Below are 72,089 nucleotides of genomic sequence, written 5' to 3'. Positions count from 1 at the left end.
CCGGAGTTATCAGCTCACATTGGCGATTACGGACCAAAACAAATATAATGTAATTCAGTTCACTTTGTGGCGTTCAATGTTGTCAGTACAATCCACATGAAAAACATAATATTATATATAAAACGATGAAGTTATAAATAGTATATGAAAAAGATAATGTATCAAATCCATAATCAAGTACTACAACTTTGGAACATGTTTAATTCCCATGGAATTAACATGCCCTACATGCTTATCATAATTCAACGGTTTGGTGAGAGGATCCGCGATGTTATCATCCGTCGCAATCTTGTCAATCACTATCTCTTCTTGCTCCACGTAATCACGGATCAGGTGAGCCTTCCGAAGTACATGTCTAGATTTGTTGCTAGACTTTGGCTCCTTAGCCTGGAAGATGGCACCTCTATTGTCACAATAGATGGTGATCGGGTCATTCGAACTAGGAACTACCGAAAGCCCTTGTAAGAATTGACGCATCCATATCGCTTCCTTTGCTGCCTCCGAAGCGGCATAGTACTCGGATTCAGTAGTAGAATCTGCTACAACACTCTGTTTGGAACTCTTCCAGCTGACCGCAGCACCATTAAGAGTGAAGACGAACCCGGACTGAGATTTTGAATCATCTCGATCCGTTTGGAAGCTAGCATCTGCGTAACCGGTTGCGCATAGCTTAGTATCGCCTCCATAAGTCAATACCCAATCCTTAGTCCTCCGTAGGTACTTGAGGATATTTTTGACTGCTATCCAGTGTGTTTCACCTGGAGTCTTTTGGTACCGACTCGTCATACTCAATGCATATGCCACGTCTGGACGTGTGCATATCATGGCATACATGATCGATCCTATTGCAGATGCATAAGGAACACGACTCATGCGCTCAATCCCTTCAGGCGTCGTAGGTGACTGAGACTTGCTCAACTGCATCCCAGTCGTCATAGGAAGGTTCCCCTTCTTGAAGTTGGTCATGCTGAACCTCTCAAGAACCTTATCCAAATAAGAATCCTGACTAAGTGATAACGTCCGTCGTGATCTATCTCGGTAGATACGGATTCCCAAAATATGCTCTGCCTCACCCAGATCTTTCATCTGGAAATGGTTCTTCAACCATCCTTTAACCGAAGATAGGAGAGGAATGTCATTCTCAATCAAGAGTATGTCATCAACATACAATATCAAGAATACAATCTTGCTCCCACTCGACTTGATATACAAGCATGGTTCCTCGACCGATCGAGTGAAACCATACTCTTTTATCACTTGGTCGAAATGATGATTCCAACTTCGAGAAGCTTGCTTAAGTCCATAAATGGAACGCTTAAGCTTGCATACTTTCTTAGGATGCTCAGGATCTATGAAACCTTCGGGTTGCACCATGTACAACTCTTCCTCCAAATAACCGTTTAAGAAGGCGGTTTTCACATCCATTTGCCAAATCTCATAATCATGAAATGCGGCAATCGCTAAGATTATCCGAATGGAACGTAGCATGACTCAGGTGTAAAAATCTCATCATAATGCAGTCCTTGCACTTGAGTGAAACCTTTTGCCACAAGTCGTGCCTTATAGATATCTGGCTGCGCGTCTACAGAACGCTTTATTTTATAAAGCCATTTGCACTGTAGAGGTTTTACCTTATTAGGTAAATCAACAAGATCCCATACGTTATTCTCATACATGGAGTCCATCTCGGATAGCATGGCTTCGAGCCATAGCTTTGAGTCGGAACAGGCCATAGCACCTTTATAGGTAGCGGGTTCATTACTCTATAGGAGTAAAACGTCATTCTCCTCGACCATACCAATGTATCTGTCCGGAGGATGAGAGACTCTACCCGACCTCCTAGGTTCCTCTGGAACATTAACCGTATCATCAGTTGGAGGTACAGATTCCTCCATCTGTTCCTCGGTTGTTGGTTCTGGAATCTCCGACAGCTCGAAGGTTCTATTACTCGTCTTGTTCTCGAGAAATTCTTTCTCTAAGAACGTCGCACTAGCCGCAACAAAAACTCGATGTTCGGTAGGCGAATAGAAGTAATGACCAAATGTTCCTTTTGGATAACCTATAAAGTATGTCTTGACCGATCGCGGGCCGAGCTTATCCTCGTGTCTCCACTTGACATAAGCCTCGCAGCCCCAAACCCGAATAAAGGACAAGTTAGGTACTGTTCCCTTCCACATTTCATATGGAGTCTTGTCGATGACTTTAGACGGACTTCGGTTAAGTATAAGAGCGGTGACAAAAAAGAGCATAACCCCATAATGATTCGGGCACTCTTGTGTGACTCATCATGGATCGAACCATATCAAGTAAGGTTCGATTTCTCCGTTCGGACACACCATTTAATTGAGGTGTTCCAGGTGGAGGTAATCGTAGAGCGATTCCACGATCTTTCGGTGTTGATCAAACTCATTTGAAAGATATTCGCCACCACGATCTGAACGGAGTGCTTTAATCTTTCTACCCGGTTGGTTCTGTTCACCCTATTCTCGGTATTCCTTGAATTTCTCAAAGGACTCACTTTTATCCTTCATTAAGTAGACATATCCGTATCTACTCAAATCGTCCGTGAAAGTGATAAAATATCTATAGCCATCTCTAGCGGTAATTGACATAGGTCCACATACGTCCGTATGTATGAGTCCTAATAGGTCACTAGCGCGCATTCCAACACCTTTGAAGAAAATTCGAGTCATCTTGCCAATGAGACATGATTCACACGTGCCATATGCAGAAAATCCGAATGAGGGAATAGTCCCATTATCGACGAGTTTCTTTACGCGTTTCTCATTTATGTGTCCCATTCGACAATGCCATAGATAGGTTTGATCTTTGTCACCAACCTTTAATTTCTTATTATTCATGTGTAATACTTCCGTGGTTTGATCTAAGATATAAATTCCATTCATGGAAACTGCTTTGCCATAAATCATTTCATTAAAAGAGAAAATACAACTATTATCCTTTATTGAAAATGTAAAACCGTCTTTAGCAAGTACGGAAATAGAAATAATGTTCTTAGATAAACTGGGTACATAGTAACAGTTATTTAAAGATAACTCAAAACCACTAGGGAGTTGGATTACATATGTTCCCTTCGAGGCGGCGAAGAACTCGTGCTCCATTCCCGACTCGCAGGTCCACATCACCTTTTTCGAGAGGTATGATGTTCTTTAGGCCCTGCAAATGATTACACAGATGAGAACCACAACCAGTATCTAGTACCCAAGTTCTGAAACTTGCATGGTTAATCTCAATCATATGAATATAAGATGACATACCAACAGGAACGACGCGGCCTGCCTTGATGTCCTCACGGTAGACGGGACAGTTCCTCCTCCAATGTCCAGTCTTGTGACAATGGTGGCACTCTATGTCACCGCCCTTGCTCTTTGTCTTGCCCTGTAGCCACTAGTCTCAACAGGTGCACTCTTACCGTTTCCTGGCTTCTTAAACTTTGGCTTACCTACAGCTAGGTCGCCCTGAGCCTTGCCCTTACCTTTACCTTTGTTGTAAATTGTGAGAACATCCTGCTTCATGCTCCCACTCAATTTCATATCCTTCTCGGTCTGTACGAGGATGGAGTGTAGCTCATGAGGACTCTTTTTCAAGTCATTCATATAGTAGTTCGCTCTGAAAAGGGCAAAACCATCATGAAGAGAATGAAGCATTCGGTCAATGACAATGCTCTCACTGATTTTACAATTCAGTGACTCCAGCTTCTCGACATTCTCAATCATGTGAAGAATGTGTGGGCTAACCGGTTGGCCCTTCTGGAATTTCGCATCAAAGAAGCGACAGGTATGCTCATATGTAACGATTCTCGGTGCCTTTGAGAACTCGTTAGTGAGCGTGGTGAAAATCTTGTTTGCACCTTGGGCAATGAAGCGTCTCTGCAAATTGGTTTCCATTGCAAAGATGAGTACGTTCTTTATCGCACCCGCTTCCATAACGAAGTCACTATAATCGAATGACTCGTCGGCTCCTGCATTTGGGCCTGGGTTGACCGGTATTGGCTCAGTTAAATATCTGAGCTTACCATCAGCAGTGGCAGCATTCCGTAGTGCCGCCTCCCAGTCCGCAAAATTGGACCCATCATTCTTCAGTCGAGTGGACTGATTCATTTGGTCCATAAACATTTTTAGCCAGGACGAACGATCTAGTGTGGCACTAGGCATTGGGATTGCGTTATTTCTAGCCATTTGTTATAACAGTATTATTGATAATAAACGTGTTCTACACTGCGAAAGAAGAATAAAATAATAAGCATGTGCATCGTTTTTATTTTAAGTCTAATGAACTAATGTCATAACGCGAAGACTCAAAAACATTTATACAATTGACCTCCCTCAAGAATTATATAAATGACCCCAAGACTCAATTCTCTGTAAATTGATAAGCTAACCTATCAAAATGAACAATAAATACAAGTTTGGAATCCATCCTTGGACCCGAGAAGCTTGTCTTGATGTTCCATCTTGATCCATGTAGCGGGAGTGAGCTTGAATCTTCATCTTTAGTCTTCTTAGAAATTACAATGAATAAAATTACATAATTGACCTATTAAGTACATTCTAATTTCAAAAACCCAAAACTAAAATAAAGGAGATTCGAGATCTCATAATTACATAAAAATCATGTTTCCTTCATTACGAAAACATAATTTGACTAAGGCCACACTAAGTATTACAAATTACAACCGATTGCAAAATTAAATACGTAAATAAAAATCATTCATTCGATTCATTCAACATAATTAAAAGCATCAACTAAAATAAATTAAACATACATAATACAAAACATTAATTATGTTGATTAATTTATCCAAACCACCTATTTAAATTAAATTAAGTGACAATTCCGCAATTAAATCACATTAATTTCATTCTCCATCCATATTAAACTTGTAATATGAATTCTATCCGTCAAAATTTTAAACCGCTTTAAAATAACTCGATATCTTTAAATTGTGAACCGATTCACAATAACTAATTGGCCAAAATAAAAAAAAAAAAAATAAAAACCAATTAAAATTGGTTCGGCTGAAAAAATAAACAATTTTTTTTTTTTAACAGCTACCACGGCTGAAATTAAAAAAAAAATAACAGCCTCATCCCCTTTTTTTTTAAACGGCAATTAAGAAAAGAGGAAAAAAAACTTTCCATAATTTTTCTTTTCAAAAAAAAAACAAAAATTCCTTCTTTCCTATTCTGATTCGGTAATAGAAAAAAAAAACCTAAAATCAGTTTTTTTTTTTTTTTTTTTTCACGGCAACCAAAAATTGAGCCGTAAAAAAATTTCCTTTTGCGGCATAAAGCCCTAAAACAAGATTGATGAAGAACAAAGTTTACAGTTGCTAATAGAACATGGTTTAGCAAATGGATTAACAAGCATGATTAATCTTATATGCTAAAACTATATAGCAAAAACAAGTTCTTGTATCAATGACATGATGATACTATATCTATTCTAACTTAATCTGCATTAAATCAAAATTCGCCAATTCTTCATATGATAATTTTAACCGATTAAAACAATGATATGATCAAAAGAAATTGGATATAAATCATTAAACAAGAGGAAAAACAAAACACAAAAAAAAAACAGGCCGAAAAAAAAAAAAAAAAAAAAGGTCTCGGCCAAAAAAAAATTTCAACCGAAAAAAAAAAGAACCCTAATTTATTTACTCGAAAATTAGGTTATAGTTTACATACAATTTTATGAAAATCATCAAAATTAAAATCGTGGCCTAGTGCTCTGATACCACTTGTGGGAAATAATCTGTATACTTCCCTTATACTAGAAGGATTATAACGATTTAATAAAGATGATCAATGGTCATAAAATAAAATACATAAACAAAAGTAAAAGATTCAGAAATAACCTTTGGTCCTAGCAAATATAGCCTAAGAACAATATCAAAATTGATATTCGCCTATCAGTTTCACCCAAGACGATCTGAGATATGCCCTTTGATTATGCTAGAAATCAATCTAAAATTTTCTGTAAAATTTAATTGTCTTTGTGTTCTTGTGACGAGAAAGAGGAGGCAAGGTCAAGAAAAAGCATTATGGTAGAAATAATTCTCTACCTTTCTTTTTATACAGACCGAAACTTGGAGTCAATTAGGAAAAGAAAAACCTTCCCTAATTTGGGCCAAGTGAACCGAAATAAGGATTATTTTTCTCCTTATTTTGGTCTTTCCAAAAATATAAAGTGTGTTAAATTGTCATCTAGTGAGGATCGAACCCATGACCTCTTGGTATGTGTACCCTCACTATTACCACTATGACACATTCAACTTGTTGATATTAAATACAACTGATTATATTTAACTACGAATTAACAGATTAATTCGTCCAAACTAACCTTATATATATTTAATTTAAATATAACTTATTATATTTAATTTACGAATTGACAGTTAATTCGTCTCAACTTAATATTATTTAATTTTCATTAAATAATTATCTCATCAACACATTGACTAACTTTTTAGTCATTTTGGGCATCAATGTAATTATATTTCTATAACCATATTTCTCAAACACGTCCTATAGGAGTGACCTTTAGGGACCAGTTGATCACCGCCATCTGTATGATAATAACGTCAAACTTTCTAGCAAACCAACCGTTATTAGGTAAACGTTAATCAACTGATTAAATATACGAAGTATACCCTTGTGAACCTGTAAGAGATTTACAAATGTTATCACACTAATTTGTGGAGGACACAAGCTCCAACAAACTCATTTTAATAGGTGCGTTTAGGACATGCTTCTCCGTTACCAACCATGCATCCGCAATGGAAATATGTTGCTGATAAGAGTAGAGAACTCGAGTTTAAGCAAATTGAGTCAAGAACAACATTGTACCGATCTCAAGGGCCACAATTTGGAGATGCATCTCCAGCAATTACCGTATCGTCTTCCGTATATTGAAGATATATTTGTAGAGAACTTATTTGTTTTAGCCGGAACTATTTACTTATTTGTTCATTACTTTTGTCATCAGCAAATTTTGTACTCGTATTATCAATTACGTGACTTGATTACGTTTCATCAATTTAACTAAAGCTTCTCCTACATGTTCCACTGCCTATTTTTTAGTTGCATTGGTATTCAACTTGAAATGAAATTATATTAGCAGAAAATAAAGACGCTAAAAATGGAGTAAGTAGAAAATTTTATTAGCTCATAACTGACAATTACAACGTCCTGAACACCTACATACTGAGCAACCAGTTCCTCTATACGGGTGTAGTTTACATTGTAGGGGCTTATCAGCAGTGAAAAACACATTGTATATGCACCAAGTTTACAAGACTTCAGAGAAGTAGTTAGCCAAAGTAGTCGAGGCCAACGGTTCATTTTGTTACATTTCCCATTAACAAGCTTGAATTGTTCAGAGGAGGAAGCCCTTTGGTGGTTAGCCAACCAGCCTTAGCCACCAGCTGTCAAAGCGTTTGTGGTGTGCTCGTAGATGCTCACATAGGGGACCACCTTAGCAGTGAGTTGTTTAAAAGAGTGGAGCATAGAGGCATGAGCCATGCCAAGGAGCTGCAGTTTACAAATGACATAATAATTCATCTAACTCGAGAACCTAATCAACTAGGTTTAATGCTTCACTATCTCAAGATCCTAAGCTTGTGAATGCAAGGTTTCGACTGTTGACTCAAAACGATATCGTCTTCAATGGCTACTTCAAATATCACCATAATTGCTCCACAATATTACCATAAGTTGCTCCACGATATCGTCTTCAATGACTACCTCAAATGCGTATTCAGGGACAACTATCAATGATTCTGAACTCAAAATTCGTATTATCATAAACTATTAACCTGAATTGAAGCATCAACAGGAGCTCGAGCGGTTGTACAGTAGTATGACTTATGCGGAAGAGCACGTGTGAGTGATAAATTTCTCAAAACAAGAAAATTGGAAAAAAAATGGTGTGCATTAGTATGATAATACGAATTTTGAGTAGTATGACTTATGCACACCAGTAAACAACGTTTACTTCATGTGAGGACAAAAAAATGGTGTGCATTTAAGGTGTACTGAAAACTGGATTCTACGAAAATGAGCAGTGATCTGTAGATACTAAGGATGTGAATGATCAAATTACTCATCAAATGCAATCCTAAAATAGAAAAGACAATAATTGACTGAGATACCCAAAATGGAATAGCACAACAAATTCATACCCGTTCATTCCCATACCTTACACAGTTACACAACATAACTTTGACCGAATTAACCAAAAATTAGAAATTGACGGTCATACTTAACAATCAACATACGGAGTAACAAAATACTTGAAGCACACACGTCAGAAAATCCGATTCAGCAGTCGTCTGATGCAATAATCACTATTCCGTACTTAAAATTTAACACCACAACGGATCAATCAAGGGTATTTTTAGGCATAATTGCGTACAGCGTACACCAATTAACACACACATAGTCGTCCCGTCCCAATCAATTGTTTCCCTCCGTTTATTCTTTGTAATGGAGATTTATTTTAATCAAACGTAAACAAATATTAATATTAACAATCAATTTGTCTGTGAGTGGAGCAGGGGAGAGAAAAAATCAAGAAAATTTACCTGGAAGTTAACTTGGATGATCGATTCTCCGTATTGTTTTACACAAGTGTTATTGTTTGGATTTTAGCGACACAGCGACTGTCTTTTAATAAGACCCGATTTTGCTCTTTAATTTTGTTTAGGAAACTGAAATATTTGCTAACATCTCTCTCTCTCTAAGAAATTTCATATTTTTTTAACGCAAAAACTCCAAGTTAATTTTGAGAGATATCTCACATATTGGGGATGAGGGATGTCCTAATATTTTTTTTTTTTCCTATTATGTGTCGAACTAAAAATGGGATATGGTGTCTCATGATTAGAGCTGATCAAGTGCGGGTCGGCTCGTTTGGCCCAGCCCGTTCGGCCCGCTAAAATGGCGGGCTTGGACAAGAAAAATCAAAAAATAAACGGGTAACGGACAAGAAAACTAGGCCCGCTAAAATTAATGGACGGGCTTGGACTAAACAAAAATGCCCATGGACAGCCCGCTAGGCCCGCTATTAAAAGTAACCTCACAAAAGTCCTCAAACTCTCAGTCTTCCGCCCTCCGCCGTTCTCTGCTCATTTCACTAATAATTTGTACACTCTAAACCAGTTAGGTAGCGCAAATGAATACTAATGCCTTACGTATAAGTGGGAGATTGTCGGTATTTACACTTGACGTATAAAGATTCGCCGAGTATAATGGACATGCTAACGAGATTCTCGTATAAAGATAATACCTTTTAAGTATTTACACCGGAGTGTATATAACCAAGGCAAAAATGAACTTTTGATGTTTGTAGGAGAACATTGTCAAACTCGTGTTTTTTTTTTTCCAAAATCTAGTAATCTTATCTTTTGAAGATTAGTATATTTTATTAAGGATAAGCTTTTTTAGACAATTGTTATGTTTTAGTGGGAGGTAGCGATAACAAACTCGTGTTTTAATAGAAGCGCTATTTTTGCATTTAATTTTAGTCAGTCCCGCGGGCCGGCCCGCTTTCTTGAAGTGGGCGGGTACGGACGGTGGAAATTGGCCCGCTTTGCGGGCTCGGGCTATAAAAAAGGGCCCGCCGGACACTTTTATTTTAGTTAGGCCCGGCCCATGTCTAGCCCAAGCCCGCTTTTGATCAGCTCTACTCATGATGTTCTCTACTTCTCTTAGGCTCTGTTTGGTAAAACTGACTGAAAAGGTAACTGAAATCTGAAAAGGTACCTGAAACTTGATAAGGTGACTGAAATTAAAAAGGTACCTGAAAAACTAGCTGAAAATTGGAAACTGATAAGGTAGCTGATTAATTATAAAGTGTTTGGTAAAACTAACTGAAAAGGTAACTTGATTTTTTTCTAAAATGACATAAGAGGACATTAATAATTATAATAAATTAATTTAAATAAAGGGTAAATATGTAAAGCAGAACATTTCAGCTACCTGAAACTTTAAAAAGCTACCTGGAGTAGCTTTTCATTTCAGGTACCTGAAAAATCATTTCAGGTACCTGAAATAACTTTACCAAACAGCAATAGGTAAAAAAACTACCTGAAATATTAGTCAAATCAGGTTATTTGGTCAAATCAGGTACCTGAAATGCCTTGCCAAACGTAACTATGAGACTAGTCCATCAACTAAAAGCCCAAAAAAATCTAATACTTGAAAAAAACCAACCTGTTAAACATCGACGACATTTTACTAATTATCGTCGATATTTTTTAATGACTTTCCTAATCTATTCTCACTCTAAACCTTCCATATTTTAACATCTTTTTTTCAAGTATCAATTCCGCCACCAAATTCAAGGAATCGACGATAAGTAATCTAAACTAGTTTAATTTTTTAAAAATTTATAATTAGTTAGTAGTTTTAGGTGGTTTAGAATAGAATCGTTAATGTTATAACGGATTAGCCATTATCAATTACCGCGGCAAAAATTAATCTAAGTCAGAAAATGAATTTTAAAAAAAAAAATTGTATTTTTTTTCCGGACCGAAAATATTTTTTGTCGTCCGGGAAAAAAAAATCGGACCAAAATATTTTTAAAACCGTTACTAACTTGATCGTTGTTTCCGTATGTTTAAAACCGTTTTAATCGAAAAGTTGGTAAATTAAATTAAGATTTTTTCCGAAAAACCGTCTTTTTTTTTGTTTTGAAGAATTTCTGTAATCCGGTTAGTTACAAACATTAAATGGTCCCAAAATTTAATCCAGATCGCGCAAAAAAAAGGACATTGTTCTTTTCAAGAAATGAGATGGATCTTTGCTCGATTATCGTTATCCATTTATCAATGAATGGATTTTGAAATTTTTAGGAATTTGTATATATCTTTTCCTTGTTTAAAGGACCATAGCAATAGCAATAGAAGAACTTTATATAAAGTTCTTTATATAAAGTTCTTCTTTTGTCATGTCATATTTTAGTAATTTCAATGTTTAAGAACTTTTTAATTATAATAGATCACATTTATATAAAGTTCTTAAATTGAAAATAGATTATATGTAATTGGTCTTTCACAATTTTAAAGTCATATTTATTGGTCCCCAAATTTCACTATATAACAAACTAAGTTCTTATTTTAAAACTTGATTCTTTATTTTAAGAACAACTTTTAGTTGCAATAGAGGAATTTATAATTTGGGGTTCTTATTGACAACCCCAAGAATAAGAAACAATATTGTTATTGCTCTGAGTACCCAATTTTCTTTTGGTGGCCCAGATCGCATATTGAGATTATCGAATGGTTCTAAAGTTATGGGTAAAAATAAAGGAAAAATAGGATGTAGTGGAAAAAATATTATTTAAAGGGTTTAAGAGAGAAAATGGACAAGAGTCGATATATACATACACTAGGTAGTATCCCGCGCTTCGCGCGACCTGTTTCAAAATTTTATTATTATAATTGAATAAAAATAACTTAATTTATATATGACCTTTAATATTTTTTATTATAAATAAAAATAAATCAAATTTTCTCAAATTTAATTTTTTAGGTTTAACTTCAATGTTTTAAAATAAAATACATACCATTTTAATTAAAACTAATAAGTGATAATTAATTATGCATATTCAATGTTTATAAATTATTTTATGACTGATCAAATATCATATTAATTAAATAAAATTTATTCGAATAATGCAACAATCAACATTAAGTTCTCAAATTATATCATTTCACTATACGTTATGTTCCAAATCAATTAATATTTGTTCAAAATAATGTGAATATAATATGAATATAATTTGAAACAAATTACCCTTGGTGTGGTACGTCCGTTTATAGTAAGTGTTACCATTGGTATGGAACAAAGGGAGTAGAAGCAAAATTAATTAAATAGTTATACTGTTGAACGAAATGGAGTAACTATAGTTTGAAACAAATTATCCAAAATGGGGTTCACGAAGGCTTGATTATTGCGATCCTATGAGGTCGATTAGCGACACAACGATTTAGGATTAAGTCGTTGGGTATGATATAAAATATGGGGGCGAAAACAATTAGATTAAAATATATACAAAAATTGGTAAGTGTGTTGATCCGTCCTAATAAAATGCTTGCTATAAAATACAAACAAGGACTATATATGAGCCGAACAAAATAATTAAACGAAAAAGAGAAGACATATAAACACAAACAAGTAAGTTCACAAGTGCCTTTAGATTTTATTGAAGATGTTGATGATGTCGAATTACATTAGACAACATAGTTCGACTTAAAAGCATAAAAAAGAAACAAACTGAAAAAGATAAGTGAAACACAACAAACTGAAAAAGATAATCAACAAACATTGGAATTATCTAATGTTGGCAGTGATGCATTGAAAAGCAACAAACTCCTTTTTGTTGTAAGAGTTTGTCCCACATCGGTGGGAAACTCCCCTTCTTTGATGTTTATATTGCTACCAATCACTGATGGGCTAAGAGATTGGTCCAAGGTGGGTTTTGTGTGTGTTTGTTGGGCCAGTGGGTTTGGGTCCAACACACACGCGCGCGCGCCGGCGCGGCCCGGCTCGAGCTCGGGCTCGGGCTCGGGTAGAGCACCTGCGGTTTTTTGGGCTTTTGAGTGCAAAGTGGACTGTGTAACAAACTGCTATGAGAATCAGTCCAATAAGACTGTTAGTGGGCGCTGTTTACTCTCCACTAATCACGTCTTTTGACCTCTGATTATGTGGAACAGTTTCTGCTCATCTGTTGCTCTATTTTGCTATAAATAGAGCAACTCATCTCAGTTTATACACATCGAAAAATCACTCTTCTCCTCTCTTTCTCTCTGTTGTTCATTTCTAATAAATTCCTGGGTACTGTTTATATATCGTTCCAAGTCTCTCAGTTCCGAGTGGGCGGAACTGCGTCGAGGCTGTAGTGTTAACCTTGGGGAACTACCGGCACTAGCTGATCGCCACCACGGTCGTACCGGAGAAATAGTTTTCAAGGCGATGGTTTATACACGGCACTACATTCGGGTTTATTCTTTCTCATCGCTTCTAATTTCGTCTTAAATCAGGTATATCTATTCTCCTTACTCGCTTTCGCATCTTTCGAATAACAATTTGAAAACTATTTAGTTCTTTGTAACTATGTCATTATGTCGAAAATTGCTCCTGAATTGGCGAAATTGGAGTCGTTAGACGGTCACAATTATAAGCGTTGGTCCCAGAAACTTTTCATGTATTTTGAGCAGTTAGAAATTGATTATGTTTTACTTAATGACCCGCCTAAACCTATCACCCCTACTGATGTTGAGACGACCCCTCCTGCTGCGAAAGATGTTAAGTCTAATGAAGAGGACATTGCGAAATTTGTAAAGGATAACAAAACTGCTAGGTGGCATATTCTGAATAATATGACAAACACCCTCTTCGACTTATTTGCTGTGAATAAGTCTGCTAAGTTTATTTGGGAGTCTTTAGAAACTAAGTATGGGGTGATGATCTTTGGGAAAAAGAAGTATGTTGTGGGAAAATGGTTGGGATTTCAGATGGCTGACGGGAAACCTATCATGGATCAAGTCCATGTCTATGAAAACTTATGTGCTGATGTTGTCAATGAGGGCATGAAACTTGATGATATTTTCGTAGCTAATGTTCTGCTAGAGAAATTCCCTCCCTCCTGGTCTGATTACCGAAACCAACTCAAACATAAAAAGAAAGACCTGTCCCTTAAAGAACTTATAGGACATATGAGGACCGAGGAGGCTAATCGCCTTAAAGACCTTCCTGCTAGTCAATCTGTGACTGTTGCTGCTGTTAAAGCTAATTTGGTTGAGTCTGGTGGTCCGTCTAATGCTGAGAATTATAAGGGTAAGGGTAAGGCCAAGGTTGGTCAGGGTAAGAACCAGGGTCCTGCTAAGAAGAATGGTCCAGGGAAGCATACCAAACCGGTTCCTAAGATTCGAGAAAGCATAAGGGTCCTATTATGCTCCGCTATGTCTGGGAAAACCAGGCACAAAGCCTACCAATGCTCGAGAAGAAATCTGCTTTGAGGCCAATGTTCTTTGTGATTGATGATGTTATTGCAAATTTGTGGTTGTGGAAGCTAACCTGGTGGGTAATGTTCTTTGAATGGGTCTTGGACACTGGAGCTTCGAGACACCTCTGTCTTTGATAGGGGTTTATTTGCCGAGTTCGAGGAAGTTCTTTGATGGGAATGTGTCTACATGGGTAATTCTTCATCTGCAAAGATCACAAGCAAAGGCAAGATCTTTCTCAAACTCACCTCGGGGAAAACACTTGCTCTCGGTAATGTTTTATTTGTACCCTCATTGCGTCGAAACCTTGTGTCGGTGCCTTATTAAACAAAGTCGGTTTGAAACTTGTTTTTGAGGTTGACAAGGTGGTAATGTCGCGTAATGGGGAATTTGTGGGCAAGGGTTATCTTTCTGGGGTCTTTTTGTATTAAACTCGATTCTCGCTATTAATAATATTGCATCTTCTTCCTCGCTTATATCGCTTTGAGTCTATTGATATTTGGCATGGTAGGTTAGGTCATGTGAATGTGGATTATATTAAAAAAACTTAGAACTATGAGTTTAATTAGAGTTTGACGAGTCAAGAATTCTCTAAATGTGCTAGGCGTGTTGAGGCTAAGTTTACAAAGAAACCTAGTAAACCTGTGACTACTAGGAACACGAGTCTTCTTGAGTTAATTCACACCGACCTAGTTGACTTCAAAAATGTTGCAAGTAGAGGTGGCAAGAATTATTATGTTACGTTTATAGATGATTGTTCTAGATACACCCGTGTCTATTTGCTTAAGACTAAAGATGAAGTTGAACACTCTTTTATAAACTTTAAGAATGAAGTTGAGAACCAACTTGACGAAAAATTAAAAGGGTAAGATCTCGATAGAGGTGGTGAGTATAAATCCATTATCTAGGCGACTTTTGTCTTTAAAACGGTTTAATACATGAGACTAGTCCACCTTATTTACCCCAATCCAATGGTGTAGCTCAACGTAAAAATAGAACCTTAAAAGAAATGATGAATGCTATGCTTTTAAGTTCTGGCCTATCTGACGACATGTGGGGGAAGCAATACTTTCTGCTTGTCACATTCTTAACCGTGTACCTCATAAGAAAATTGACAAGACCCCCTATGAGATTTGGAAGGGCTATCCTCCTAACCTAAGTTACCTTAGAGTGTGGGGGTGTTTGGCTAAAGTGGGCTTACCTGATTTTAGGAGACCTACCGTTGGACCTAAGACCTATGATTGTGTGTTTATAGGTTATGCTCAAAATAGCTCTGCTTATAGATTTATGTCTTTGAGTGACCGTTCTATATCTGAGGCTAGAGATGCCGAATTTTTTGAGCATGTTTTTCCTTTTCGGAAAACCTGTTGTACCATCTCCTAGTTTATCTGTTGCATCTCATGATTTGTCTTCACATGCTAGTAGTAGTAGCACTTCTATTGATGTTCTGTTGAACCTAGAAGAAGTAAAAGACCTAGATGCCCAAAGAACTTTGGTGATGATTATGATACAACTATGTTGTCGAACTAGGATACACTTGTTTGTGCTAGTGATGAGTTTGTTTCAGCTTTTTTAATAGAAGATGACCCAAAAACTTATAGTGAGGCAATGAAATCCATTGATGCTAATTTTTGGAAAGATGCTATTAAAAGTGAACTTGACTCTATTGTGTCAAATCGGACTTGGGAGTTGACTGATTTACCTAAAGGTAGTAAACCCATTACAAGTAAATGGATCTTTAAAAGAAAATGAGACCTGACGGTACAATAGAGAGGTTCAAAGCTAGACTTGTAGTTAGAGGCTTTACACAAAAGAAGGGTATTGATTATTTTGATACTTACTCTCCTGTGACCAAAATTTCGACTATTAGGACTCTTGTCGCCTTAGTCGCTATTCGAACCTTGTTATACATCGGATGGATGTTAAAACGCCTTTTTTGAATGGTGAACTAAGGGAAGAGATCTATATGTCTCAACCTGAAGGTTTTGTGATTGAGGGTCAAGAGAGTAAAGTGTGTAAACCGAACAAGTCACTCTATGGATCAAAACAAGCACCTAAACAGTGGTATGAGAAATTTAACAACACTTTGATAAGTAATGGCTATGTGGTTAACAATTCTGATTCATGTGTTTATTCAAAAGTAATAGAATCTGATTGTGTGCTTATATGCCTTTATGTGGATGACATGTTAATACTTGGTAATAATTTAGAGGTGATAATTAGAACCAAAGATTTTTTGTCATCACATTTTGAGATGAAGGACTTAGGAGAAGCTGATGTTATCCTAGGAGTTAAGGTCATCCGAAACCCCAATGGAATCTGTCTAAGTCAATCTCATTATGTTGAAAAAGTGTTGAAAAAGTTTAACTGCTTTGATGATGTACCTGCTAGAACACCCTATGATCCTAGTGTACACTTGTGTAAGAACTTGGGCAAGAGTGTTTCCCAAGAAGAGTATGCTAAAATCCTAGGTAGTGTGATGTTTTTAATGAACTCGTACTCGACCGGATATTGCTTATGCGATTAGTAGATCGAGTCGTTATACACATAACCCTAGTAATGAACACTGGAATGCTCTTCGTCGTTTACTAAAATACCTAAAAGGAACAGTTGACTTATGTTTGCATTATAGTAAATTTCTGCGTGTTAGAGGGATATTGTGATGCGAATCGGGTTGCGAAAACGATGAGATCTGTTCTACTAGTGGTTATGTCTTTACCATGGGTGGAGGTGCTATATCGTGGAAGTCCTCAAAATGGACTTGTATCGCACGCTCTACCATGGAATCCGAGTTCATAGCTCTTGAGTTGGCGGGACAAGAGGCCGAATGGTTGAGAAACCTTTTAGTCGATATACCGGTGTGGGGCGGACGGCTAACACCGGTCTCCTCCTACACCGTGACTCGCAGTCGCTATTGGTGTTGCAAAGAATAGTGTCTACAATTCAAAGAAGAGACACATTCGAATAAGGCATGCTTTGCAGATTAGACAACTCCAAGACAACGGAGTGATTGCTTTGGACTATGTGAAGTCCGAAAACAATCTTGCTTGATCCCTTTACTAAAGGGTCAAGCTAGGAGACTAGTCGTTGATACATCGAGGGGAATGGGGCTTAAGTCCTTAGGTCAAGAGTGAGACTTGACTAAGTTTAAAGCTTCTATTCCTATGGCGTTGTATGATTCATAGCCTTAATGGTGGTGCTTTTGAGACGCACTTGATGGATCATACACCAGGTTGGACTTAGGTCCTTAATGACTCATGTGAGAAGTGCTATTGAAAAGCACTTGAGTCACCTACGTAGGTGTAACGATCATTAGACTATGAGAAGTCTTCTGAACACATCTATTAGTACCGAGGTAAACGCATAACTCTAAAAGAGCGCGTTGCACTTTCGCGAACGATCTTAATCAAGGTATGATATGTGTTGTGGGGGTATCGACCAAGCTCGGCTAGGAATTCAAATCGCAAGATATTCGCTCGCTGTAAGTAAGTTGTTTCCTCATTGCACTAAAGTGTCAATTCAAATCGAAAGATATTGATACCTAAGTATCCAATCCTTCCTTTACCCAGGTTTTTCTTAGTTCTTTTCTTCACCATCAGTGGGGGATTGTTGGCAGTGATGCATTGAAAAGCAACAAACTCCTTTTTGTTGTAAGAGTTTGTCCCACATCGGTGGGAAACTCCCCTTCTTTGATGTTTATATTGCTACCAATCACTGATGGGCTAAGAGATTGGTCCAAGGTGGGTTTTGTGTGTGTTTGTTGGGCCAGTGGGTTTGGGTCCAACACACACACGCGCGCGCGCGCCGGCCCGGCCCGGCTCGAGCTCGGGCTCGGGCTCGGGCTCGGGTTTGGGTAGAGCACCTGCGGTGCGGGCCAAAGGCCCCCTTTTACCTTTTTGGGCTTTTGAGTGCAAAGTGGACTGTGTAACAAACTGCTATGAGAATCAGTCCAATAAGACTGTTAGTGGGCGCTGTTTACTCTCCACTAATCACGTCTTTTGACCTCTGATTATGTGGAACAGTTTCTGCTCATCTGTTGCTCTATTTTGCTATAAATAGAGCAACTCATCTCAGTTTATACACATCGAAAAATCACTCTTCTCCTCTCTTTCTCTCTGTTGTTCATTTCTAATAAATTCCTGGGTACTGTTTATATATCGTTCCAAGTCTCTCAGTTCCGAGTGGGCGGAACTGCGTCGAGGCTGTAGTGTTAACCTTGGGGAACTACCGGCACTAGCTGATCGCCACCACGGTCGTACCGGAGAAATAGTTTTCAAGGCAGTGGTTTATACACGGCACTACATTCGGGTTTATTCTTTCTCATCGCTTCTAATTTCGTCTTCGTCTGGTATATCTATTCTCCTTCTGCTTTCGCATCTTTCGAATAACATCTAAAGGCCAAAGACGACGAAAGTGTAAGCATGCTACACGGGGGCGGAAGCGTCATCAGCGTTACCCGACTCCTGCACACCAACATTTACATTAGTATTTAGTTGAGATTATAATCATCACTTAAATTAAATTTCAAGTAATCCCATCTTATATATACCATTAAATGATAACTAGTTTTAAGGTTTTTCTAATATATTTGTCTAATGGACGTATGTTAAAATGTCAATTAATAAGAAATTGAAATATAAATTCATAATTACTATACTTGGAGATTTTTAGATAAGTAAACAAATTAAATCAAATATATATACCATTAGATGATAATTACTATTGCCAACGACATATTGGGGATCACAATTATTTTTCTTACTAAATAAATATAGAACTAAAACGGGGTGAATAATTTTGGGATAAGTTAGAGCGAAAAGAGGCAATAAAAGTGAAATAAAGAAAATATTTTACCTGACAAGGAGGAGTTCCCGTTATGTAAAAGGCTGCGTTGAATGAGTCGAGTGTTGAAATAACAGCCATTTTCAGAGAGAATGTATGTAATTGAACTTGTATTTTTATTATGTTTGATGGTTTTGTGTTTTGCTATGCTTCACTTCTTTCTCTCTACTAGTTGTTGCTCCGCGCCCTACCGGGCGCGGAACCCCAATTTGGTTAATCATTTAGAAAACCTCTGTAGAGGCATCGAAATAGAAACGGAAATTGTCGTTTACATTGGTATTAACAATTGTAAAACATACTCCCTCCTATTCTCTATTTTCTTCCCTATTTCCTAAAACGGATTATTCAGGTTTTCTTCCCCTTTCCTTTTTTGGAAACTTTTAATCTTATTTTATTCATTCCTCTCTCCTATCACCAAACCCCACCCAACTCACAATTCCTTATTTAATTCATAATTATTCATTTCTCTCTCCTATCACCAAACCCCACCCAACTCACAATTCCTTATTTTATTCATTCCTCTCTCCTATCACCAAACCCCACCCAATTCACAATTCATATTTTATTCTCTTCCTTAAATATTGTGCCCCATCCAAAGGGGAAGAAAAAGAAGAATAGGAGGGAGTAGTAGTTAGTATACATGCAAGACAAGCACGTTAAAGAAAGACCCTCACAATTTGGAACACCACGTATGGGTGTTTAATTGAATAGAGATCAAATAATAGAAAACAGAAAACGAGGCTGAAATTAAAAGTGGCTAACAAAGAGACGGAACACACTTCTTTGTGAAATACTCCAGGTAGAGCATTGTTTAGGCTACTAAATAATTATAATTTGAAATACTCCAGGTACATCTGATAATTATACAAATCAAATAAAAGATAAGATAATTTGAATTTCCGAAATAGGGGCATAAAATATAAAACATTGTACAAAAAGGAGAGGGAATGACGCAACAACTATTGCTATTAAATTTTTAACATAAGATCTATATCAATACATGCCACTAATTATACTCGCTATGTAAGGAAAGAGATATTAGCCGTAGCATCAAAACCGTCTTTGGTCGCGCTCTCTTACAGTAGGATGAGAGTGTCATGTCATGGTTACCTTGTTTGCTGCAAAATCAACATTGTATTAGGCCCTAACTAAGCTTAGAATTGGATGTTCAAGGGGTTTAGCAACATACTAATTTCGTTAAAGACCAACCTCTTCTTGATAGATCGGACTGCCTTATTCAACCTAGCTAAAATATGGTTTCTTTGGCATCCCTAATCTCTTTCACATGTACAATCACCTCAAATCCTAGATCAACATCTTTAATCTCATAAAACCACAAATATTAAATCTGTCTCAAATAACAAAAAGTAGTGTTCTAAATAAGTAGGCAAAAATGTTAATAACGACTCGTACAACAAGCTAATCTCATTAAAAATCCAACCCTAAAGTTCCATAACCTGTGACTCCATCAGACTTTTTCCTCAAAATGAGCCGCCTAACAAGCACCAATGCATCAAACTTCTTAAACACGTCTCCTTTATCACCCGCTAAAATCAATAGGCTATTGGACCACCCTGAATACATGTTTTTACTCTCCATTTGCGATAAGGCAACCACTATCCGAACCGATCACACTACCTCAAGAACCTTGTCGTTTGATCATACTAACTAAATTTGCAAAACTAATACAATTATGTAAAGAGAATGGTGATTTATCCCAGTTAATGTATGTGCCTAGTTGCCTACAAAACTAAAATACTACATCATCATCATCATCAGAGCCTTAATCCTTAGTTGTGAAAAGCCTGAATGCTCAACAAACTTTAAAAAAAAAAAAAAAAAACCTGAATATGTTTGGTCACTGAACACTAATTCCACTCTCAATAGTCATTGTATTTATTTATTATAAATAAAGGTTGCATAAGGACGATAACTGAGTCTAAATTCAAGCAGGATATATTCTGTTTAATTTTTAAGTGCTTAATCCTAGAAATGCACTTCTTTAGAGTCCAGTTTATTGTCACACGAAATTTATCGTCACACGAAATTTAGAACAGAGAGGAATTTCTTATCATCCTAAAATACAGGAATGTGCCAATGGCTACTCCTAGTTTTGCCACATCCATCTACACCAGAAAGATATTTACCGTGCAATTCTATGAGCCAGAGAATTAAGTACCTTAAGACATATTCTAACATTCCTACCATGTCAATTCACAAAATCAGGCCATAGTCGAGCCAGTACTTGCAACAAACAATACAGAACACCTTCATCTACTGACATCTATTCAAATATCGCAAGTTTCAATATATTAAAACTTCCCACCTCCATCAAGAACAAAAGAAGTCCCCGTTTATTTGCTCACTAATTCTTATATGTGACGGCCTCATCATAATCTATATTTAATATGATAGACAACACCTAATCATCAGAATTAGATCAACAATCAATAAAAAACAAGAAAATCAAATAACTATGGATAATCTCAAACTGGAAACATCTCAAACATCATAAACTATGGGCAATCTAATTGATCAAACAAATTACCAAATGAACCAGTAATCATACTAAATTTAAAAAATAGAAAGGAAAAAAAATGAAGATACCTAATAGAAAATCTCCCACTTGTTCCCTTGCAAAACCGAGTAATCGACACATTTAGGAGAGAGGTTAGATCCGTACCTATTAAAAAAACAAAACAAAAAAAAACAGATAAAATTAAGTAAAGGTAAATAGGATGAGAGAATGTCATAAGGAATTTTGAGGAGCTACTGAAGGGATTATCTATGGAGTCCTGTGCTACCCCGACTCTCCGACACGGGTGTCGTGTCTGACACGTGTCAGATACGGCTATTTTGTGTAAATTTTTCAATTTTTTGGTCTAAATGAAGTTTCAAAGTGTCGCGTCGGTATCTGACAAGTAGGTGTCGGACACGTGGCACGGCGGCTAAGTGAAGTGTCGGAGTAATATAGATGGAGTAGCTAGGAGAGTTTTAAAGGTGACATCCACCGACCACTACCGTCGCCAATCACGCCACAACCACCCTGAACTACAGCCAACAACAATTGCCACGAACAAGCATAGAACAACTGCCTACCACAACCACCATCAATGAACCGATCTAAGTGCAAGCTAGCTTTAATTTGTGGGTGATCTAATCTACATCGAAGGCTGAACTTGAGCTTGATGTTCTTCGTCCTCAACAACTGAAACTGCATTAAAACCCCCACGTATCAGAATTCAACCGAAAAAGGCAAACGATGATGAAAATAAATAAGCAAAATGAGCAAGAGGAAAAACATCAACGGTCACCATATTTCTCCTATTCATCATAATCTCCGTTAGTTACAATAATTCCATGTATAAAGTCAGAACCTTTGGTACGGTGAGGAACAAGGATATAAAAAGCCAAATGATACCTTTGTGTATGGACTCACAAATTCCTTCGAAAGTGTTAACAAATCCGTCACTAAACAACCATCAAAATTCAAAACTAAGACCCCGCATTTAAATTAGGTTAAAACCTATCAAAAATCTAGCTAATTCAGCAATTTTTGTTTCGCAACCTAAATCCATAACCAGTCTTAAGATATAACAAACTTCAGTTTAACACAAAATCCCATAAAACCCCAACTCAACCCTGAAAAGTAAAACCTTAAACAAACACTAAAGACTCAATCAAGTGTAACCCCCAAAAATTAAGCAGAGACCTATTTCAGTTAGCACCATTGTCATAATTGCTAATTTTTTTTTTCACTTTACCGTGATTTCACTTACAATAATCCGCAAATTTGATGGACAATTGTCCGAAAGCAAAATCCAACTAAATGATCACATAACCTAAAAGATCTTTCCATATAATACACAACTACCCAAATAAAAGCAATGATAATTTATAAGCACCAAAATGAATATGAACCCAGAAATGTGAACCAATAACCACGCACGAAAGGCAATGAATATGAACCAAGAAATGTAAATTACGAAATAATAAAAGTGCCCTGAGTTAGCCATAAGGGGTGATATAAACTCTACCCAAACGTAATCCATGAACTACATAAATGTAGAAAATATGACGCTGGCAGGTGTTGTTGATCAACCCTGATAACAAAAAGCTAAATATGCATAGGGATTGTAAGGAAACTCTATACAAATCAATAGGGACGGTAAGGACAAAAAAATTAAAGTTAATAAGCCCGGGTTATACATATTGAAAGTAATTAGGTCTCATTCTCATTATCGACGTAGCTGAAGTTATAGATGAAGTTTAACCTCAGCTCACAGGGACTAAGCTGAAAACCTGTTGTTCTTGATTTCATGATCCGCTACTCCAATACTGCTTTGTTTTGTTCCACATGATAACATATTCTTTTTGATCGGGAATTATCTCAAGAGTATAAAGACCCGGGGAAGGATCGTCCTCATTTTTCCAAGAAAAGTTGCTGTCTTTTTCTAGTCTTTTTGTTATACTCGATCCTACAATCAGGAAGCCAAGTATCAGTAAGATTTTCAAAACTCTACTACAGCGGCTTACTCGTATTAGGTCCGTCTCTAAGAACCAGATTTCCTAAATCAAGTAAAACTGCTTGTACTGATTTCCTGGTTGTCGAATTCAAATATGTGGACTAAATGGGTGATGATTTTAGTCCGTTTGTAATAACCAAGTTTCCATCTAAAATTTTAGCTATAACTATGTTTATCTAAGACGGGATTAGCTCTGTTTGCTACCCTAAATACAGTGAATACTGAAATTTTCTTGTACCAAATACCTATATACCAGTTGGAAGATTCACCAGGTTGAAAGTAGCCGAGCTCAAAGTTTCTTCCTGCTGATATTATTGTTTCATCTCCGGAGATCGAGTTGTTTACCGTAATCCTGTCCAAACCAGATGACAAGGGAATTATGAATGAGATAATTAATGTGAGATGATAAAGCTTGAAACATCGATCATACAAGTTATCCATGACATACAAACTCCAAAGGGTAAATGTTATGTTTTTCAGTCAGTTAAGAATAACAAACACAAGTATATAGTGAAACACTGAAACAACGGTTTGCTAGAAGACTAAATAAAGTGGTGGCAACCTAAATTTATACTTCCTAGGTGGTGTCAGATCTATATAATCCAGAAATAAAGTAAATTCTTCATTCAGTATGCTAAATTAAACATTTTAAAAATCTCTACATAAATTTATACTTCCTCCAACCGACGAGAAAGATCATATTTCCAAGTCCCAATTAACATTTGTCCCATTTGTTTAATAGTCGTCTAACCAAACCACTATACCAGGCAACCTAGTAGTAGATAACTTATTTCCTTAAGGACTGCTAAAAAGTTTATACTTTTAAGTCCAAATTTTCTTTTCTTCCAAAAAATCAATCTTATTCCAGAAATGGAAATGTTTCAGGCTGAAATTAAAAATCATAGTTCTGTTGACGAGTCGTCCTCCCCATTTTATCACAAGCTCTACTATTTTTTTTAACTCATAACTTACCACCACGATAAACCTTCATTACCATGCAGCCATTATATAAGAAAGACACAAATAGTTGAGCCCCCACACTTGCACATACCTCTAAAACCTCTAATCAATCTCTATTTTGACAAACATCTACTTAAGTCAGATACCTTTGCTCACTTTACCATCATTTCCTCCATATACAAATAGTCGAGGTATGAAGCTCAATCAAGACTTCAGTGTAATTATAATATTTTGAGACAAAAACAATGCTAAACTAAATGATCATTCTTGTCCTAATATGGGTGGTTTTCCACAACCAACGACCCCAATTCGAAAGAACCCATGAAACAAAACATGAACAAGAAACAATTTGAAATAAATGAGTCGACTTTGGTTAATTAAACAAGCTAATCACTGTCATCATGGTCGAAGTTCGGAACTTTTTCAAAGTTCCATCCGATTGACTCACTCCATCACAAAAGAAACAACGAAGGCAATTAATCAAAATAAAACAAATCATAAACAAATTCGAGAAGAACCCATCAATCCAATCATGAAATACTATACTACTCACCTCTTCAAAACAATCAAAACCCACAATTCAACAACAACAAAAAAAGTAACAAAGATCCGGTAAACAAAGAAACTAACAGCATACCAACAGTGGCACAAAAAGGGTAAGAATCTGCAGCCAAGATGATGGTTGAGCAACAACCTTTAGCAACTTCCACGATTGTCAGCTGATCTATAAGCCCACCTGCGATGGATGAAGCTCATGGCTTGAGAATTTGATCAAAGTAAAAGGCGTGTCTACGAAAAGCGGAGGATCAAAGTAAAAAGAACAAATCATTGCCGGAGGATCTCATATCATAACATGTAATTGGAGTTACTACGAAGTATGATTTGAAGTAAAATAAAAAGAGTCACAAACCTTGATCTTGGTCTTAAGAGCTCTAGTAATACCAAGCTTAACTTCATTATATGAACCAACCGATTGTCTGATCTCTCCATACTATCTCAAACCAATTCCTAAAGTTTGGTTTTTTTACCGAAAGAAGATTAATTAAAACTCTGACGAAGCTAAAAGAACTCAAATACTCCGTAATAACCCAGGAAAAAGTCGACTAAAAACCCAGATCACCAAAATTAAATGGAAATGAGTGGGTGAGAATGATACAACAATGTCGTAAAAGGAGTGGGTCAGTGGGTGTGAGTGAATGTGAGAGAAATGGAGGGTGGGGATTCAAAGGGGAAATCAAGGGTTGAGGGAGAACAACTACTATTCATAGCTACAGTTGCTTGAACTCCTCTCTTTTTAAAGGTAAAGGATTTATACAAGGTTTGGCGTGTTGATTCCATCAACAATTTAAAAGTTAACGTCCACCAAAAAATGAAAAATTAATAGACTAATTATTGTAGCCTGTACCCTGTAGCCTGTAGTGGGATTTGTTAGAGATTCTGCTTCGAGGACGGTAATTAATACCGAGTCAGATACAAAATGAAAAATTAATCAATAGGTCTTGATATAGATGGGTGGAGCGAACAGACGGATAAAGACCTCTAATAAAATGGGTAGGGGGATAAGGTGGGACACCCTCCATGTGCTTCCCACTTTATGATAAATGGATATTTTGTGAGAGGAAATGGTATTCGTCTATACGTATAGACGGATAGTGTCCGTCTATAATGAGAATTTGTGAAAATTAATAGACTAATTATTGTCTTTGATAATCTGTTTCAATACAAGAAATGGGAGATCGCGCGATCTAAACCCAAGATTAAGTACTAATCTATACAATATTATTAAAAGGGGAACTTAAAATGTCACGTATACAATGCCACCTAGCATTAACAAAAAGCCAAGTCACTTACTACACATGACAAATTTTAATGTGACATGGCGAATAAATATGACATGAATTATCAACTTTTTATTACATGACATTAATTTAAATATATTATTTTCTAAAATTTATGTAAGCCTTACAAATTTACATGCATCAAAGTTTCATAATTTATAATTGAAATTGAAATTTTTGTGATAAAACATGTTATTAGATTAATTAAAACTTTTCATATTATTTAACACTCATCATTTTTATTAAGTGTTTTTTCCTATTTAATTCATTTTTTTAATAAAACATGTTAATAAATTGATTAAAACTCTTCATAATACTTAACACCCACCAAATTAATTAATACTTTTTCTATTTAATTAATTTTTATAGTAAAATATGTTAATAAATTGATTAAAACTCTTCATATTGCTTAACCCCCACCATTTTCATTAACATTTTTTCTTATTTAATTCACCTCTTGAGTTTCTCGGCATTCAATTATATTATTCAACAATAACACAAAATAAATTAAAAATAAAATTTAAATATTGGAATCTATGATTGTATAATGGCTATAAATGTTTTAATAACACATATTTATATTCACTTCATTTATTTATTTAATACCTATTTTCCATTTACCCATCAATTTCTAAGTTGTGGGCTATATATTTTATGGTTTAATTTATTTATTTGATTATGATGAGAACATATATTTGTATGTTGTTGTTGTTGTTGTTGTTGTTGTTGTTGTTGTTGTGGTGGTGGTGGTGGTGTAGTCCTACAAAGTATATTTTATTTTTTATGTTTTTGGTTTTATGAATTTTTTGCTTTATATCTGAATTTATCTTTTCCATTTGGTTTTTAAATGATTTACATGTGACAATGTTATTATTCGTTTGCCAAGTTGTTGTCATATTAATGTTTTTACTCTTTGGTCAATAACATTTATTTTTATTATATAAACTTTAAAGTATCATGAAATGTATGTGACTGCAGATAAAAAAAACGTCATGTGGGTAATTTGAAGAGGAAAGAAATGCAAAAGACACAAAAATGAGGTAATATCAAAGGTAAAGAAAATGTAAGGTATCAACTCATAAGTTATGAATGTATTGTTTATTAGTAGATAATCTCAAATAAAAGAGCACATATTTTGTGTCAAATGTCAATGGGTTGGAAAGTCTCTGGAACAATTTTGGATATCAATTTTGTTCAAATAACGATAATTTATTTCATAATCTCATATTTGTTTTCGTAATTGACACAAAAAATTAAAATATTTGTCTTCGTAATTCAAACTATTTATATTTTATAAGAAAGACGTAATTGTCTTGTACTATATATCGTAATATGTGCAAGAATTTGTTACACATTTATACTCAAAGTTAAACATTGGTGCTCAATTTTACGTTTAAAAATAAACGTCAAAATTCTAATAAACCATAATTATTTTGTTGGGTAATTCGTACTAATTACTGAGTTATATTTTTTCATAGGGACGATTCATTGGAGAACGAAGAAGATATGTAGAAGTGAAATAATAGGATTAATTAAACAAATATATATTGAAGATTAATTACAAGATTGACGACATCAACGTGAATGACTAATAATTTTTTTTTTTCAAATGTATGATTTATTTTGATATTTGTTGGGTTTTTTCATCATTTTACCTTTGAAAAATAGCACTCTTCACCTACTTGATTTATTTAATTTATCGATTTTGATCTTTACGTTAACATGTCAATGCCCGTTATTTAAGTACACGATCTATCATCAATTATTCATGAGACGATCTTACTATGTGGTTTGATATTTTACAAAATTACAATTTCTAAAAACACTAAAAACATCACACTAAAAACAAAACATCCCGTGAATATCACGGATCACAAAACTATTTTGCCTAAATAAAGTTTCTCACCGGTTCCGTTTCATGAAATATTCGGCCTCTCGTTAACCTGTTAATCGTATTATTGTCATTAAAAGTTAACGTCCACCAACGGAGCAATAATATAATGTTCTCTGACACTCTCTTTCGCCTCTTTTCCGATCTTCCCTTCTTAATGAACAAAGCATGGTGAGATTCGTTAGGAAATTGTGCAAATTTTATCAGACAGCTAGATGCAAATCATGCAATCTACATTATTTGTTACATAAAAATGTACTTGTTTTGTGGAATACAATTTTGGATTTGTCGATAATGATAATTGTACTTCTTATAATCATGCACCATGTGACAAGAGCAAATCGATAATGTTATACCAGGTAGATTTGTACATCAATAACAATCCAAGTTATTAATGCTTCATCGACTAACTGGAAACCGTCACAGTCTAAATCACAGCAAACCGTTTCTACGCTATTATCCGCCTGTTACGGTGCATATAAAAATGACCGTCTCAAATACATAATGTCGGCCATGCATATGTATACGATGTAGATACAATTTAAAATGCTAAATACATAATGTCTCGAACACCGTCTTGGCAGAATGCATTGGAAAAAGCAACATTTATCTTATATATATGTGAGATGATATTTGATCCTTCTTATAGTTAAAATAGCTAATAATGCAGTCGTAAACAAGTCTAGCTGCTCTCTATATATCCATCTAGTCTTACCGAGTAACAAAATTTGTGCTTATCTCTAATAAATTTTATTTGAATTAGAGAGGAAAAAAAATAAAAAAAAATAAAAAGAATGATTGTGACTCGGTTGGGGTGTATCTCGTGGTTTAATAATTGAATGCTAAGGAGTCAACATGGCGTCGAGTTTCATGCAAATCAATATTAAATATTTGAACTAAGACGATTTTACCTTAATACTAAAATAAATATTACTACTCCCTTTATTCGGTGAATTGTTATCTACTTTTATTTTTGGGTACATTATTCATTTGTTATCTATTTTTCTATCTCAATATATCTATATTCTCTAATAGCTTATTTCACATGCATTGGTTTTTGTGTAAAAAATAGATAATAATTCACTGAAATGGAGAGACTATTACTTATTTATTATAAAAGTTAGGTTTGAATCCGTTTTATAATTACAGCTAGTCTTGCTTGTGACGGGTTATTCTCGTCACAAGCTTGTGACCTCTCACAAAAAGGGAAGAGGGGACAAGGTGGGGCACCCCATATGCTTCCCCACTCACCTCTCATGGGTCATTTATGAGAGTAAACGGTTATAATTATAGGGTGGTTTGCATAATTGCATGAGTGGGACTCAGTGATCACACGTAGTAATAACAAAATCAATGTAGGGGACACTAATCTATCGTAAAATAAGAATAATTAATAAACAAATTAGTTTAGATCTTACACAATTAATGCGCGTATTATAAATTGTAGGCCTGGCAAAACGGGTTATCGGTTTGGGTTTGGGTTGGGCTAATTCGGGTGGGGTCACTTCGGGTCTCTCATTGATTTCGAGTCAGGACAGGTCATTTCGAGTTTCAGGTTTGTTTCGGGTTTGTTGGTCTGGTCCATTCTGGGTTAAGCGAGTCGGGTTGTTTCTGGTAACAAAATTATATATATTTGAACTAAGACAATTTTTTCGATATATAATTGTCAATTTAAATTAAATTATATATTCATCTAGTCTTACCGAGTAACAAAATTTGTGCTTATCTCTAATAAATTTTATTTGAATTAGAGAGGAAGGAAAACAAAAAAATAAAAAGAATGATTGCGACTCGGTTGGGGTGTATCTCCTGGTTTAATAATTGAATGCTTGTATAGTTGTATACTCAATTACTCATCCATAAGGAGTCACCTGCAGTTTGAACATGGCGTTAAGTTTCATGCAAATATTAAATATTTGAACTAAGACGATTTTACCCTAATACTAAAAATAAATATTACTACTAGTTTTTTTGCCCGTGCGATGCACGGTTTTAATTCTGTTATTTTTGAAATTTATTTGTCACTTTTGGTATTTATAATCCTGCACAATCGAGTCGGGTATATAGAACTGAACGTTTTTCCTTTTGTAAATATAAATTACGGGCTACATATTATGTAGTCCGATATACTTTGTATATGGATGTTTCTTGTTCTAATTGATTAATTGAATTAATATATTGATAAATTTTTTAGTTTTAAGTGAATTAGAAATTTAAGTTTTGTTAAGAAACATTACAACATCCACCTATTTAGTCCATCAATTAGTCTTGCTGAAGACGGGTAATGTCACTTAAAAAACGAATAGGGAGGGACAAGGTGGGGGCACCCCCATGTGCTTTCCTCTCTCCTCTATTTGGGTCATTTGTGAGAGAAAATGGTATCCGTCACTCCAAAGTGACGGATACGTGCCGTCACAAATGAGATTTTGTGTTAGTCCATCCACAAATTCTTCTCAAAGTGAATGGTCGGATTGACTATACATTGTGATAAATTTTGTAGACTTTTTAAGTGAATTAAAAACTAAAGGTTGTTTTAGAAACATTACATCACAACATCCACTTTTTTAGTCCATTCCCAAATCTCTCTCAAAGTGTAGGGTCGGGATGACTATACATTTTCTGTTGATCCACCTTTTGTTCATTTTTCATTTTTATTTGTCAGTCTTCACAACTCCTTTACCCAAATGAAAGCCCCTAACCGCCATCCTGTTATCAAAATCTTTATCAGCATGATCATCTTGTACACCAGATTTATATGTCCACCCATTTATGGAATAACCCAAATCAAAATCAATATCAATCAGATTATCTCGCCGCATTGCTTTGTTTGGCTTCATCAGCAGGAAAAAAGATTGATTGTGTTGGGAGATCAACGAAATCAACGAAATCAATCTGATTTATTTGTCCTTGGTATGGCCTCGCCATATTTTGATTTATTTCAATCTGCTTTGTATTTCTTCATCAGCAGCACCATGTGGCATCATCATAGTCGTATCTCCATCATCACTGATCACCCCTTATTTATCAGGTATAGTCTGATTTATTTCTATGTTTTGATAGATCTTTTATTTTGATTTTGATGCATGTGTAAATGATATACCTACGATCTTCTTCATGAGTCGATCTTCCAACGGAAGATTTTCAATCTTGTTTCCATCTATTTCTCCTTTGTTAATTTCCTTATTTATGTTTGAACCAAATTTGTCGTTGATCGCCGCATCGAAGCTCCATTGCGCATCTCTATAATCGATTCTCCATCATCATCGGTGCATCCTTAACTATTCGGTATAGTCGACTTATTTTAAAGTTGTGAGACGATTTTGATGTTGATTTTTATGCATGTCAAAACGATAATCTTCTTGTTTTCGCGGATAGTCGGATGTCCCAACTGATATTGTCACAAGCTTGTTAAATTGTGGATTGTCTGTTTTTTCCCACTTTATTTCTACTTTGGAAATTATTTTAATCATGTGTGAACCAGTTGTCTATTAAGTGGATTTTACGTGTCCCCATTTTTACCAAGTGGGCAAGATAAATCAATGTGAATACGTGTCTTCAATTTAAATCTTAGACTGGGTAGTATAAATAGAGATGATCAAAAAATATTGATTCCTTTGTAATTGCTGCGGTGGTATCTATCATCGAGGAGAAACTTTAAAAACGAAATTGTTTCTGTCCATAATCTGAGATCTAAATCAATTACTAAACAATCGTAACCTACTGTTCAGCTGGAGTTAACTTATACCGTAGGTAAATCTGAAAATACTTCGCTGAATACTATATTTCTTGTGTAACCCTTATATATCTCTACAATCGTCGATGAAAAACTTTAGACCGTGCGGTGACGTCGTGCGTGATGCTGCCACATATAGCTGCCCATGACTGAAGACCGGCTTAGGTAAATATACACCCACATGGGTAAGAGATTGACCTTGACTCTTGTTTATAGTCATAGCATAGCAAGGCTTAAGTGGATATTGCCTTCTTTTCAAAATGAACGGAATCTTGGTATTTGAGGATGTCATCATAATCCTCGGTATGAGCACTTTCTTACCAACTTGAGACCCCGTAATGATTGTCGCCTCTACTATAAAATCGCCAGTACGTGTGATTATTAGTCTTGTGCCATTACATAATCCTCTGGAGGGGTTTATATTCCGTAGTAGCATAACCGGCATTCCAACCTTTAGCTTCACTCATGGTTCGGCGAGCCTTGTAGCTTGAGGTCGTTCAAGTACTCGGTCGGATATCTTTGTGAATTGCTCCTCGTTGTCGATTGACGAAGCACAAACCTCATCACAACTCTTGTAGACCTTGTAGGTGCCTGGCATTAAGTCGACCATGTAGTCATTAATTGAGTCGGCGTTCTCATTTAATGGGGTGATAATCGCTCTTTCTCTCAGGTAATTGTGGTCTTTTGTCCTATTTAAGAAATCGGGATAGATCTCTTGGACCATGCTTTTAATGTCTATCTTTCCAAAGATCTATAAACATACTCATCCGGTATCTTTATCCACGTAGCTTCGTCTTCGTGTGGCTCGCCTCTCTGCTGAGCCTTCCGTCACCCATTGCCAATAGCCACTCATTAAACTCTTGATTCTTCCTCCCAGTCTCTACATTTCCATCTGTTTCACTCACACGCATACTCCTTTTCAAGAGGAAAACTTTACATGTCTTCCAAATGTACGATCTGCTGATTGACGCTTGGACTACTTCTTGTCTCCGTCCCTTAGGGATTATAGGCAGCACTTGCCTGAAGTCGCCCCGAGTAACACAACTTTACCTCCAAACAGTTTTGACGATGCCTCGGGCTCTTTGAAACTAACAACATCCCTTAACGTGCGGTCTAGTGCCTCGAAGGCGTGTCGATGGTCCATAGGCGCTTCATCCCATATTATTAGTGATGTTTGCCGTAGTAGTTCTGCAAGTTGGCTGTTCTGTCTCACATTGCACGTAGAATCGTCAAATAATTCAATCGGTATCTCGAATCGGCTGTGTGCTGTCCTACCTCCCGGCAAAAGTAAAGTCGCGATACCTGTAGTTTGTATATATTTGTTAATCTATGAATGTACTAATATGTATAGCGTGCCTGTGTCTTTATATACTTACCTGATGAGGCAACATTTAGAACAATCCTGTTTGTAGCACGTAACTTAGCCGAGATTGTTCCATATAAGAATGTCTTTCCAGTCCCTCCATGACCGTAAACGAAGATCACATCATCTGTCTTGTTGTCCACAGCCTTGATAACCGCTTCGTATACATCTGTCGTTTCATAAACATAACAATACTTATCTTCAAAATTAAAATAAACATTAGGTAGATGTAATTTTGCCCGCCAGTTACCTAATTGTTCTTGATTTAGCAGTTTCCTCCTTGCCTCACATTCCGTTTGCATTTGTATTTTGTCGTACATCTTCTCCTCCATTATGAGCTTATTTTCCATGCCTTCAACATCTGACTCATCCGGTTGTGGCATGCCCTTTATATCCTTTAGTCTTTTTCCGTACTTCATTAGGATCTTATCAAGTTCAATCAAGGTATATGTCTTTTTGGCAGAGTCTGAGAGGGTAAGGTTGGGGTACCCAAATAATCTCCTCTTCTTCCTCTCTATGTCTTCCGACATGATGGAGTAGTTTGTCTCCCATAGATTAGTTACATCTGTGATTTCACAAAACAAAGAGCATTGTGACAAATAGTTCTCGTAGTTTGTGACGGCATTGCCCATCGGTTTGCCTCATTCATAGCGTCATTCCATTCCCTGTCATTATTAAGTAGTCCATACGCATAGCATGCCTCTTTGAATGTTGGACACACACGTTGATTCACTGTCCGTATTTCCTCGTAACTTTTTGGACCTTTCACTATGTTGAGAAGAAGACGGAGATAATATCTCTCTCCGGCAGTGGGATGGACGTAAGAAATTCTCCCAATGCACCTTCCTTGCTTTCTTCTCTTCCACCCGTCATCCCAAACATACTTAGTAGGAAACTCCGCATAGGAAAGCTCTCGTGCCTCTGGAGACTCCTCATTTACCCTCATCCATGCTGTTAACTTTGTCTCCGCGTTGCTCTGCCTCGCTAGTACCACCTTAAGTATGTTATCATCCCTTATTAGTACAGCTTGTTCCCCTTCCAGGTGTACTGGTAGTCGCTTCACGGACGGGTTTCTTTCTTGGATGTCGAACTCAAATATTCTCCATGCTGCCTCGGATGCCGACAGGTACCTACAATCCAGGTAAGACTTTATCTCATCTGCTGCGTCGTCCTTTATGACTAAAGTAGCTTTGTCCGGCCCTTTTGCAATGTACTTGAACAAATACTTGTTGGCTCTTGCAGTATTACACCATTCGACGTTGATGTGTGCGTCGAACATCAACAGCAAGCCGGGGTTATACGGCACGATTAAACGGTTGTCCATGTAATTGTCTCCCTTCTTTATTGTCCTGGTCAATTTAAACATATCAAACAACCTCTGTTAATCTTGGTTTGGATTATAAGTACTGGTGTGTTTTGGTAATTTGAGGTTGTTAGTATTCTCTGTTATAATACACAAGATAATTTAACTATTTGATCTACAACTATGTAACATAACTACATGTGGGTCTCAAGTACCTTTTGTTTTCGCGTCGTCTGTATACAGGGTACCCATTTTGGTCTAATGTAGTTCCTTTGTTAAATGACTTCGGGTACTTCTTACTGCGGTGTTGTTCACCATGCAAGGGCAATCGCGATTTGCTTCGCCGCACGGGCCATGTACCATGAAACGGGACACGACCTCATATAAAGCTTCGGTTCTCTGTCCTTATCGGGTATTTCCGCGTGAATAATGCTATCGATATAATCGAGACAGTTCAACCTCTTCCTTCTTTAACCATAATAAAATGTGTGCATGTGGCAGCCCTCTTTTTTGAAATTCGATGGTGTACACATCCGTGGAATTGTTAATTTCTTATTAATATATATGTATTATGAATCTAAGTTATTTATGGTCTTTTGCATTGAAAAAGGTACCTGTGATTGTCGTCCCAAAATAGCGCTCCGTCTTTAGGCAGTGTAGTAGTTGCTTAAGTTTCAACTTGAAAACCCTGGCCACAATATCAGGCCTGTCTTCAGGCCTCTGGTTTGGAATGTACTTTAACATAGCTTCGATCTCTGGCCACCTGGAATTTGCTGTGAAAGTTATAAACAAATGAGGATTTCCATACCAACTGCAAATTGCCATTGCATCTTGATAGCTTTGGTACATATATCTTGGGCTTCCTGTGAATGAGGGCGGCAGATAAAATCTTTTTCCGACTGCATGCCCAATTAAGTCACCTTTCTCAACAGCATCGCATATATTATTCAGTATATCACATCTGAATAAGTCTTGGTTGTTTTTAATATACCATAGCCTATCTGATTCAATCGCACAACAGCAATCCACCAAGAACTGTTGGAATAATCGTCCACCACATAGCCAAATATGGCCTTCTGAGATTCTTTGTTGTATCCTGTAGGCGTAGTACTCTCGCATAGTTACATTTTTCCTTCTCGACGTCTCGGGCTTATCCTGGTCAGTATAATACGGTATATCTAAGTGGTAGTTGTCCTCTCCGTACGGAAATAAGAGCGGGTATTGTAAGGCCATGTAAGACGGGTGTAGTTCACTAATTGTTTGTAATCCAGTTGATTTGTGGTCAATCACTATATCCCTGCCTTTTGTAGTACTACCTTCAGGACTGACTATTAGTGCGGCTATCTCAGAGGCTGTGGGGTTGTTATATACCTTGTCTTTCTTATTCCGTGAACCTAACAATCTAATGGATAATTGAACGTCATTGTCCTCCCTTATTCTCTCTTGCGCCATCCTAAATACTTGAGTTAGAGGATTTACCTCGTCAAGCATGTCCTTGAGCTGCAACATTATACCTTGGTCTAACTTTGGACTACCCTCCTCCTTTCCGATTGTTCTCTCACGCAACATGGTTCACTTGCTCGTATCGTAAACATATAGTTGTGAGTATCTTTGGTGGCTCCCCTTCTACGGGTAGTTGTGACCCTATACGGTGAAGAACTTGACCACTTATCCTGAAAACATACGGACCTGGTCTCTTATTTACAGTCTTGTCTATTTTTGCGCCCATGGAAGTGAAGGAGTAACAGGAGTTGTAGAGTCGAATGTTCTGCCTAAACATTATGGCCTCTGATTCGTTTGTTGTCATAAGTCTATATAGGAATTCAGGTGGGGGCTTCACCTTTATTAAACGAATTTTGCCATCCCTGCAACACATATTGAATCTTGTTGACTTTTTTGTACTCGTCTTCTTTATCCTCTCTTCAAACCACATAATCGCTTCACACTTAGGACATTTGTATTTCGGGTCGCCTAGGTAGAGATATTCTCTCCCTGAATTTGCGATACCTGAGTCTATAAATAAATTATTGTTAGTTTATTATAAAAGTGTGAATGTCTGAGAAAAGAGACTGTGTAACAAACGGAGTTATTGGTCTGGTGTGTTTTCCTTTTATGATGAATGTGCGCGTTTCTTGAGAGTTAATATAGTGGAAACCTGTGTAGCGAACTTGGCTATCAACTTTCATAGGATCATCCTCCAACTGTGTTCTTTTTTTTGTTCTCCGTTGCTGAGGTTCTGTCGTGCTAATCCCCACAACTCTTTTCCTCTTTCTTCCGGTATTTTCTGAATGTTGTGTACACTGATTACCGTTAGTATTATTTTATAAGCGTAAAGCTCTCAGAAGGAAAAAACTGTAACAAATATTGTTATAGGTCATGTAGTCAGAGTATTATTTTCGCGGTTAGAAAGAAGTGAACCTGTGCAGGGAAGTCGGCTATTATCTACCAGGGGTTCTTCTTGCTGCTGCGTTCTTCGTTTTGTTTTACGTACCTGCGTACTTTCCGTGCTGTCCTCCATATCACTTTTCCTCTTTCCTCTCGATGCTTCTGATTTTTCTGTCGACATTGTATTTTTTTTAAAAAAGTTCAGTTCATGGGTGTATATATATTGGATGCTTTTGCTGGTTAGTTGACACCTAGATTATATTTTTACTAATCATAGTAGGGATATTGAGCGGGAGTATAATTGTCTTTTCATGAAGAATATGTGCAATTTTTGAGATTAAAGAGAAGTGAACCTGTGCAGGGAAGTTGGCTGTGAGCTGTCAGGGGGTACTCCTGCGGCTGCATCCCTCTTTTTGTTGTACGTTGATGCGTACTTTCCGAGCTGTCCGCCACATAAATCTTTGTCTTTCCTCTGGATGCTTCTGATGTTTCTGTTGACATTGTTTTTTTTAAAGTGCGTGTTAATGGGGTGTAAGTTAGTTTGGTAATTATTAAGGAGATTACTATGTGTGTGTATATATATTGGTTGCTTTTGCTTGGTGGTCGACTCCTAATAGAAGTAGTATTTCTGAAACCGTTTATGTTTCTTATTGATGCCGGCTGTCTGTGGTTTGTTAGGTTTAATTATATATTATATATATTTACTAATCATAGTCGGGATATTGACTGGGAGTTGATTTTTAATAAAATCAAACTGTACAACAGCATCCCTGCATTATGAGAAATTTAATCTTTAATAATTATATTCTAGCTCTAATTTTCTCATTTGGTATATCTACATGTTCTAATTTTCTGTATTGTCCTTGTGTAGGTTTTATCTTCCTTGTGTTGGGTTAAAACACACCATGATTCCGAGTATTGTTTACAGGTATGTTGATTGATAACCTCTTTTATTTTTATTTTATCGTAAATTTTGATGGTCTACCTAATACGTGACTATTCTGTGCAATTGATTATGTAGCACATGAAATATAGGAAATTGAATGAGAGTAGGTTGTATAAATAATATCAATGAGAAAAAAATAATCGTAATAAAAATAATTATACTGAAAATGATAATGATAATGATACAGTTAATAATACTAATAAGCTTAGTAATCTATTTATGCAAACACCAAAAAAAAAAAGAAAATGAAAACCATAGTAATCTATCAAGACATTAATAAAAATATCGCCATAAGCTAAAGCTAAAGCTATACTATTCTATTATGATGTAGTGGGTAAAACAAATCTAGTTTAATTAACTAAGTCGTTTTCTTCTTTCCTTCGGAATTGTTAAGTAATCTTTACTCCTTCAAAGAGCCACCTAATTCACCTTAGATCACCTGTGAAACCCGCAAAACACAATGATCATTAGGTACATAATTGGATATGAGTAGCAATTCTGATAGTGGTATAGTAATAATGAATGTTTACCTATTTGTTCTGTTCGTTTCACATTCGAGTTGCGTCTCTTAGTGGTTTTGACCTCTTTTTGTGTGTCCGAGGCTTCAAGATCAATTCTTTTGAATGGGCACGTTTCCCAAAGAATTGTTGATTTAGTCATTAAATTAGCTTCCTGTTTACAAATTAGCGTTGCCATAAGTCGAAGTAGGAACATAAATAAGGTCTCACAGTAATCAACAAAAGTGATAAATACCTCGACTGTAGTGTCATCTAAAATGTTGATGACGTTGAAACAGTTATCGCCTTGATTGACGTGGTTTGTTTTGACAACTTTAATTTTGAATTGAAATTGTTTTCCAATAAATGTGTTTTTCATCAAAGTTGGCAATGGGATGTAATCTTCATCATCCTCCTCCTATAAAGTTGATACACAATTATAAGACAACAATTTGGCTATGTGGAAAGTAGGGACTGAAAGCAATAGATGAAGGAGCATTACTAATACCTCTAATTGTTGTGCGTCGCTAAGAGTAGCAGCATCCTGGCCAATTAACCTTTTGGCGTCCTTGTCAAATATGACAAAAGTTGCAGTAGAGTCTGAGTCTTGTACTTGTAACTCAATTCTATATCTGACAGTAGTGTGGACAATGTTTAAGTACACAAATATATTATAGTAACCTAAAAATATAAGTATTGAAGGTAAGAAGATACCTAATAGTTTGAGTCTCCATTATTTTTTCACAGTTGTTGCAATAAAACTTGGAATTTTTAAACTGTGACCTGGTTGTACATTTAATACATGATGGGTAATGCCAAGGTTTTTCGGAAATAATATCTCTCACTTCTGCAATGCAGTAGCAAACCAGATCCTACATTCGCAGCAATATGCACTACTACAAAAATGATCAAAGAGAACGGTCAAGCACCGTTCTAAATGCGCCTTTCAACCGGCCTGTGGCCAAGCGTTCTCTTTGACATATGAGAACGGTTGGTAAATGGTCAACCCGTGCTCATTGTTATTTCAAATAGCGCGGTTGCTAATGGGAACCGCTCTCATTGATATTTCAAACAGCACGGGTGTAAAAGGGGACCGGCCTCTTTGTTAAGGCGTTCTCTTTGACAGAGGTATTTGGCGCCATTGTTGAACCTTTGCAAAGAGAACGGGGGATGATACAACCATCCTGTTTGTTAAGGCGTGCTCTTTGATATACCATTTGGCGCCATTGTTGTACCATTTCAAATAGAACAGGTTTAACAATTAACCGTTCTCTTTGAAAAGTGTTTTTTTTTTTTTTATATTTCCTTTTTTATCGTAATTCCTACACGATTGAATCGTATATATAGCTCATATAAGAATTAAACCTGCATTAAAATTCAGAAACTCCAAAGATATTTTACGCAACAAATTTTATTAGAATTAACAAGGACAAATCCTTGAAAAAATATACATCGTTTAATGTTTTCAATAGCGCATAGGCTACAAACGTACTTTCATACTTGCAAAATATAAATAAAAATCCTTGAATCGTTATTACTTAGTAGCATGTAATATAAGTGCAAAAATAATTGAACATCAAGAAATTGTAATCGGCTTCATCCACCATTATTTTTCGGCTTAAAATTGAGTGTGAATTCCGCCCAAATATTCCGCACCTCGTCGATTTGCTCAACCGTATATGTCTTTGGGGCGTTAAGCATGAACTATATATATAGGACATCCAAAAATTTAGTTAATACGCTATATATATGACGTGTAAAGTAAAGCAATTAATAAGATGGAGATTATAATAAGCAAAGCGATGAAAATAATTGAAATGAAGAAAAAAAATACATACATTTGGGGTAATATTAATATATCTTCCTTTGACTAGCTCCAACATATATCGACAAATATAATACCCGCATAATACGCTCCCATCAGGCTGGCGAGGACACTAAAACAAAAACCAAACCCATATACATATGTCATATCTACTCCGACCAAAAACAGGCCAAAATAAAGCATGATGCAAAAATGACGAGAATGCAAAGCTTGATCGGGCCAAAAACATGTCTTTGCACAAACCGATCGGTGCAAATGCGATCACCCAAAAACAAAAACAAGTCTTTGCACACTAACATGCCAAAATAAGTGAAGCCAAAGCGAGTTACAATCACAGTGGCAGACGCAATTGAGTTTATTAACACAGCAATGGAGATGGCAGCATCACCAAAACCATCTCTGTATGGCATATTAACAGCATCCGCTACCAAAGCTTCATGGCCTCTATCAGTACATATATTAACTAAAGGATAACTTATATCACAACCAATAAAAAAGCATTCGGGATTAAAACCCAAGTATTTCCCATTCCCACACCCAGCATCTAACACAAGAGATCCTCGAGGCAACTAATCCAAAAAGGCAGCAACTTTCGGCCATTTAGCAAACCTAGTTGCACTAAAATGGGGTGCAATGGCATCATAAACCCGATGCACATACGTCTTTTCAATTTCCGGGGTGAACTGAACATGATGATGGTTGGACGAAATACAATCCGTTTTACTATTTAAATGAGACGACAAATATTCGACATCTTCCCCAATAGAGGAATCAGTAGAGTAAACAGTAGGGCGACCTACTCTAATTTTCTTCATGGTACTCGAAATTCGACGGTAAAAAATTCTACTTGTACAAGATTTAATGTGACCCGATATTATCCACCTGACACAATCATATACTCAAATCATACTAAAGAATTGTAAGCAAAATATGGGGGATTTATACAAGTAAAACAGCATACTGTAAGATTAAACAATAATACTTTCTATAGTACTATCATTTTCAGGTTGTAGAACTATGGTGCAACTTGTTAACCTGACAAAAATATATACCTTAATTATTCTCCAAGTAACTGGTTTTGCCTCGAGCCCTGCTAGTGGATCGATAGAGTTTCTTTTCTCGAAGGCTCTGTATTTGATTTAATTAAAATAAGCCGTCATGTCAAACATAATTCAAATCACGCACTAACATGTAATATACATGATTTACCTATTAATTATTTCCATGATAAACGTTCGAGGCTCCGTATACCCAGCAGGATCACACCAATACACAATACTTTCAGATGGATTAATTGCAGCCAACATCCAATGATCACTTTGATTAAAAAAAGAGGACAATGAGAAAATTTCACGTAAGTAGCCAGGAATAAATAAATAGAAGTTCGAAAATGGGAAGCTTTATGTATACCTTTTGTAATAAGCTGCAAATATCGGTTTTCGACCCACCACATCACTAGCATACATGTCATAGCTCTAGCTATATAATCTGATCGTAAATCATCAGTTACGGATGCAAATTTAGACAATGTCTCCGGGAACAAGAATCCGTAGAAACTAGTAGACTTCATAGTATCACTAAGATCACTCAAATACCTACAACAATTTCAATTAAAATTGTTCAAATAGTTCATAAAAACCACTGTACTAAAAAAATTTCAGAACAAGGTGATTTGTCTAAAACTTGATTTATGCAGGAGTTTGACAGTGCATCATTTGTCGTAATTTCTCTGAATATACAAGAGACAAAAAAGCATGATGGATTTTTCGGACTGAAATAAGTCTAAAGCTTGATTTATGCTGGACTGATTTACCAGGTATGGATGGCAAGGAATCAGTGTCGGGTTGAGAATGCAGTTAGATGATCTGAGGTGTTGTACATGTACTTAGACAGAACATGGTCATTAATGAAAGCTTACCTCATAAAAATAGCAATGTGAGAGGCACCTATCTCGCCTTCGTCACACCAATGAATAAGCTCCTCGTAAGAAATCGGAGAAGTGTAGTCATCAAGGTGTAATACATGGTCATCAATCGAAACGTTAATCAGTGATCCGCTCGCCTTCAATACGCGAGCCTCGAGAAGTAAAGAATTCATCAGCGGGGTTCTCAACTTTTGCTTAAACTCACTACTAACTTCTACACCCAGAATAGTCGGGACAAGAGGTGGTGCAGACCTTTGATGATTCTTCTTCTTCTTCTTCATTACGATTTCCATCTTTATTATTTTTTCACAGAATAGTTAATATTTATATTAACTTATTATAAGATAATACTTCTAATTTTTTAAAAAAAAACTACAAAATTACCTTACTAGGACTGTGAATATGATTCTGAGGCCACTGAACATATGAGTCCTTTGCATCAATCAATAGTATCAAATCATCCCCAACAGGCACAGGCAACATATCATTTTCCGATCCAGATTGTACTTTCTTAACTTCTACTTTCTTATAACCATTAAGTAGTGATCTACCGTGAACAGTTATGAATTCCGCCTTTTTTTCCATATACATCAAGCCTGATGCCACTATCTTATTCGGATTTCCGGGTAATGATAAATCACAGTCTCTCCACCCCTTGAAATATTAGTAAAATCAGAACTTCAAACTCATTAGTCACGCAAATATATTAATAAGTTTCCTTAAAATCTTAGGGATAAATCAAAAGATGATACCTCCTTCTCTTGGCTAGGTGGCTCTTCATGTGGTATCTCTTTACGGTGTGGCTCTGGATGGGATTGCTCCTCACTCTCTTGTATTGAGATACTATGAGAACCATCCGTAGATGGACAAGCTTTCGATCCTTGAGTACTCCTAGAAATTCCTTTCAGGAAGCATTCTAATAATTCTTGACTTGGCTTCTCACCACTTTGCCAAAAATGCACCATCATACTTTGCATATTTGATACTTGTGTTTGCAAAGTATTTATCTGCATGTAAGACAAAAATTCAACAAATTGGTTATGCTTAAAGTAAAATAATTTTCAAATAATAAATATTTTGAGACGGTCTTATTCTATGTTTACATAATAAATTACCGTCTCTTTGAGACGCTCTACTTCGTTCGGCGGCTTTTTAGGAGCCTTCCCAAAATACTCGATTATGCATATGCCATCCGGAACCCCTCGCACACGGCCACCATGTTCAGGTTTGCCGATTGCCTTAGCTAGTATATCTTCTCGTCCCTTAGGCTTAAATGTACCTGCCTCCACCTCTTTTTCTAGTTCTTTCTACACCCATTCATAATATTATATTATTTAAATACATATATAGTTGTGTCAATTCCTAGAAATTAATAATTTTTGTTTTAAAAATTGAAGAACTTACAATTTTCGTAGCCACTTCCTTGTAATATTCGGCCAGGTCTCCGTTATTAGGCGTGTGACCCCTTAGCCAAGTTAAGTGCCGGTCAACTTCCTCCAATATCACTCCATTTTTGGCAAAGTCTTTTTTCTACAAAAAAAAAAAATTAAGAATGTCAAGAGTATAGTAAAACCTCCAGATTTAAATAAATATAAATTATAAAGGTATGTCTAGGTGTATGTACTTACGATTTTAACTTCAATCCCACGGTAACCTGCTCGAGAGCCAACGAACCTTGTCCTATTCATACAAGCATTCTTCTTGTTGTTTGCACTTATTTCCTTACATTTTACAACATATAAAGTAGTTAGAATAATTATATATAGTAAGCGGAAAGGCAAAGATACTGAAAACGGTGTGTGGTGTTGGAGCTAGAACAAAATTGTATTTAGCCGGTCTTTGGTCCTAACCTATAAACATACTTTGTGTTAGCCTATAAACATGTTTGTAACAGAAAACAGATAAACATACTTTGTTTCTCCTTGCTTTGTCCCTCTTTTGGGGTTAAATAAATACTTCTGATTTCAAGTTGTTAAACACCCTGCTGACTGATGATGACCTTTTGATGTTATACATTTATTCAATGCAATTTGTGTTTCTATTATTAATAAGTTTGATTGATTAGGACATTTAGGAGGCATTATTTTCAGTTATCAGTTGATCTAAAAAGTAGGACTAAATATGCTTAACTACTTTATAACAGAAACAATTCCAAAATGTGAAATTGCATGCATTAAGTAAATGATATTGGAGTCAAACCCATCCTCATATTTTCAGTTGAGAGCATTGATGACCAACCAAAGGAAAGGAATAATCAATAATCAAAGTGTGTATGTACTAACTGTAATAATCTTGTTTAAATTAGATCTGACTATTTTTTTTTAAAAAGTTAGGCATAACAATGACATATGTATCATGGAAGAACTTAATTTAGTAAGGTAGCTAATTAGTAGATTGAAATCTAGTTTTGACATATTGGATGTAATTTAAGTATTTAACCAACTAATTAACTAGATTAACTTAGGCCGGATATATAATGTCCAGATGCTAGAGACCAACTAGACCTGATAAAGGTGAGCTACAAGTCTGGATCAGTCTGGACCGAACTTCACAGATCGATCCGGCTAGCCAGTCAGTGCCTAGTGTTAAACAGTTCAAACCCTAATAAGTGAATATTACCTTAAATGCCTGAGTAGTGTGAGATGCCACAAACACATTCCAATCCTCAGGTGTTATTGAGTCATACTTTTTTGTTGGTGGCGTCCTCTGTATTGCGCCTGTCTCGTCGTATAGCCACTTACGAACTAAGGTGCATTTCCACTTTCTCCATAAATTCCCAGCCTTTATGAGACACCAATCATAACGGTCTGCGATAACGGTGAAAGCGCCCTACACAAATGACAAAGTTTGTCACCAGAGCCTAGTAATTTATATATCAAAAGCGCCCTACACAAAGGCTCTGGCTTGGCACAAACACAATAAGGAGAAGTTATGTGATGGCAAGTTACTACCTCTGTACAAGCTTACCATCAAAAGCGCCTTATGTTGTCTTCCGTCTGACGTGACTTATACGCAACCATACATAACAACTGTGATAATAGATTTACCTCTAATTTTGTATCACGTGTGATAACTTCCTCAAGGGAGTATCAGCTTTATAAACCAATTAATATCCTGTGGGTAATTCGGTACCACCAACCTCTAACAACCGAGCATACTTCATCACCAAATCCATATGTGGAGTTTTGATTTCAAGAACAAAGTCTTAAGCTGTTGAACTTTGTCACATACATAACATATTTAGAAAAAAGGGCAAACAGATGAACTTAAGGACAAGAGTTGAACTCTCATTCTAATAATTTCAAAGATAAAATTCAGCTGCAAGCGAGATGATACTCTATGTAGCAAGTCTTGTGTATCACCGGATGAAAAATTACTCCGACAAAAAACTGCGCACAAAAGAGTTGCATCTTTCTTTGCACAAAATTACTTGATTTTGCTTACCATTTCAGATTGCATAAAAAAGCAGTTGCATCTTGTGGCTGCCCTTACTCCTTAAATCTTAATTTGTTACACTTAGAGAATGGTAGAAAAAAAGTCCGAGCTATTATATATAAACTTTTTACTAGGAGTATATCAGTCTTCAGCTAACTGTTAAAAATGATATGCGACTTTCAATTAATCCTAATGAAACTTTAAATGCTCTTGGTTTTTGACACTTACTATTTTATGCATAGAATAACCAAGTCAATTATCAGATAACCAAGACAATTACTGACCGTGATACTATCCAAAATTTCTTGCTTCGTGACATCATCCACATGGTCCCACGTTTCCACTGCGCAACTAACATGCCTCCGAGTAGTAACGCCAACCCAGCTACTAAACTTCCCAGCGTATGTTCCTGTAGGCAATCTATGCACTTTATCCCACTCTAATTCAATTGGTTTATTCTCCTTAAGTGCTTTTGAAACTAAGGCCAACACTGTTCGACCCCTCTCCTTAGACCTTCTCTTCCTCTTCTTGCCTGAGTCATCAGAGTTAGTATTCTGAGTTCCTTTACACCTCTGTGAGCCCATCGATCAACCTGGCCTGCATTAACAAATTACACACTCATCAAATTCTGTAAATATATCAACATAAATAAGACGTAAATATATCAAATTCTGTAAATATATCAACATAAATATATCAAAAGCTTCTGAGACAGCAGGTTAAAATAAGGGGTTGGGGGTAAAGTGGCTCAGTTATCCAGAGTAATGTAAGACCTAAACCATTATTAATTTAATTCACATTTCACCTAAGAGTAAGACCTAAACCATTATTAATTTAATTCACATTTCACCTAAAAAAAAGATCTGAACTGTTGGGCTCTCTCCCCTCAGTTCCAGGATACTGTGCATATGGGTTGGAGTTATTCTTAATATGGAGGGCATATAGCCTCCTTATTTCAGAAGCTTAAAAGGCTAAAAAGTGGATTAAGGTCTTGGTGCATGAGTATCTTCAGGTTAAAAGAGCTGAGATGCAATTTCTCTTTCAAAGGGCAAAAATCCAGCACCTCCACCTTGGTGATCTTAGTAATAGATACTTCTACTCTAGGATTTCTGCTAGAAATGTTAGAAATAATATTGGCAGAATCCTTGATGATGCAGGAAGGCAAATGCACGAGATTTTATAAAGCATAACTATAATAAACATAAATCATCATGACTTACTCATTTTTCAACAACACGAGGGCGTTTTCTGGAAGGGGTGTCAGTATTAATCCATATTCCTTCGTTGTGATCATCACGCGTATATAAACTCGAACTATTGACAGTATACGTATCATCTAAACCTGATACATTACGATCAAAACCCTCATATACAACATCTTCATCAAAACTATCCACATCCCGCCTACTCCTTACGGATAAAACAACTGACCAATTTTTATCTTTTGGATCGGTCACATAAAACACTTGTTTGGCTTGTGTGGCTAAAATGAAAGGATCTTCCTTATGTCCACTTTTATCAAGATTCACCAAAGTGAATCCTAATTCATCCTTACGGACACCGGTATTAGTTTGACACCATTTGCACCAAAAAACAGGGATATCGAAATCTGTGTAATCTAACACCCAAATCTCTTCAATAACTCCGTAATAATGCATCTTACTTAAAATTGGATTCTTATCTTTTGAACTAGAAAAGTGCATGGCTTCAGCTTCTACACTTACCCCACTATTTTGCATCGTACTCTTGTCATCTTGCTCACGAGTGTAAAAGGTGCACCCATTAATGGCATAACCACTATAAGAAGATGCATATGTATTTGGGCCGAAACAAAGCCTTCTTAATCTAGAAGAAATATAATCAGGATATTTTTGCAAGTCTTCTATCACTCGACCCTTGAACCATGCTCGAAATGTCTTGTTGTGCTCATTTCCGATCCACATCTCGGTTTTATTTTGATGCGTGTCCCTCAAGAAAACCATGTGTTCCTCAATGTACGGCTGTACCTCATCCTCGTTATGAAGGACATATGTGTGTGCTCCATGCCACTTATCAAATGCCATATCTTGACGAACATGACCCCTAAGACCTTTGCCCTTCATCCACTCACTATGTCGATTCTTAGGGATCCCAAGTATCTCAGAATTTGATAAGTGTGTATAACAATAAGAAAGTGCTTCATTGATGATGGCACGCTCGGCAATGCACCCTTCAAGACGATATCTATTAGACGTATAATCCTTATATACTTTCATCAATCTTTCAAAAGGATATTGATACCTTAAGTAAACAGGTCCTAGATACTTGATCTCTCTTACCAAGTGTACGGTCAAATGAACCATGATTGTAAAAAATGAAGGAGGAAAGTACATTTCGAATTGACAAAGAGAAGTGACAACTAAATTTTGCAAATCCTCTAACTCTCCAGGATCAATAACTTTGTTACATATGGCATTAAAGAAAAAACAGAACTTGGTTATGGCATATCGAACCTTTGTAGGTAAAATGTTACGTATGGCCACAACTAGTAATTGTTGCATCAAAGTATGACAATCGTGAGATTTTAAACCAAGAAAGCTTGAGATCTCGCATTGATACGAGGCTACTAATATTCAAAGAATATCCCTCTGGCACTTTAACACCATGCAAACATTCACAAAACTCTATTTTCTCCTTTTTTGAGAGTGTATGGGCAGCAGGAGGCAAATAAGTCCGTCCTCCCTTCTCTTGCGGGGCCAACTCGGGTCGAATTTTCATATCCACCATATCCTTCCTAGCTGCCACATTGTCTTTTGACTTATTTGGGACATTCAAAAGAGTGTTGATAATATTGTCACAAACATTCTTTTCGATATGCATAACATCCAAACAATGTCTTATGGAGAGTTCCCGCCAATATGGGAGTCGTTCAAAAAAAGAAGACATCTTCTTGTATCCCCAGGATGCTAATTTAGAACCCTTCTTCCCATATGTAATTTTAATATCTTTCACCTTTTGATATACATCATGACTGCTTAATATCTTAGGACATGGACGATGATCAGGTTTTCCATTGAAAGCTTTTTGTTGCTTGCGATACGAATGATCTTCCTCCAAAAATTTACGGTATCCTAAGAAAGCCTGCTTTCGAGAAAACCTCAAATAAGAAGAGTCAACATCTTCGACACACAAGGGGCACGCCTCTTTCCCATGCACAGTATGTCCACAAAGATTACCGTATGCGGGAAAATCGATATAGTGCATAATAACATTGCTTTCAAATTGAAAAAACTATTTTGGTACGCATCAAAGACTTCTATTCCTTCATCCCATAGTGTTCTCAAATCGTCAAGAAGGGGCGCCAAGTAAACATCTATATCATTACCCGGTTCTTTGGGACCAGAAAATCAATAAGGACAAAGATCAAATACTTCCTTTTCATGCACACATATGGAGGTAAATTGTAAATAGCTAAAAGCACAGGCCAAGTGCTATGTTGACTACTTAAATTCCCAAAAGGATTCATCCCGTCAGTAGAGAGTGCAAGTCGAAGATTTCTGGGTTCTTTCCCGAATTCGGGATACTTGGAATCAATGTGTTTCCACTCTAAACCATCAGCCGGGTGTCTCAACTTGCCATCATTAACTTTTGCATTTTTATGCCATTTCAACAACTTTGCATCTTCCTTATTCGCAAAGAGTTGTCGCAACCTGGGTATTATCGGAAAATACCACAAAACTTTTTTGGGATCCTCCTTCTTTTTATATCGCCATTCATTACAAATCGGACAATGAGTGAAACTCTCGTATTCCTTGCGATATAATATACAATCATTAGGGCATGCATGAATCTTCACATATTTCATACCAATTCCTCTAAGTATCTTCTTGGCCGCATATGTACGATTAGGAAGAACATTATCTTCTGGAAGCATGTCCTTCAATAATTCGAGAAGGTGGGTAAAACTTTTATCACTCCACCCATTTGTTGCTTTCAAATTATATAGCTTAACAACGGCTGACAATTTTGTATAATTCTTACAACTCTTATACAAAGGCATTTCAGCGTCTTTTAGCTTCTCTAATACAATGCTTGTGATGTCATCTAAATTAGTAACATCGGGTTCTTCATCTTCACCTAGAATGTCATCTATATCAGCGGGATCTTGACCTAGGTAAGGGTTATCTTCTTCAAGACCGTCTTCAATTAACCGATCTCGTAATATTTTTTCTAATTCATCGTCATCAAACTCGTCATCGGACACGAAATTCATATCACAAGAATTCATATCCCGATCCAAATCTTCCAAAGGAGTCGATACCTTTTTCTATAGGAAGACTTCCCCCCTCAATCTGAGTCTCTCCCATATTTTCCTCCATTCTCTGTACCACTCTAGACTCCCCATGAAACCTCCAAAGTTTATACTTTGAATTAAATTTATTCTTTTCTAAATGGATTTTAACATCCGAGAAGCTCATATATTTGATATTCAGACACATTTCACAAGGGCATGGCATATTAGACTTGTCTTTCACATTCTTTCTAACGAATTCATAAAATTCACTAAACCGATCATATTTAGGATCACCTCTTTTCCCATCCATCATCCACGTACGATCCATATTGGTCTATATAATAGAAAAAAGCAACTAATATTACAAATATATTTAATTTCACACTATATATGGGATATGGGCACTTGTTTTAAAAACTGATAGAGCCGCTCTTTCGGAGCATGAAAATAGACAAACATAGAGAAGTCAAAATGAAAGAGACTGACAACCAGAATAGAGTAAAATCAAGCACATCTTAATCTGATAAAGTAGCTAGTCTTAATAGACAATACACAGATGATTCAGGTCATAAACATGGCTAAAATTTATTTTGCTTTGCTGGACTGATGGCTCCTAATCAGATTATGAATAATATAGCTGGTGAACTAACTTTTATTCATGCCCAATATTTTCCTTGTGAACTTAAAAAAAATGAAAATCATTAGAAATGATTGAGCACTGAGAAAACAAGTTTTGAGACATACAGAGAGTAAACTGCTCCTCATAAAGTCTTAATCACATTTAATTTAAATCTCATAGATACAATGACATCATTACCCATTGCCTAAAAGACTCCCGCGTCTCCCATATATGACCCTGTGATTCCTCACGCCCCATAATCAGCCACATGCTACTGGTACAATATACTCCGAAGACAAATAATAATGAATTTGGCTCCCGTAGAAATTGAAAAGTGGAAAACCTAAAATGAGTAGATACTAGATACACCCATCCATCCTGATACTTCTAACTTTCAGTTGAGGTAATGAGGAGCTGGTAGGAAGTTTCTAGTTAAATTTACAAATCTAGGCCTATTTCAGTCATAACAAAAGAAATTTGGTAATTTGGCCAATTGTTTGAAATTTAGCTGGTACGATTCGACTACAGAAAAAACAGAATTCCAACAAGTAACATGAATGTGACCTATATAGAATGAACAATGAATATGCAGATTTTCTCTTATGGAGGTATAATTCTAAAACCCTTTTAACAATAAAGGCTCAAGGACACAGGAGCAATCAACTCAAGGCTCAAGGAACCAAAACTTATATGAGATGGTCTATGTGTTACTGACGTATTAACCCTATAATTAAATGAGGAATACGTAATAATATGGGTTGGTCTTCTATGTTGGACCGTCTCATACAAGACGCCTTCGGTTTCCTGGCTCAAGTCATCACATGAGATATAGTCAAGATCAAATGTGATGGCTTACATGGTTGATGTTCTTTTCTGGCCACCAGGGTTGACTGGTGGGCGGTTTTTAATAGGGCGGTTCAGTCTAAGTTCTTACCTGACAATTGTATCCCAGGCAAATATGGTTATTTCAGTGCTAAACTGCTAGCAATGTTTGAATTGATGCTCCACAGGAATGGGATGCTAGGCTTTTGATTGAGCAATCATCAGTTGTGAAGTGTCCTTCAATTTCATACCATTTGGCCGGCTCCAAAAAGATTCAGCAAGAGCTTGCAAAACCCAATATACTCGAAAGGTAATGTTCAAGTGAGTTATGCTTTTATAAAAAACATTATGAAGTTTTCGTGCATAATGTTTGATTTTGGATAATGACGGAATAAAGCAAAATGGTTCACCAAGCTGTTTGCTGTTCTTTTTATTGTGAAGTAGTAGTCATTCATTGTCATTCATGACGCATGGGTAAGGTTTTATTCATCAGACTCCCCCTCGCCCCCTCCATTTACTGGAATCCTTCAGGCTATGGGACGGTAATATTGTTGTATGAAGTCTCGTGCACTTCCTACAAATTAAAGGATTTTCGGGATGCTTTAACACCTAAAGTCGGTTTGCTGATCTCTGCATCTATGCCCGCTAGCTGAACCTCATACTGTTTACTTTATTGAAACCGTGATGATTAGTTAATACTGTTTACTCAAGGCCTAGATTTGTATGTAGCGCACATTCTAAATAAACTGCAGAGCTCTTCTAGAGAAATATTTCACAACCACAATCATATTAGGAAGCCACACGACTGCTAACTACTAAACCCTACCATCACCAAATACTAAACCCTAACATCAGCATACATTAAAGTATACAATCAACAACAATGATGAAAGACGAGCAGCAAGAATCAATGAAATAAACAGATAATATAATCTAATATTGTAGTATTAAAGCTAACATTAAAAATAATGAAAAATGATCTTACCAGCAGCAACGATCAACGGCGATGAAATACAAGTGACCAACGACAATAAGGCGGTGGCCGGAGTACGAGCAAGCACTGACAAGAAGGGGCAACTGATAATTTGATTGAAAATAATACTTGCGATGGTGATAATCAAACTGTGCGAAGGAAACAATTAGGGTGCAGTACGTAGAAGTGTAAACGCCAAGTCTTCATTTGATTGAATTAATAAGCAGAACGGTGGGGAATGGAGCCGTTCTCGTTGACAGATTAAGGAGGACGGTGGAGAACGGAGCCGTTCTCGTTGAATTAATAAGGAGAACGGTGGGGAACGGAGCCGTTCTCTTTGACAGATTAAGGAGAACGGTGGAGAACGGAGCCGTTCTCGTTGACAGATTAAGGAGAACGGTGGGGAACGGAGGGGAGTATGAAGCGGTGTGTTCTGCAGTTCTAGTTTTAATTAAAACGGTTGGTCAAACCAACCCGTTCTCTTTGTTTATCTATAAGAACGGTTCAACCCAATAACCGTTCTATTCAAAATTCATAATTGCCCGCCTAACATAAAAAAAAGAAAGAGAACAGTTCCGTTACCAACCGTTCTCTAAGTGGCGTTCTCGTAGCCTTAAATTGTAGTAGTGATGATTAGAAGGCATACATAATTTCAAAGGTAGGCTAAGGTGAAAAGTTAATTGCTAATACCTCTTTGTAATCCGTACTACAATGCATAAGGATGCTACTGAGGTCCATTTTCATAATATCATTGGTGATACATCCAATATCTGAATCTCCATTCTTTGAACTGAAATTTGGATTATTATAATCAAATAATAGGGGTATGAATAAAACTTGCTTAAAAAGCAGTTTCCATAAAAGGCCGTTCACTTTTTAGAAATTCAAATATGTAAAGATTTACCTGCAGGTTTCCATAAGGGCGTTCACTTCTGGGACATCAAGATTAACATAAAGACTACTTGCATTTGATGTTGAGATACTGTTATAACCTGTTACTAGTATTGGTGCCCGGCTTCGCCCGGGCTACCTTTACTTACCATTAATTTTTTTTTCATTAAATAAAATTACTTAAAATTGCATAACCCATAAATTTATCATTAATATATTTTTTTATAACATATCCTAAAATTACGATAAAATAAATTTTGAGACAAATTCACTACTCCCGCTATTAATATTTTACTCTTATTAATGAAACAATAGTAATAACATTTCACTACTTGCCCGTAATCATTATTACTTTCACTATTCTCGCCGTAATTATTGTTACTGTCACTACTGCCGCATTAATATTGATAATTTCACTACTCCCGCCGTAATTATTGTTACTTTTACTATTACCGCATTAATATTGATTATTTCACTACTCACGTTGTTTCTACCACTCTCACTAATCTCATTGATAATATTGTTACTTTTACTATTCAAATGAATGATTATTATCATATAACTATATCCAATGTTACTACAATTCTTTTCTTTACTGACGAAATTACTTTTACTACTTAGGCATGCAATTTTAAGAGGATTATATATTTATATAAATATATTACATATATGCATTAAATCAAATCGAAAGAATTATGCAATATTATATACTCTCTCTTATTCATTTTAACTCTCCCCTTTCCTTTTTCATCTATTCATATAACTCTCTCTCTCTTTCCTTATTTAGTAAAGTTTTATACTTATTTTAATCACCTTACCCCCACAACAATACCCCACAATACTCATATTTTATCTTATTTTAATCACCTTACCCCCACAACAATACTTATTTTAATTATCTTACCCCACAATAATACCTTTTCTCTCTCCAATTATCTTACACCACCACAATACTTTACAATAAAATAATTCTTCCCTTAATTTGCGTGCCCTTTTGAAAGGGGAGAGTTAAAATGAATAAGAGGGAGTATTATGGAATCTAACTTGAATTATTTATAACCTACTTATTATATTTTTGTATGTTAAATAATTAACATATCTATATATCTAATAAACAATAAAGTTTAATAAAATTGCATAGATTTTAAATTTAATATATAATTTTATTATAATAATAATTAATATCATAAGTGTGCATGTTTATACTAATTAATTATTTTATTCTAGTCTTCTATAAATATTTAGGAAAATTACCATACATATTCTTTCTTTTAGTCTTCTTGAAATTGACCATCTTAATTAATTATTTTATTTTAAGGAAATTGACCATCTTAATTAATTATTTTATTTTAAGGAAATTGACCATGTTTAGGAAAATTACCAAGCTTCTATCTAATTTAATTTTAACCCAAACTATATAATATTTGCATTGAGACCCCTTAATCAGGTCCATCACACGGTGCTATTGATTTAAAACTATATACTATAATTAATTTGTATAACTTTCTTTAATTACATTGAAGTCCCTTGGTTTCTGGATTTAATATATAGTATTGATTGATTTAAGGAATAAGAATCAACTTGTAGTACTGAATAATAGTATTTGATTGTGCAGGATTATACTTACCATTGTAGTCCTTCACCAAAAGAGACGTGATAATAACAACTTTTGTTTGGGTGCCATCAGTAAGTTTTTCCTTTTGCTTTTGATAGTCAGAACGACATTGATCCCATAATGTAACTCTTACTCGTTCACCCCTTTAAAATTTTAAGAGTTAATTATATTGACAGAGTTCAAAGAAAAAGGGTATAATAAGAATCTAATAGAGAGTAGGAGTAACGTATACCCTTCATCTTCAATTTCAAGGGCGAAATAGTTATGTTTTACATGTTCTTTCTTCACCACACCTATTAAATCTACAAATAATAAAAAAAAGAAGGTTAACGAATACTATCTATATAACAATTCATGAGATCAATATATCTAAATTATACACTTACCTGTTAAAACTGAATGATTGCCTCGCCGATTACTTATATTATGGAATTTTAGGAAATCAAACCTATGTTTTGGTATTATAGCTTCATCTGCTTCGAAGACCTTGATGTATGTGTTGTATAAGAATTTAATCATTAGTTTGTTGTCACCCACGATACGATAATCAGGTTTATTTGGGAGAACCTGAAATCTCTTGATTAAATGGATTTTCCCATCAAAAACCTTTGCGGAGAATCGTTCCCAATTGAAACTGGGAATAAATGCGTAGATATAATTCCCCTACACGAGATCAAAGACAATATATGTATTATATGGAGTTTTATAATATGTTATAATAAAAAGCAAAGATAAGAGGTAAATTTTACCTCTTCGTCAAGAAGAACCATTGATACGCATAATAAGTCCCCTTTTGTGGTCTGATCTGTCGCAACTTCTTTCTTCTTATCTGTAATTCGATTGTGTACCTTACATAGTCTAGATATACGGACTTTCAATCTTAAATCCTTGTTTGAATCTACTTCTGTTGTATTCAGTTTAAGCTCATTGATGAGGGCGTAATTCCTGAAAACATATGAGGAGATATTATAAGTATTTTTTGTATATGATTTAGAGAAAGGTAGAAAGACATAAAAGAGGAGAAAGCTACACCAGGATTACCTTTGTGCCATGGTGATGGTGATGAGTAGGGTGTCAACGTGTATTTGGAGGTTGCTTCTATCGACTTTTAAGATGCCAAATTTTGATGTGATGAATGTTGTTTAAACGTTGAAAGTCTATATTTATAACATCAGATTTTGGCTTCATATTGATATAGGAGAAGATTTTATGTTGATATAGGATTGAAGAATTTGACTTGCTATTGAAATAGGAGAAGAGTTTATGTTGATATAGTATTCTTCCCAAACGTTATGAGAGTGGCTGGAGTTTGAGTAACATAGCATGATGATTGTCCTTTTCTATTTCAGGACCAAGACTTTGAGCGTACTATGCAAAGTTCCGGAATAAAATATTGAAATAAATGATGTAAGAGGTGTACCACTATTCTATGTAAGGACGGTTGGTTTTGTAGTTGACTTGGATATTGTTTTTGATATTTGATTTTTTTTAAGGTAATGGTTTGTTGTAAGGACGGTTTTGTAGTGGAGTTGGAATATTGTTTTTTGATATTTGAGTATTTAGTTAGTTGATTTATTGGAGTATTGTTTTTTGATATTTGAGTATTTAATTAGTTGATTTATTAAAGTAATTAGTTGATTTATTAAAGTTGGATACTATTACATGTTTCAAAAAAAGCCTCCTTTAGTTATATATATTGATTTTTTCATTTATTTTTATATTTTTGCCTAAAGGTGATTAAAGCATTGTATTATGCATGCTGAATATGTCTTACCCTTCCCCAATTCGTATCTCTCGCTAAATTATAGTGATGATGTGCTCAATTTACACAAAAAAAAAAAATATATATATAGCATCAATAATAATTAGTTTGCTCCATATAATTGAATACAACCGTTTTTTATGCATGTAAATTTGTCAGAAGAAAGCTAGAGAGAGACGGTCTTCACTATGTTAGGGAAAGACTACTCTTACCCTTTTATGTGTTTTTCATGACTTTTTTTAAAAGTTGATCGTTGCTTGAATTGAATCTTAACCTTATACATATTTCTATAATAAGTGTATCTAATTTACCTTCAAGCCTCATTCAAATCTATTTTATTACTCATGGTACCATTTTTACTTTAAATTGTAAAACAATCGCACAATAAAGTTTTTCAAAACATTTACTCATTTGTCATAATATTATATTTCGATTCGCAAATTAGCAGCAACTTTCTTTATCTTTTAATACTCCTTGAAAAATAGATATCAAACTTTGTACTTATCAATAATTTATGAATATCTTATTTAAATTTTGATTAATATACTTTTATATAATGACAAATGAATGTAAATAATATAATAATAAATTATCAATAGAAGTTGAAGTGTATTGTGAGGGAAGTAACTTTAAAATTAGTAGGAGAAATACATATGACATTTGAAAAATAAACTTCGTATTATGTATAATTAAATATGACATTAGCAATAACAAAAGACATAGGGGCATATTTCAGCGTTCAATTTACTCTTTACATGAGTAAATTCCATATATTACGTATTATGCATGCACATTTGTCACAACCCAGTTCGGCCTAGGGCCTTTTAGCCTCACAATACCTCATTTTTTTATTGGAAGTTGTTATAAAATTGGATATTATAAATATATCAAATGTTTTTCTTCTTCTAATTTAATAAAAAATGAACAAATACTAATGAATAATTTTTTAATATTAATAAATTGTATATAATTAATTTATTTCTTATTTCTAATAATAAAATTCTAAAATAATTAATTAATTCTCATTTCTAATAGGAAAATCATATTCCTAATTATAATAGAAAAAATTCAAATAATTATTATCTCCTAATTCTAATAGTATAATTAGGAAAAAAAAAGCCTTAATAAATTGTTAATTTATTTCCTATTTCTAATAGAAAAATTGTATTCCTAATTATAATAAAAAAATTTCAAATAATTATTATCTCCTAATTCTAATAGTATAATTAGGAAAAAAAGCCTTAATAAATTGTTAATTTATTTCCTATTTCTAATATGAAAATTGTATAATAATTAATTAATTCTCATTTCTAATAGGAAAATTATATTTCTAATTATAATAGAAAAATTGTAAATAATTAATTATCTCCTAATTCTAATGTTAATAGTATAATTAGAAAAAAAAGCCTCCTTTAGTTATATATATTGATTACTTCTGTTTAGTGAATTGTTATCTATTTTTATTTTTAGGGCATCATTTATTTGTTATCTATTTTTATTTTAGACAAGTATTTTTTATATTAAATATTTAAACTTAGACAATTTTACCCTAGTTTATTTCTTATGCATTCGTCTTTGTGTAAAAAAAAATAGATAATAATTCACCGAAATAGAGGAAGTATATTACTTACAATGTATCACACGGAAATTGGAAAGTCTATATATATAGATATAGGATTGTTATCGAATGTAACAAAAAGATAAGAATTTCATTGACAAAGATTGTCTTAGATATAATTTTAAATTTTTTAATAATATTAATTATATTTTAAATTATAAATCTAAACCAATTATTTATGAAATATATATTCGTATAGATCTTCTTTTTTTGCTTAGCAGAATAAATTTGAAGAGGATACGTTTAAAATGTCTTTATTGATTCAAATTGTGAACATTTGCTTTTCTATTTATGTAATTGAGAATTAGATAGGTCCTTAATATAGCACGGATAGATTGAAAGCCATTGCTAACATGCCCGTGCATCGCACGAGCATTAAATCTAGGCTAGTCTATATCTATCTATATATATACATAAAAGAGAGTTTTTTCGAGCGATTCTAGAGCGTCCACATCATCAAAAATTAATATAGGAAAGTTTCATAAATAATATTTTCCACATAAAAAATAAAGTGGAGAATCTTTTAATTATTATAATATCTATATTTCCTATTTTATATTCATGAGAAGTTTCTAATTTTTATATAAAAACTATAACATTTCATTTGGCAAAAAAATGTCGTTATAAAAATTATGAAGATAATATAATTAGATTCGTGTTACAAAATGCTTTCATTAGAGTATAGATTTCATATGATTTGCACATATTAAAGATAGTGTATTTCTTAATATATTATGTCTCACATTGAAAAATAATGTTAGTGTGGTGATTATAATACGTATAAATTGTAGAATTGTCCCACATCGAAAGATTAACATAAGGTGGGTGATCCTATGATTATAAATAAGAGTCATCATTGGAACCTATATACCAATTAAAAACCTTTTGAGTCTCTTAAGTATTGTTTTGGAGAGCTCTTAAGAGTTTATATCAATATCTTCAGTATGATATATATATTTTCTATATTATGTATTATATTCAATTGATGTTTATAATCTTTATATAAAAACTTATACAACTCTTTTCCCAAAAAAATATTATAAAAAAAATTATGAAAATTATATTATAATAGATTTTTAGTAAAAGAAATGCTAGCATATATTATATATTATATTCAATTGATGTTTATAATCTTTATATAAAAACTTATACATCTCTTTTCCCAGAAACGTATTATAAAAAAAATTATGAAAATTATATTATAATAGATTTTTGGTAAAAGAAATGCCAGCGTTAGTATATATTATCATATTATTTGCATATATTTTTAATTATGATAAAAAAATTAAAACAAACGTATGAATATTAATAAATAGTACCCCCTCCATTCAAGACCAAATACAACATTTTCATTTACACACTTGTCAAGTCACAAATTACAACATATATATCTTTAAGTTTACATTATAAAAAATTTAAAAATTTGATATTCTCATTGTACTTACGTGAATCAAATAAGATCTCAGATGACCATATTTTGTCTTACATATTGCAAGGAATCGTAAAGATTCTATTCGTTCATGAATAGTGAAAAAAAGGAAATGTTGTATTTGGTCTTGAATTGAGAGAGTATAGTATTTGCTTATTATTATTAACCTGGGTTAGATGTCGAATTATGTGCGAAAAAGTTAGTGTATTTCTAAGTATGTTATTTGTTCCACATTGAAAAATATGTTGGTGTGGTGAATATATTATGTATAAATAATAGAATTGTCCCACATCGAAAGTTTAGCATGAGGTGGGTGATCATATGATTATAAATAAAAGGCATCCTTAGAACCTAAATATCGACCCAAAACCTTTTAATGCTCTTAAGCATTGTCTTGGAGAGTTCTTAAGAGTTTATATATCATTATCTCCATGGTATGATATATATTTTTTATATTATGTTCAAGTGATGTTTATAATTTTTATATAAAAACTTATACATCTCATTTAGCAAAAAAGTAACATTTTTTTTTGAAAAAATATATAATTAGATATTAAACTGGGTTGGATTTCGAATTAGGTGCGAACAAGAGGGTGTATTTCTAAGTATATTGTTTGTCCCACATTGAAAATAATGTAGGTGTGGTAAATATACTACATATAAATAGTTGAATAATCCCACATTAGAAGATTATCATGAGGTGAGGTATCACATGATTATAAATAGGAGTCATATTTGAAACTTAAGGGTATCAATCCAAAATCTTTTGAATCGCTTAAATATTATCTTAGAGAGTTCTTATAAGAGTTTGTATTAATGGCAAACCTTTGTTACAACAATACCATACAAATATTAATCACGTAGATATTTATAAAACCGATTATATATTACTATATTAGTGATATTATAATGTTTTTTTTAAGACAATCGATAGTATAATAACTTTATTTAAGACAAAATCATAATTTAAAAATAAAATGGGTGCTAAATATACATAAATTGGTTATTAATGTGTCATATATAATGATGATTGTAAATAGAAAATTTATGAATTATAATACAATCAAGTGTTGTATAAAAAGATCTTGAATCCATAAACAAATCAATAATGAGCTTTTTTACTTTGATAAATAGTAGAATTAAATCTTTTTAACTGTCAAATATAGGTAATTATTATTATGCCTCATTACATTTGAGTAACTAAAACACGTCATAATTTTTAACCATTAATCAAAATTGCACCAGAAAAAGAAAATATTTTGCATTTGTTTATACGTTTTATTGCTACCTCAATTACATCTTAAAAGTCGTGTTAGAAAAAAAATGTTATTTAAATCATATCATTTGTTCATATTTTAATTATGACAAAAAATGGAAAAAAACGTACGAATATAAATAGATAGTATAGTATTTTCTCATTATTAAATCGGGTTGGATTACTGGATATCGAAATAGGTGCAAAAAAGATGGTGTACTTTTTCGTGCGTTATTTGTCCCACATTGAAAAATAATGTAGGTGTGGTAAATATACTACATATAAATAGTTGAATTGTCCCACATCAGAAAATTATCATAAGGTGGAGTCATCCTCAAAATTAATTTAGGGAAGTATTATAAATAATATATTTTGATGTAAAAAATAAAGTGGAGAATCTTTTAATATTAAATATACTACATATAAATAGTTGAATTGTCCCACATCAGAAAATTATCATAGGTGGGTGATCCTAAAAATTAATTTAGGATAGTATTATAAATAATATATTTCGATGTAAAAAATAAAGTGGAGAATCTTTTAATTATTATAATATTTATTTCTTATATTACATTCAAGTGATGTTTCTAATTTTTATATAAAAACTTTTACATTTCATTTCGCAAAAAAATATCATGAAGAAAATTATGAAAATAACATAATTTGATTCGTGGTAAAAATGCTATCATTAGCGTTTAGATTTCATATAATTTGTACATATATAAAATTGTGTGCTTCTTAGTATGTTATATGTCAGACATTGAAAAATAATGTGAGATTATATAAAAATAATAGAATTGTCCCACATCGAAAGATTAACATCAGATGTGGTGGTCTTATGATTATAAATATGAGGCATCATTTGAACTTAGGTATCAACCCAACATCTTTTGCGTCTTTTAAATAAGATGTTTTGACTTTTGATCATATCTAAATAAATGATTAGACATAAGATGTTAATATTAAGACCTTATAACCAATTTTTTTCACTAAGTTAATTATCCCGTTGCAACGCACGGGCATCCAAACTAGTCTATATATATATATATATATATATATATATATATATATATATATAGAGAGAGAGAGAGTTAGGATCTAGAGAGTCTAGCTTCTTAGGATGAGTCCGTCCTACCATCTTAAACCGTCGGATCTCTAAAGATCAACGACTCAGATTGATTAAAAATATGGATGACGCGGCTAATACCATATAAGCATATACGATGTTGTTACCTCTCATTCTAAAAATATTACTTTCTCTCTCTTCATTTTTTTCTCTCAGATCTTTTCTTGAGTGTTTCATGTCCTCTCCGTCTTCACTTTTTTTTCGCCTTATTTACGTAAGAAATTAACCAAAAAATTCATTAATCATCAAGCTCTTCTCACAATCAAGCTCTATGATCCTATTTCAAGCCGATTAACAACTGATCCATACAGGTATGTTACAAAAGAATTCAGAAATCTAACACGTCTAATTCAATTGAAATCTCAGTAACAAATTTATTCGTTACGGATATAGATCTTCAAATATATACTAGTTTAATTATAAGTTTATTTATATTAATTTGTTTGCATTTGGATCTTTTTATGCTTCGATTGGCTTATTGTCGGATTACATCAAGTTTTCGTGTTATAGACTTGGTGATTTGTCACTCATTGTGACGAGATAAGAGAGTTTTATGGAATTAGGCTAGGATTTCAGTTTTGAACGACAATTTAAATCTAGAACCTTGAATATGATGTATATTCTTATGGAAATTAACTTATTTTTATCTTAACTTTGCTGTAATCATATTCTGTTTTATTTTTTTGTGATCGGCTTGCAATTTTAAGTCATGATGACTATTGAAGTTGCAATATTGGTGGAATTGGAGTTCTTATGAACAATTATATCACAAAAATATAATCAGTGTTACAGTAATGACATAAGTGTGTTACCATAACTGTGTAATAGTGTTACAGTAATGGTATCTTTACAGAATTTTGGAATTGTTTAAAGTAGTTCTACTTTGTCAAGGATTAATGGTTAGTAATGTATATATATGTGTGCATTGGTCTTGTGTCTTAGAGTGGATTCTAGTAGTGTTGGTATTCGACTTCGTGTCATTAAAAGTTGACCGTGTTACAGTAACGACATACGTGTGTTATCATAACAGTGTAGTTGTGTTACAGTAATGGTATGGTTGCGTTTTTCAATTATCAGGTGCAAGGAGGGTTGCTACAACGTCAGAGTCACCTGAGTTTAGGGCTTCATACAGGCATAACACTACCACTTTATTGGAGTTTTTGGACTTCAGGTCTTGATTTAAGTGTGTTATTGTAATGATTTTTTTCTGTTACACTAATGTTATATGTGTGTTATTATAATAGTTTAGCTGTGTTACTAATGGTATATTTGTGTCGTATAATGGTATTAGACTATTATTGTGTTAGTATAATGGTAAAGTTGTTTCATGGAGTCACACAAGTTAAACCATATAATCACTCTCCTATCTTTATGTGCAGAGTGTAGTCAATGCTTGAAAAATAGCCCCATCTGCCGAATCCTTTTCCTAAGAATGGGAATATACTTCGAGAGTGTGATGTATGAAGTGATCTCGTGATAGCATTTCTGTTAGACGAGGTGGTTGTGAAGAATTGGTGCATGCGGACATTCAAAAATATCATCAAAGAAGTTCGAGGGATATATAATCTTGGAATTAATGAGATGATTGCGAAAATGGGTGGTCTTCTACAGATTTTGGCAAAGCTGGCAGGCTTATCCAATGTGTTGGAAGTTCTGGACTTGTCATTTAAGGATACACATACATCAAAGCTTGATGACCTTAATCATCTTCAGGAGAGTGTCAAAATATGCGTCTTTTGATGTTATCAATTATGGTATATCAAAAACCTATTAGCTCAAGTGGTAGAGCATCGTACAATTGTACGAATGATGTGGGTTCGAATCCCACGTAGGTTATCTCATTTTTCATAATTTTGGTGTAGTTTTCTCCCTTGGAACATAGATTGTGGTTTTTCTTTATTTGATTAATCAGCTCTACAAAAACACACGAATCATTATCATAACACAATTGTACCATAATTGTAACATAGTTACACCATTATCGTAATATTGCACACTCACCATTATAGTACTCCGTAACACTTGTATAATTGCACAGTATTGACCATGCACATATCTAATTATATCAAGATTCTGTTTTATTTTTCAAACATATCATCTCTTACATCCATGAGAACTGGCAAGGGAAGATGAAAATAAGTTTAGTCAAGGTTTGAAAGGTTGTTGGAGTAGATCGATTTCCAGTTTAGTGAGTTAATTATGAGAGAATTTCTATTGAGTATGTCGGTGTGCCAACTCTTATAACTTTAGCTAGGCTACATGGGATTCGAACCCATACCTTTGTGTAATACTTCGTATTTCACATTGCTCTACCATTGAGCTACTAGCCTTTAATGACGCAAAGTAGAATACCAACACCTCTATTTTCCGCTAAAAACACAATTACCTCCATTTTTGTAACATAACTACACCATTATTATAACACACATACACTATTATTGTAACATGATACACCTTAAAACATTGTGGCATTATAATTACGCAGTTACTGTAAGACGATCAAATTGTTATGGGAGCATGGTTAAACTATTATCAGAATAGCTTACACTGATCATCCATAATTGTAACCACAATTACCCTGTTATAATAACATAATTACACCGTTACAATAACACAATTACACCTCTATAGTAACACACAATTACGATTATCACATCAGTATCCGTACACAATTCCACCATTACTGATGGCATTTTCTAACATAACTTCATTTCCTAACAGATATACACCTTATTAGTAACATTTAAAAATAGAAAAATAATGGATTTCATTGAGAATTAACATCTTAGAATAAGAAGACTTGTTTTATGCTCAGCTTTATCATCAGTGGCTACCTCGTCAATTGTTCATGTTCCATAAAAATTATGTACCTAATTTAACTTAATATAAACAACTAACCACAATTGTAACATACTCGATTTTTCAACAAAAAGTTTACAAAGATAGAATCAACAAAGTTTGCAGGCAAATTGATACACAATAAACTGTCAAAATCGAATCAATAAATCTTTATCGAGTTCAAAGAAACAATAAAAAATATACCTCTATTTTTATGTGTATTCAGCAAAAGTAGGCCAAATTACGCCTGATCTACACACTGAATTTTTTTCTTGTGAATTTTGTTCATGATTTTGGTGATTTCCCTTTGAATCTTGATAGGAAAAAGAGACGAAGAAAAAGAAAATTGTTGATTAAAGGACTAGATGTGATGTAAGCATCGATTTATCTATACAATTCTGGAAATTTTCTAGGGTTTTTTTCAATGATTTGGGGATGATAAGAGAGAGAAGTTAGAGTTGAGACTTATCCAGAAATGAAGAAAGAATGGCGCGATCTCGGGTTACTGTTTTGATAAATTGAGCGACGTGGCACAATCTGGCGCGTCTATGCTGTTAGATCTTATGGTCTAGAATGATAGGACGGATTCATTTAAAACCCCGGACTCACCGATCCTTCTTTGTATATATATATATATATATATATATATATATATATATATATATATATATATATATATATATATATATATATATATATATATAGTATTTATATAAGAGAGTTTTTTTCGAGCGATTCTAGAGCGTCCACATCATCAAAAATCAATTTAGGAAAGTATAATTTTTGATGTAAAAAATAAAGTGGAAAATCTTTTAATTATTACAATATGTATATTTCCTAAATTATATTCAAGTGATATTTCCAATTTTTATATCAAACTTTTACATTTCATTTGGCAACAAAATATCGTTAAAAAAATTATGAAAATAATATAATTAGCTTTGTGGTAAAAAATGCTAACATTAGAGTATAGATTTCATATTATTTGCACATATTAAAGATGGTGTACTTCTTAATACGTAAAATTGTGTACTTTTTAGTATGTTTTGTCCCACATTGGAAAATAAGTATGTGTGGTGAATATACTACATATAAATAGTAGAATTGTCCCACATCGAAAGATTAGTATAAGGTGATGCGATCCTATGATTATAAATAGGAGGCATATTTGGAACTTATGTATCCACCCAAATTTTTTTTGAGTCTTATAAATATTGTTTTAAAGAACTCTTAAGATTTTCTATCATTATCTACGATATGATATAAAAAATAAAGTGGAAATCGTTGGGAACTACCCGGGAAAGAGTTAAGAACATGAACAAGAAAATCGAAAAATACAAAACTAAAGGTTTTACTAATGATAGTCTCCTGACACAGTACAAAACTAAAGATTTTACTAATGGTTGTCTTCTGAATGCAGTAATAGAGCGTTAATGAGTCGTTATATGTACGATGTATAGATCCCTATCTAATGATCGAGACTAAGTGGTTTCACCTTCAAAGAAAAATAATATGTATACAATAGTGGTTTTTTTAAGAAGAGACATGTATTTCTTGGTATGTTATATCTTTCAAATTGAAAAATAATGTAGTCATGATGAACATACTACGTCTAAATAATTAAATTATGTATCTCACATTGAAATAATAGTATACGGTAGGGTGATTCTATAAATATAAATAGGAGGCATCCTTGAAACTTAGGTATTTTGATATAAAAGATATGTACTTTTTAGTATGTTATATGTCCCACATTGAAAAATAATGTAGGTTTGGTGAATATATTATGTATAAATAATAGAACTGTCCCATATATATATACATTTTCTATATTATATTAAAGTGATGTTTATAATTTTGATATAAAAACCTTATATTTCATTTGACAAAAAAGTATCGTATGAAAATTATATAATTAGATTGTAAAAAAAAAAAATTGTTATCATTAGAGTATAGATTGTATTGTATTGTATTTTCTCATTATTAAATCGGGTTGATGTCAAAGTAGGTGCAAAAAAAATGGTGTACTTAGTATGTTATTTGTCCTACACTGAAAAGTAATGTAAGTGTGGTGAATATACTATGTATAAATATTAGAATTGTCCCACATCGGAAGATTACCATAAGGCAGGGTGATCTTATGATTATAAATAGAAGTCATAACCCAAAATCTTTTAATTCTCTTAAGTATTGTCAGAGAGAGCTCTTAAAAGAGTTTGTATTACTGTCTCTACAATAATGATTTCTAACCTACGTTAATCTTTGAAAAATCTTTTAGTTATTATAATATATACTCTGTATTTCTTATTTTATATTCAAGTGATGTTTCTAATTTTTATATAAAAACTTTTACATTTTATTTGGCAAAATAATGTCGGTAACAAAATTATGAAAATAATATTATTAGATTCATGGTAAGAAATGCTATCATTAATGGTAAGAAATGCTATCATTAGAGTATATATAAATTTCATATAATTTGCACATATTAAAGATGGTGTATTTCATAGTATGTTATATGTCCCACATTGAAAAATAATATAGATGTGATAAATATACTACATATAAAAAATAGAATTTTTCCACACCGAAATATAGCATAAGGTGGGTGATTCTATGATTATAAATATGAGGCATCATTGGAACTTAGGCATCAACCCAAAATCTTTTGAGTCTCTTAAGTATTGTCTTGGAGAGCTCTTAAAAATTTATATCATTATATTTTCTACCTATAGATTTTATATGTCCCATATTGAAAAATAATTTAGGTGTGGTAAATATACTACATTTAAATAATATAATTAGAATTGTGTTAAAAAATATTCTATCATTAGAGTATAGGTTCCTATCATTTCCACATATTTTAATTACGATAAAAAAAATAGAAAACAAAAGTCCATGGTAGCATGTGTAATCTATCAAAGTTCAAGGTTACTATGAGAAATTTCCAATATTATAATAATATAGTTAATTAAATTTTCATTTAAAAGAGAGAGATATCCGTACCAATAAAACAATAAAGGGTGTATTATTTTTTAATTGTTATTTTATTGTCACGCTATCAAACTTAACGTCCATTTAACAGCCTTTACATAAGGGGGTACCATGGGCAAAAAATAGAACCTCAAGGGTACCATAGCAGATTCTTAAAACTAGGGGTAACATGGAAAATCTGACAAAATTAAGGGGTACCACAGGAAATTTTCGTATCTCAATTATGTTAAAATTTTTTTTAAGAAAAACAACGTACAAATATTAATGGAGAATACTTGATCATATTATTAAATTTAAATATAACTATTAGATATAATGAGTAACAATTGTCTGTATTCGGTATTCGGGATCTGATTGGATGTCGAACTAAGTGCAAAAAAGATGGTGTAATTCTGAGTATGTTATTTGTCTACAATGAAAAACAATGCAGGTTTGATGAATATATACTACGTATAAATAGTAGAATTGTCCCACATCAGAAAAAAAATCCAAGTTTGGTGAATATATTACTTATAAATAGTAGAATTGTCCCACATCGAAAGATTAGTATAAGGTGAGGGTGATTATATGAAATCTTTTATTTTTTTTTGAAAGAGATATTTTAATAATATGTAAACAAATCATTAGACATAAAATGTAAACATTAAACCATTATAACGTTTTTTTTTGCATTATAAATAAGTTAATTACCCCGTTGCAACGCACGGGCATTCAAACTAGTATATTTATAAAAGAGGCTTTTTTCGAGCGATTCTAAAGCGTCCACATCATCAAAAATCAATTTTGGAAAGTATCATAAATAATAATTTTTGATGTAAAAAATAAAGTGGACAATTTTTTAATTATTATAATATATATATTTCCTAAATTATATTCAAGTGATATTTCCAATTTTTATATAAAAACTTTTCCATTTCATTTGACAACAAAGTATTGTTAAAAAAATTATAAAAGTAATATAATTAGATTCGTGATAAAAAAAATGCTATCATTAGAGTATAAATTTTATATCATTTGCACATACTAAAGATAGTGTACCTCTTAGTTCTTAATACATTATATGTCCCACATTGAAAAATAACGTAGGTGTGGAGAATATACTACATATAAATAATAGAATTGTCACACATCGAAAGATTAACAAAGTGGGTTAATCCTATGATTATAAATAGGAGGCATCCTTGAAACTTAGGTATTGACCCAAATCTTTCGAGTCTCTTAAGTATTATCTTAAAGAGATCTTAAAAGTTTGTATCATATCTCCACAATATGATATAAAAAATAAAGTGGATATTTTTTAATTATTAAAATATATATTTCATATATTCCCTCCTATTCTACATAACTGTCCCAATTTTCATTTTCGTCTATTCACAATAATGTCCCATTGTCCGTTTTTGGTAAACTTTTATACTTATTTTAATCACTTCAACATACAACAATAACACACCTCACCCACAACAATACTTATTTTAATCACACCACCCACAATAATACCCCACAAATCCACAATACCTTCCCTCTCTCCAATCTCACCCCACCACAATACTTTACATTATTTAACTGACTTTCTTAATTCTTGTGCCATTTCAACAACGAGACAGTTATTGGGAATATGAGGGAGTATTATATATCCAAGTCATGTTTATAATTTTTATATAAAAACATTTTACATTTCATTTGATAAAAAACTATCGCAAAAAAATTACTGTATATAATTAGATTTGGGATAAAAAAATGAAATTATTAGATTATGAATTTCATATCATTTGCACACAAAAAAGGAAAAAAAAAAAGTACGATTAAGTATAGGATGTCGAACTAGGTGAGAAATAGAAGATGTGCTTCTTAGTATGTTATATGTCACGCATTGAAAAATAATATAAGTGTGATGAACATACTACGTATAAATAGTAGAATCGTCCAACATCGGAAAATCATCATAAGGTGGAGTCATCCAATTATAAATAATAGAATTATCCCACATCGAAAGATTAACATAAGGTATGATGATCTTATGATTATATATACGAGTCATCATTTGAACTTAAATATCAACCCAAAATCTTTCGAGTCTCTTAAATATTGTCTTAAAGAGTTCTTATATGTTACAGTTGTCTTATATGTTACATTTGTTGTGCTCTAACAGTTAAATTAATACAAGTGACATAGATTTTCTTGATTCAATTATCTAATTATATTATACTCCCTCCGTCCCGGTCATTTGTTGTCCTTCGATTTTGGTACAAAGACCAAGAAAAGGGGAAGGGGGCAATTACTAAATGACAAGTGGAATAAATTGAGTGTGAATGATCAAATTATTCATCAAATTCATTCTTAATATAGAAAAGAAAACAAATGACTGAGACACCCCAAAATGAAAAAGGACAACAAATGACCGGGACAGAGGGAGTATTTTAATCTAACAATCGAACACCGATAAGACTAACTAACAAATGTAACAATAAGTATGCATGATCTCCATAATTAATAAGTCTTAAAAGCGATTAATATTGATTAATTCAATTTAATGAGAATGAGAATATAAAAATGTGTTAGCTATGATTTCATTACAATGGGACCAATTAACTAAATATTAGTCAAACAATTAAGCAGACAACAGTTGAAGAAATCCAAGTATAGCAAATAACTCAAGATTCAGTTACCATATTAGCTCTAAGAACTGCCAACACACTCATAGTAAAATGTTACAAAAAAACATTTTCCTAAAAAATTCATAGGCCATAACAGCTTATGTAGCCTTAATACCAAATTTATTTGTATTTTATTATCCACGAATTTTTATTTAAGACGGAATTATCCGCATTCAACCTTTTTTTGTTTAAATATGTACTTAAATTAAAAGACTTACAAAAAGAGTTCATTCATCAATTAAGAGGAAAAAATTCAAAGAACAAAACGTTATTAAATCGAGTTGGATGTCGTACTAGGTGCGAAAAAGATGATCTAATTCTTAGTATATTATACGTCACACATTGTAAAATAATAAGATGTGGTTAACATACTACGTATAAATAGTAGAATTGTCCCACATCGGAAAATTACCATAAGGTGTGGTCATCCTATTATAAATAGTAGAATTGTCCTACATCGAAATATTAACATAAGGTCTGCTGATCCTATTATTATAAATAATAGAATTGTCTCACATCGAAAGATTTAACATAATGTGGGGTGATCCTATGATTATAAATGTGATTCATCCTTAGAACTTAAATATCAACCTAAAATTTTTGAGTCTTTTAAATAATGTCTTAGATAGCTCTTATAAGAGTTTGTATTATTACCTCCACAATAGTGAAACTTATTTGTATTATACTTTTGATTTTGGTGGTTTCACAATTATATAATTATATATTGTTATATCATCTCCTTTTCTACTCAAATTTAGTAGTTTAGCAATAAGTTATTTATTTTTTTAATTTTTAAGCTGAATTTTTAAATAACGAACATACATCAGTAGTATTCTTATTATATAAGAGACTTTAAAACTAACGTTACATAATGTTAATTTTTCAAGTTTTTAACATTTTTTTCATCTATAGAGTTCAACCCTTAAAAACTACTTAATATTTATAAGAAAAAAATGTTAATTTTATACGTAAGAAAAACTTTGGACATTAGATAAGATTAGTTTGTTAGCAATAAGATAAAATTGCACAAATGTTACTTATATACGTGCGAAAAACTTTAGACTCTAGATAAGATTAGTTTGTTCGTATTTGCTCATTATTAATCGGATTGGATGTTGAATGTATGAATATTAACATATAGTATTTGCTCATATTATTAAATATTAAATATAACTACTACTCCATTAGATATAATGAGTAACAATTGTTCATATTTCGGGATTCGGGTTGGATCTCGAGCTAGGTGTGAAAAAGATGGTGTATTTATTAGTATGTTATTTGTCACACATTGAAAAATAATTGAGGTGGTGTGAATATACTACGTATAAATAGTAGATTTGTCCCACATTGAAATATTAGCATGCATAAGGTAAGGTGAACTTATGATTATAAATAGAAGTCATCTTTGAAAGTTGGGTATCAACCCAAAATCTTTGAGTCACTTAACTATTGTGAAAGAGAGCTCTTAAGAGTTTCTATTATTAACGTTTAAAATTTAAATTTAACAAACTATAATTTTGTTGTCACTAAATTGTACTTATGTTTACTTATAGTGTCCAAAAACATAGATAGATTTATCTTTTACGCCTTTACGGTGGAATGATAACAATAAGATGATCATAAGAGTATACATTACATGTACTTTGTGAAAGAAAGAACATAAAAATGAACTATATGTATCAGTAATTAGAAGATTAATTATTATTATTATGTAAGACGG

General features: G+C 34.0%; 2 protein-coding genes and 2 long non-coding RNA genes across 8 annotated transcripts; all 4 read right to left on the bottom strand.

Annotated features, from left to right (window-relative positions):
- Positions 1 to 19,723: 19,723 nt before the first annotated feature.
- On the bottom strand, positions 19,724 to 25,671 carry LOC141644006 (uncharacterized). 5 transcript variants are annotated; one of them, XR_012543822.1, is made up of 7 exons: positions 25,271 to 25,671; positions 24,998 to 25,096; positions 23,646 to 23,752; positions 23,149 to 23,352; positions 21,974 to 22,088; positions 20,084 to 21,557; positions 19,724 to 19,992 (listed from the first exon to the last, which is right to left on the bottom strand). It is a non-coding gene; the product is annotated as an uncharacterized LOC141644006 (long non-coding RNA). The 5 variants fall into 5 exon arrangements; XR_012543823.1 differs by having other exon boundaries at positions 21,482 to 21,557; positions 25,271 to 25,644; XR_012543824.1 differs by lacking the exon at positions 19,724 to 19,992 and having other exon boundaries at positions 19,999 to 20,179; positions 21,482 to 21,557; positions 25,271 to 25,644.
- Positions 25,672 to 32,598: 6,927 nt separating this feature from the next.
- LOC141641825 (uncharacterized) lies at positions 32,599 to 33,715 on the bottom strand. Its single transcript, XM_074450471.1, has 4 exons — positions 33,436 to 33,715; positions 33,199 to 33,354; positions 32,843 to 33,124; positions 32,599 to 32,714 (listed from the first exon to the last, which is right to left on the bottom strand). The coding sequence occupies exons 1-4, from the start codon at positions 33,713 to 33,715 to the stop codon at positions 32,599 to 32,601; spliced, it is 834 nt and encodes a 277-aa protein (XP_074306572.1).
- A 5,996-nt stretch (positions 33,716 to 39,711) lies between these two features.
- LOC141631988 (uncharacterized) lies at positions 39,712 to 40,317 on the bottom strand. Its single transcript, XR_012537736.1, has 2 exons — positions 40,155 to 40,317; positions 39,712 to 40,020 (listed from the first exon to the last, which is right to left on the bottom strand). It is a non-coding gene; the product is annotated as an uncharacterized LOC141631988 (long non-coding RNA).
- Positions 40,318 to 43,153: 2,836 nt separating this feature from the next.
- Positions 43,154 to 44,758, bottom strand: LOC141641824 (uncharacterized). Its single transcript, XM_074450470.1, has 4 exons — positions 44,685 to 44,758; positions 43,694 to 43,786; positions 43,470 to 43,595; positions 43,154 to 43,372 (listed from the first exon to the last, which is right to left on the bottom strand). Exons 2-4 carry the CDS (start codon positions 43,751 to 43,753, stop codon positions 43,154 to 43,156), a joined length of 405 nt encoding a protein of 134 aa, XP_074306571.1. The 5' UTR covers positions 43,754 to 43,786; positions 44,685 to 44,758.
- Between the last annotated feature and the right edge of the window lie 27,331 nt (positions 44,759 to 72,089).

Source organism: Silene latifolia, chromosome 2 (assembly GCF_048544455.1).
Source record: "Silene latifolia isolate original U9 population chromosome 2, ASM4854445v1, whole genome shotgun sequence".
Lineage (NCBI taxonomy): Eukaryota > Viridiplantae > Streptophyta > Magnoliopsida > Caryophyllales > Caryophyllaceae > Silene > Silene latifolia.
Note: the sequence above shows the minus strand (reverse complement) of the source record. Positions and strands in the feature narration are given on the sequence as shown.

Excerpts from the sequence above, each read along its gene's own strand:
- LOC141641825 (XM_074450471.1), bottom strand. The coding sequence starts at position 33,715 with ATGTCGGAAGACATAGAGAGGAAGAAGAGGAGATTATTTGGGTACCCC. Across the intron at positions 33,355-33,435 it reads GCTAAATCAAGAACAATTAG|ATGTATACGAAGCGGTTATC; the intron begins GTAACTGGCGGG and ends ATGAAACGACAG. Across the intron at positions 33,125-33,198 it reads TCTAAATGTTGCCTCATCAG|GTATCGCGACTTTACTTTTG; the intron begins GTAAGTATATAA and ends TACAAACTACAG.
- LOC141641824 (XM_074450470.1), bottom strand. The coding sequence starts at position 43,753 with ATGAATAGGACAAGGTTCGTTGGCTCTCGAGCAGGTTACCGTGGGATT. Across the intron at positions 43,596-43,693 it reads GTGGGATTGAAGTTAAAATC|AAAAAAGACTTTGCCAAAAA; the intron begins GTAAGTACATAC and ends TTTTTTTTGTAG. Across the intron at positions 43,373-43,469 it reads AGGAAGTGGCTACGAAAATT|AAAGAACTAGAAAAAGAGGT; the intron begins GTAAGTTCTTCA and ends GAATGGGTGTAG.